Source organism: Ricinus communis, chromosome 9, assembly GCF_019578655.1.
Source record: "Ricinus communis isolate WT05 ecotype wild-type chromosome 9, ASM1957865v1, whole genome shotgun sequence".
NCBI lineage: Eukaryota > Viridiplantae > Streptophyta > Magnoliopsida > Malpighiales > Euphorbiaceae > Ricinus > Ricinus communis.
Genome location: NC_063264.1, coordinates 24,914,817 through 24,986,905, shown reverse-complemented (window position 1 = coordinate 24,986,905; position 72,089 = coordinate 24,914,817). Strand labels below are relative to the sequence as shown.

Below are 72,089 nucleotides of genomic sequence, written 5' to 3'. Positions count from 1 at the left end.
AAATATAAAATTGAATTTTGTTAATATATAAAAAAGTATTAAATTTTTAATCGAAATAAGTAAATAATTATGAATTATTTTACAAATTAAAAGTTCCATTATTTGAGAATTATAAATTTTATAATATAATTTTAGAAAAAGAAAATTTAACATTTTTTTGTACTTTAATTATATTTAAAGATGAAAGTAGAATATATGAATAAAAAATAGTTATTAATAAATTACAGTAATAAAATAGTCTAGTACCTTTTTTTGCATGGAAGTCATTTTATATGAATAAAATATAGCTATATACATAAATGGATCCCTGAACTTGTCCCATTTTTTATAATTGGTTCCATGATCTCAACTTTAATTCAATTAGACTTCTTAATTTTACGGGCTATTAGTTTTAAACCTACAATCACAGACGTTATGCACATATATTTTACGCCATCTAAAAACAGGGAAGTTTGAATAAAATATAATATATTTAAAATATAAAAATAATGGCTAAATACATAAATGACTTTCTCAACTTGTTTCATTCTTACAATTGGCCTTCGAACTCAACTTTGATCAATTGGACGTCTTAAATTTACTGGTTGTTATTTTTAAATCCTTCAATCACGGACATTAAGGGCTTGTATTTTACATCATTTAAAAAAGTGCATAAGTTCGAATAAAAAAAAAAAAGTAAAACAATAAGTTTTAATTCTCAAATAAAACTTGTTGCTTTTTGATATCTGTTAAATATTTCATTGATATGGTTACTCGTGTGGACATAGCCTATGAAAGGAAAAAGAACAACTTGATGACAGAAAAGTTGAAGGATCATAAGAGTTTATTTTAGTCCTTTTGAAAATATACTTTTATTTTATTTAATAAATTAATAAAATAATCTTAATGTATAATAAACAATATAGAATTAATAAAACATATTTTTCACAAAATGTTAATCCGAAGCACTTAATTTCCATCTATGAAAAATTTAAATATAACAACTTGTGAAGTTCATATGTGCAATTGAATTAAAGTTGAGTTTAGAGGGGCCAATTATAAAAATAAGACGAGTTCAATAGTTTAATTATATATTTTACCTATTATAAGTAATGCCCTTAGTAAAAATATTAATTCTTTTATTATTACCATTAGTGGAGAGGTTAAAAACAATAACTTATAAAGTTGAGAAGTCCAATTGAATCAAGATTGACTTCAGAGCGCCAATTGCAAAAATGAAACAAGTTCGAGGATTCATTTATATATTTAGCCATAAAGTATTTATGTAAGTTAGACATTAACATCGATATAGTGATTTATTAATCATAAATTATTTAGATACATATACAAATCTTTACATTAAAATATAAAATTAGAGTCTTTTTAATGAAATCGAACAAAATATATATAAAAATTAAATTAAAATTTATATTAAAAATCTTAGTATAATTCTTATGAAATAGAGTAAGAAAAAGACTTTGACGTAATTAAATAAATGAGAAAAAAATTATAGAGATTGTTGTGGAAATTTATGGCAAATAACCGTGGCCAATAAATTTATTGCAATTGTTTTCAAGAATAAGTTGTTCTACTTTGTCCATAAAAAATTTAATCTATATTATTATATTTCTTTTATTATAAGACTAATGTATATGGTAGTATTAAGAACATTGAGAAAATTGCATAATAAATTAATAACCAAAAACAGTTAAAAAGAAATAATTTTTAGAAAATAAATAATACAAAACCATAAAAAAGTTTTAAGTTTTTTAAAAATAAAAAATAAACATATAACCATAGCAAACAATGCCTTAAATATTCATGCATGTGTTTTATCTTTCTTCCTATATATATATATATTTATATCTTATTAATTATATTCTATATAAAGATAATTTTTATACAGTCATTAAATATATTTGTCCAAACTTGGGACTATTGTGGATACAAATGAACTCTACATTTTATTAAACTATAATTTCTTAAATCTCATATTAAGAAAATCTTTTGGTTTCAATAGTTGTTCTCTCTATGCTAAACCCTTATTTTGAGTTTAATTCATATATTTGGGAAAATGGAAAGTGGAAAAAAGAGAAAAAAAAAAAAGAAAGTGTAAAGGAGGGAAATAAATAAATATACCAAAAGAGCCTTATTGATTTTCAAATTTTAATTATAAAATAAAATTTTAAAAAGATAATAATTTAAATTAAAAAAAGAATAAAATGTAACAAAAAAAATGTGATGTTAATGAATGAACTCTTCTTTACTAATTCTATATAACACATCGGTCTTTGAATTATCTTCCACAAGTAGATTTAGAAAGTAATAGTGGACTTAAGTAAATTTCTTAGTTGATTTCAGTTATGTTATATGCATAGAGATATTTACAAAAATTAGTATATATATAAGGTTAGATAACAAATCACTTAATTGTATTGCAAATTCAAATTCTTTTAAATCATTCTATTACAAGTCCTAGATAAGTATAGGTACTTTCTTTTAGTAGATAGAGTTGACATTGTATAATAATTTCTGCAATGAACATATATAAGAAAATAATGGTAATGACGAAGACGACAACAATAATAGTACTAATAAAAAAAATTTAATGACATTTCTAGAATTTTCATTAATAAAGTCTATTGGCAATTAATATTAAAAATTATAGAAATAAAATCCAATTTGGTCACTAACCTTATTGCTTCGGTCCAATTTAGCCATTTTTAAGTTTTTGAATATTTTAGTCCAAATTTTTGCATATTTAGCTTAAATTAGCTCTATTTCTTACAAAAATGAGAAGTGAGTTACACACTCCTTAGAAAAATAGTGGATAGAATAAAAAAAAAATTATTATTTATATTAAATTATTTAAATTAAAAATATATATTGATATTTAAATAGAATACAATAAAAAAATAAATATTACAATAGTATTCTTACTGTTTTTTCTTAATAGTGACAGCAAAAGAGATAGTTACAGTAGTAGGAGTGCCGATGGCAATAAAAGTGAGAACAATTTCAGCGAGAATAATAGTAGTAATAGCTATTTATTAGTTAATTATATTAATTGTACTATAATTATAAAATAGTTTTTAAATAATATTATAATTTTTAAATTATCTTTTATTTTTAAGAGATAGTGACTCTCTCTATATTTTTTTCCAAAATGGAATTAATTTGAACAAAATATAGAAAGATTTGGGCTAAAAAATATAAATTTGAAAAAAGACTACTTGAGCCCGTGTAATAAGGTTAGTAACCAAGTTGCACTTTATTCCAAAATTATATATTTTGACCCTTTTAACTAAACTATATCAAAAACGTTAATTAATTTTAGAAATAATTTATCATTTATTAATTATTTGTTATTTAGAGATATTTATATAATTAGTAATTTTTGAGTTGAAATCTTATATAATTTTTATGAATTTATTAATTATTAAAAGACAAGAATATAAATTCTTAAAAATAGAATTTCAGTTATATAAGAAAATTATGAAATTTATTATTTTTAGCTAGATCTTAAACCAAAATAAAGATATAATACCTATATTAGGATTAGACTAATAGAAGAATGCATTAACGAGTTCATTCATATGTATCGCACATATGTGAAAATTTATTTATTTATTTATTTAATTCCATAGTAATAAATAAAAAATACAAATATTGAATAAAAAAAAGATTTAGATATCTAAATCTAAATAGAATATTAGAATTAGAAGATTTAATTTTAGAATTTCTTTAAGTAAGAAAAGAAAAGAATAGTTGATATTGAAAGTGTTTGCTATATTTTACTTTATTAAGATAAAATATAACTATTATTTTATAATTATTTACTTATATTAATATACTTTTATAATATATGTGGATTTTAATTTTTTTAATAACATATTAAATTTATTTATTGATAGCCATACAAATAATCAGTATAAATTTCATAAGTCATAAATAGGTTAATTTAAAGATGAATTTACTATAAAAAAAATTTATTATTATTTTAATACTAAAAATACTTATGATGATAAATTTAAAATTATATACATTATTTTATTTTTTAAGTTGTAACGAGTCAAATAATTAATTTTTAAGTGCAATGCATGTTAGTAAAAAAACTAGTTAAACATAAGAGGATCGACAGTATTGTCATTATTCCTTGTTCATTCTTTAGTATCTCCACCATTATGGTACTAGTCCCAAAATTTTAAGATTTTTTATCGAGGTTATTTTGTGAGATCTCGTATAGTCTTAATTTTTTAAGCTTACTATGGACACGAATAGTCACATACATCACCCATGTCCTAATGTCAGTCATGTACAAATGAATGAACCATGATACATTTATAAATTTCTTGATATTAAATGAGTATAAAATAATTTTCAATTGGTCTAAAAATTATTATAGAAATAAATATTAGGAAGATAATTAAGAAGTCATAAAAATAATAATTATCATATGAAAAGGATTTAATTGTCACAGGTAACTACCAAATTTAAAAATTAGGTTTTTTCAAGCCTAATGTTACAAGGGAGTTATTTGAGTCCAACACCCCTGCTAACACTATATTTGATAATAGATCTTTTGGCAATATTCTCAAACCATATTCTAAAACTTGCCCAAATTCTCCCAATATCTGAGAGAAGTTATGTACTATATCAAATATTACAACTAATACCCAACTCCTGATAACATAATAGTATTTTATATATTCATCAACAAAAGAGAGTATATATATATATATATATATATATATATATATAGGATATAAAGGATAAGAATAAGAAATGTACATCTAAGAGAAGTAAACAACTTTTTAAACTAACTCTTTTACTATCTTTACATAGTTATTAGATCATTTCTTTATTATCCTTCCATAAGTTGATCTAGACTGAGAAAAAAACAGACAGCTTAATAAAAATCTTATTTTGGACAAAGGTTTAGTGAGCACATCAGCAAATTGATCATGAGTTGAGGTGTAACGAAGCTGAAGCTATTTATTGAAAACTTAAACACACACAAAATAAAAATCAATTTCTAGGTGCTTTGAGAAAAAATGAAAGATGGGAGTAGTAGTAAGATAGGTGACACTAAAATTCTCACACCAATTAAGTGGAGTAGAAGAATTACTAATACTTCATGTATAAGATAACAAACGTAATAAGCTTCAACAATGGTGGATGCAATGGCTTAATATTCAAACTCTATCAATGATCTTGCTATAGTTTATTATTTTTTGAAGCCCCATGAAATTAATTTTGTCCAACATAAATTGAATAAACTGATGTAGACTTACGGTCATCAAAATTGCCATCACAATTGGCATTGCTATAGGCAAAAACTTGAGTGCTTTTTGATGGTCGAATGAAAAGACCATGACTAATTATTTGAATGAGATAGCACAAAATATGCTTCACAGTAGTCCAATGGTCCATCATTGGTCGATGCATGAATTAAGATAGCTTGTCCATAGAGTATCAAATGTTTGGTGGGTGAAATAGAGACATTGAAGTCTACCGCCTATAATGCTATGATAAAGAGTTGGGTCATCAAATGGTTCTCCCCTATTAGAGAAATGATGTTGCGAGCAAGCTGAAGTAGAAATACCTTTGGCAGCCTCCATCATCGATCTTGAGACCATGTAGCCTCAATACCAAGAAAATAAACTTAGCCCGCTTAAGTCTTTTAAAGAAAAGTTTTATTGCAGAAAAGCAATAATGTGATCAACCATGCTAGGATCATTCCCCTAATCAATATATCATCAACATAGATAATACAAAATAACCGGATTAAATCCTTCTTATAATAATAAAGAGAAGCATCTGTTTTGGAATTTTGGAAGCTAAGAGATTGCAAAGTAGTTATAAGACACTTGAACCATTGTTATGATGCTTACTTAAGGCTATAAATTGATTTTTGCATTGCAAACATAATAAGAAAATAATGGATGGACAAACCCCTATGGTGGTTACATAAACACATTTTTTTAAATCGTGCCATACAACAAGACATTAGAGACATCAAGTTATTTGAATTCCACCCTTTTAAATAATTGGAGAAAATATGAACCTGATAGATGCTGGTTTTACCACTAGATTAAGAGTTCCATTATAGTTAATACCATGGCACCCCCGAAACATTCTTTTACGATGGAGGGACAAGAACCCAAATTTTATTTTTCAACATAGCGTTATATTATTTCAGCATAGTCTTTCTTCAAGCTGGTGATTTGACATATTAACTTTAGTTTAAAGGCTTAATTCTCATGCAGAGCTAGAAAAAAATGAGAATAAAGAAACCTCATTTATGATCGAGTAACCATATGGTGAGTATGTTAAAGTTGTTCTTGTGCATGGTCATGTCGAGAAAGGTTAATAATAATGATAATTCGATATGTGTTTATGGTGATGTTGTAGAGAAGATAGGTTGAGGTGGCAGTAAAAGATTTAATGAAGATGCAAGTGGTGAGGTTTACAATGTGGTAGGTTTTATGTTGGACGGGTTTGTGTTATATTGTTGTATGTTGATTTTAGTTTATATCTGAGAAGATAATAAAATTGTTGCTGGGAAATTTGAACCATCAAAAGGAAAAACCTGATCATAGAAAATAAAATGATGTGAGACCAATAAAATCATTTATGAAGCTTACTATAATACAAAAACACAATTCTTTAATCTTGGCTCCTATTAATGTGAATTGTATGTCGCGACAATGGATAGCAAAGACAACCGAAGATATAGATATTTGGTGTAATCAAAATTTATACCAAAAAGATTTTTGAAGGGTATTTGATTTTCAATAGTGGGTATGGGCAATCTATTTATCGTATATACAACACTATCAAAAGCATAAGTACAATAAAAATTGAAAATAGATTAATGTTGAAGCAACGTTAACTGAGTCTAAATAATATGCTTGTATTTGTGTTTAGCACATTCATTTTATTGTGAGAGTTTTAGGACAAGAACCTCATTTTGTAAAGCTATTTCCCAACCAAATGACTAAATTCAATAAAAATATTGAACACTTCAGTTTCATATTTAAGAAAATCAATTCAACAATATTTGGTGAAATGATCAAAGAAAAAAATATAATAACGTTTACTATCAGCAGAGGTAACAGGGGAAGGACCCCATAAATCATAACAAATTAAATATAAAAGAACTTTGGCTCTAGAAGGTGACATAATAAAAGGTTATTTGTGACTTTTACTAACACTACAAGCATGACATAGACTAAAATTTTTATTTCGTGAAAAAGAGATATTGGCTTGTTGAAGTGCTTGATAAATAGTATAAAAATTGACATGACCAATCCTAGAATGCCACTAAAGAGAATATGTCATCGCCTGAATAGGGAAGCTTAGTTGCAACAAGGGTTTAAGCAATATTGAGTATAAACCATTATCATTCGGGCATGTATGAAGCAACTCCTTCATGTGCATATCCTTATACAAAATATGAGGAAATAATTCAATTAAAACATTGTTAGCATTAGTAAAAGTATAGACAAAAAGAAGATTTAGGAATATGAAGAATATTATCTAAATGAAAAGATTTATCATTTAAAGAACAAAGTAAAGATCCAACATGAAAGATTAGGAGGAATTTACCATTGCCAATTCTTACCTCTTCAAAGCCTTAATATTCAAAATGAAGAATGAGATTTTCTAATTTTAGAGTCAAAATGATACGATGCCCGGTGTCCAAAGTCTAGGATTGTGGATGAGTGTTATGCGATGATGAGGCTGCATAATTTGAAACTGGATGAACATAAGAAATTTGATTTTGTTGCCTTCCCGTTGGTTGACATATACAATTAGAGGACCAATTCCTTGAAATATGACCATATTCATAACAATTATGATATTGAATTGAAGGATTAAAAAGACAAATCACATTATTTTGGCCACCCAAAAAAGAATAGGGAGATGGAGGCCTGAAACCACTGTTAAAACAACCTCTGCCTTATGAATTTCTACCATCTCGTCCACAATTAAATGACTATTGTCGAGTAGAATGAGTGGGTTGAGCATTTGTTGAGATATGTGCCATTGGTGCATTAATAAGAGAAGTATCCTTTGATGCATCAGCTGCAAAGTTTTCTTTCTCGGTTAACAATAAACCAGAAAGATCATTAAAGCAAACAACAACCAATCTATTTTTAAGAGATCAAACAAAGGGGCGACATGTCGATACTAAACTATCTACAACAACCTAAACTAAATCATCTTCACTCACTGGACTATCCAGTGCTGCAAGTTGATCAAACATACTCTTTGCGCACTAAGTATATTGAGCAATTGACCATTTTTCTCCTTTGTGAATAAGACTTTAATTTTATTGTCCAAGTTTGTGCTTTCAAACCCAAAGCATATGTACTTGCAAAATTTTACCAAGCCACTCTTGAATTAGACACCTCAACAATTTAAGGAGTAAAGTTTTCACTAATTAAGCCAATAATCCAACTTAGTACCAACTGATCTTAATGAAACCAAACATTATATGTAGGATTTGGTTGACCATTACTGGTTAATTTCGGAGGAGTCAACTGTACCATCAGCATGTTTTAGGAGATCAAAATAGTATAGTAAGGGTAATATTTAAGCTTCCCACAGTAAGTAATTTATGGAGTTATTATTGAAATAGTCGAAGATGAAAAGGCAGTGTCAGTCGAGCTATTGATAGCCATAACAATAGAAAGAACGAAAAAGAGGCTTTTAGTTGTTACACCTAATTAGGCTCTAATACCATGATAATGTAATAATATTTGTACATTGGGCCCTTTACAGGATCATTACTATCACTTTTTATAGAAGATGTGATGGCAATGAGAAAAGAACCTAAAAGGATCATGCATTTTCTATTGCATGATCACCAACAAACTCATCCAACTTTCTTATTTTCTCATTGATCACTTCATCTGTCTAGCAAAATCCTCTTAATGCATTATAGTCTCATCTTATGTATCTATGATCGCCAACTATTTCAAACTTCTTAGACCTTCCAATTTAATCCATCTAAAACACTTATTCCTACGAGTTTTAATCTAATCACCCTCCAATACTTTATTTACTCCAAAGTTGTTAAGAAAGTAAGGGATGAATCATATGAGACTACTTTGGGTGCAAGTATTATCTCCAACATGGAGGAAGCAAAGGTTAAGAAGAGGGCAAGGTTCAACATTAAAGGTCAAGAGGAAGAAGAGGTAGAGGAGACTCCTAATGAGGAGGCAAGGTCAGAACAAGAGATGGATGTCCTTCAAGGGCGTGTCACCCTAAACGACAAAATAATGATCTTCATGACCAAGCAAACCAATTGAACAATTTTATAGGCGCCTCAAGCATGTTCATGAGGATCTTATTGAAATCCAAAAGTATCATGATATTCTTCCTTGTCATCCGGATTCATGAAAGCTATCTAAAGATGAAAGTAGTGAAGAAGAAGAGGAAGAAGATGAACAAGAAACTAATGGTTCCAAGGATGTTTGGGTCATTCATCATCTTTCATTCATTTCATGTTTTCTTACTTTAAATCATGCTATTCTTTGTCTTTTCTTTATCTTTTAGGCTCTGTGACAATTACATCCTACATTTTTTGTATTTTTTCTTAATCTAATGCAATATTCCCTTAATTACTTAATTATCTCTTATATTTTATGTTTTTCTATATTATGCAATATTTATTCTCTTTGTTCTCATTCTTTTTTTATCTTGACAAAATGAGAAAAATATTAAGTCTTTTTAATGGTGAGAAATTAAAGAGAAAAATATAACTAAGGGAGAAAGCATATGTAGCAGAAGGCAAAATGGAGAATCACGAGAATTAAAAGGCAGAGTCACACATATTAAGTTTTAAAAAATTGAAAGGACAAAGGGGGAGATATATTAAATTAAAGGGGAGTGTAATCTACTCTTTATGATATTGAATTACTTATTTTCTCTTTATCTACTTAACTCAATTTATTTATCAAAATCAAAAAGAGAGATTATTAGCGTAAATATTTTTAATATTACACTAAAGTTTCTAATTTTGATCTTCACTCTCAAATTGAATGTAGTACTAATGGATTATCAAGTGTTGTCTCTCTATAGGAAATTGCATAATTTGTCATAAAAGTCAGTCTGCTCAAGGATTGCGACTACACCATCAATAGCGATCGGGAAATAAAATCTTATCAAGGGAGATAGTCTTAGCAAGAACTGCGACCGCGAAAAGCAATGGTCTCAAGGCAATAGGTTCTGAAGTTTTGTTGATCAAAATTGTGACCGTTATGCATTAGAGAGCGACCGCAATTTTCATACTACCTTAGGATCATAGCAAACTGCTAATAGATATTTCTGAAGTGCCTTATCACCATTTTAACACGTTAGATAGTTGTTGGGAAGAATTCAAAAATTGCAACCGCAAAGTAGGAAGCGCAAATATGATTTGCATTCTGACAATGCATTTAATGCACTATCTTTAAAGTATAAAGAGAGGTTGTTTAGCTGTAATATCCGAAATTTTTATATTTAATAATAATTATATTAATAATGAGTTTTTATTTAAATTAATTTTATTTTATCTTTATTTGGTCTAGTTGGAATGATTTAAATGCAAAGTTTGAATTTTAGTATTAGACGAATAAAGGAGTTATTTTTTTAGACCCAATTAGTTTGAAATTTTAAAAAATTAATCAAATAAATTCTTTGAAGGGTAAATTATATTTTTGGTTATTCTAACTTTTCCCTAATGTATATGTAATATATATAAATAAAATTATATATTGGAAAATTATGGTAGAAATTGTAAATGATGTTTTTATAAAAGAATTTTGAAGAATTGGTATTTTAACTAACTAGTGGTATTAAATTATAACTTGAAAAATAATTAGTAAATTGATTATTTAATTTAGTTGTGTGTAGGACTTAATTGGAGAATTATTTTGGAATAAGGTTTAAAAGTATAATTTTATTAATATGGGGTTTTAATAGAAATTTGTATGTTTGGTATTTTTGTAAATAAATATGTCGACAAGGGTAATTTTGTAATTATGTATTTTTCAATAATTCTAATTTGGCCAAATTAAATAGCTAGGGGCTTAATTGAAAGGCTAAAGAAAAGTTTAGGGGTTAAATGAAATTCTGCAGGACGAATTTGTAAGTAATTAAAAAGGTTGAGGGACCAAATTGTAATAAGAAAAAGTTTAGGGTCAAATGTCGATATTGAAAGGAAAGGAATCGGGGAAGAAAAGAAAGGAAGAGAAGAGAGATGTCGGGGAGAGAGAGAATGGCGCGCGGGGAAGAAAAGAACCGGGGCTGCAACGTTGGAGGCCGACGGCCGTGAGGTGGCAGAAATGTGCAAGGAAGGCAGCGACTTCCGAAGGCAGTTCCGGCGGCCTTTTCGGCCGATCTCGGTGGCGATCGGCTCCTCTCGGCGAGGGCTCTCTTTTAGCAGCAGCGGCAACGCCAGGGGTGGCCAGAGTTGCAAGATTCGGCAGAGTAAAATTTGAGGTGGCAGCCGGCGTTTTTCAGCTTTTTCGGTGAGATCCGGCGGAGGATTGACGATCGGAGGACGTATCCCGACTCTCCTCAGCTCAAGCTTTGAAATGGCATCGGTTTCATGGCGATCGGGCTTCCTTTGCATATTGGAAAATCGGAAGTGAGGATCGTCATCAGTGCGTCGTTTCGAGTCTGATGGTGTGTTCGGATCGTCGATTGGACTCCGACGGCTGGAAGCGAGTCGACCTTGCGATCAAGCGTCTCGGTAATTTTCTCTAGCCCGTTGATCTTGAAATTCTTTGGTTTAATTATGTGTCTATTGATTTGTGTTGAGTATTCGGTAATATTTGTGTGTTAAATTAATTGTTTGTCGGACTGCCTGCCATAGTCGTGTTTTTGTGCTGTGTAGCGGAGTCGAAAACAATAGTGAAGTTTGGGGACTCGACTCCCGTTGTTTTGAATTGTTAGATATTTGTAGTGTTTTTCTGGCAAGTTCTGAACCCGTTTTACGGGGGGGTAAACGTTCGTGTTTTAGGAGAGGTTCTGCCGAAATTTTCGGTAGAATTTACCCGAGTCGTGATTCTTAGACAGTCAGTCCTAGGAATCTAGACCTAGGGTTAATTGTCAATTGTTCAGCGTAATTGATAAATTATTTTCTGTGATTAGATGATCTGTCTGTTCGGCTCGCTCCAACCGAGGCATCGGAGCAGAGCCAGGAGATCGCCAAATTTTTGAGTTAAAGTCACTTAATCGTTGCACTATTGCTAAGTCTGAATTTAATATGCTATTTTAGAAATTTATGCTTAATATGATTATTAGTATCGCAATATAAATAATTTCACTTGATTATTAATTATTGAAAATAATATAAAAATTATTATTAGTAATGTTATAATAATACAAATATTATTATTTTTCCACTCGAATTGCACGTTGCTTTGCCCTAAATTTTTAATCTTTATTTCGATATGTGTTGAATGATTTCATTAGACAATGATATTTATTAAATGTGATGATTGCGACTTGGGAATGTGGCTTTCGTAGAACATGCCACCTGGTGGGTTACATCAGGACCGTGTGCGCACCGGTAACGATCATGGACAAGTAATAAGATTATTATGAGTTTTGCCCTGGTCGAGCATGGCTCTCTGGGCTGATTTGAGTAAATTGCAGGAGGTAAGGCCCCTGGTCGAGCATTGCTCTCTGGGCGCCAGTCTTATTAGATTAAGAGAGCCAAAAGGCTACTAGAATTTGGGGTTAGGGTTCTACTGAGCCACTCGTCCCGTAAAAGTAAAAATATATTTTTATTTATTTATTTTTCATTTTTTTTATTATGGTATGATTTGTATTTATGTTCAGAGTTTGATATACTGATTTGAATAATTAATATTTTCTGTGAAGACTGCAATAGTCTCTAGATTATTTGATTTTAACTCATTCTCGAGACTGACAGTCTCAATTTACTTTTTTTCAGATTCGTGACTGTTAGTCTTCCCGTGACTCTTAATCAGTAACCCGACTCCTTCATCATCGGGTGGTGTATTCGATTTGGTATGTTAATTTGTAAGATCTTAGATTCTCCGCAGTAGTAATAGTAGATGTATCATATGTAATTTTCTGTAGTTTCGGGTCTCGCCTAATTTTTCCGGCAGACCAAATTAATTATGTAAAATTTGAATGTTAAGATAATTGTGGCATCAGAAAAATGAGATTGAGATTTGATTGAGTTAGTGAGTGTCGGGCTTACTACGGGATTCGGCGGCCTTACGCCTACCCATTCCCTAGTGCTGGTCACAGGTCCACGGATGGAGTCGTGACATTAGCTATTATGTGAGTGACGACTCTTTGAGGATTCGAAGGTAGATACCTCCTTAAATAGCCTTAAATGGTTAATCAACAACCTCCTTGAGCTCATTTTTATCTTGTCATCTTTTTGGAATTAATTTCTTATAAATTACGTGATTTTGATTGTTGTAAAAGCTTTCATTACTCTTGTGAGTGTTAGTAAGAATACTTGGATTGCATTTGAGAGTTCGCCCATATAAAATACTTGTGAGGGTTGTGTGTTAGCCATAAAGCACAAGTTATAAGGTTTAGTGTGAAACAAAAATGCTAAGTTGTGAGTGAGCTTGAGAAAACTCCATTGCATCTGTGAAAGTGAGTAGTGGAATCCCAATTAGAAATTAGGGCACGGATACAGAGTTTGTTAATACCCGAACCATTATAAATCTCGTGTGATTTCTCTTCTTGCATATCTCTGATTTCTTCATCAAAATTTTAATTTATCATTCATTCTGCTTCACCAATTCAAATCTTTCCGCTTCTTGGTTCATCTAAGGTAAACACCATAATAATTATGACATTCAATTGAAGAATCAAGAAGATATTATGTTAACCACTCTAAAAAGATTAGGGAGATGGAGGCATAAAATTACTGTTAAAACGACCTTTGCCTCATGAATTTCTGCCACCTCGTCCACAATTATATGACTATTCTCAAGTAGGCTGAGTAGGTTGAGTATTTGTTGCGATGTGTGTCGTTGGTGCAATAATTGAAGAAGTATCCATCGATGTATTAGCTGCAAAGTTTTCTTCCTCGCTTAACAATAGATCGTAAAGATCATCAAAGCAAACAACAACTAATTTTTTTGTAAGAGATCGAACAAAGGCGTGATATGTTGATACCAAACTGTTCACAACAACCTGAAGTAAATCATCTTTATTCACTGGAGTATCCAGTTTTGCAAGTTGATCAAACATACTCTTTGCACACTGAGTATATTGAGCAACTGATTTGTTGCTCTCCTTTATCAATTGATAAAACTTCAAAATTATTGTCCAAATATGCGCTTTTGAACCCGAAGCATATGTACTTGCAAGTTTTTGCTAAGCCATTTTTGTATTAGATACCCCAACAATTTGAGGAACAAAGTTTTCACTGATTGAGCCAATAAGCCAACTTAGTACCAACTTATCTTGATGAAAGCATACATTATACGCAAGATTTGGTTGATCATTACTAGTTAATTTCGGAGGAGGGTCAATTGTACCATCCACATGTTTTGTGAAATCATAACAATCTAGTAAGGATAAGATATGAGCTTCCAATAGTAAGTAATTTATGGAGTTAAGTTTAATAGCTAATTGATGTGCTATATTGGGTAGTGTTGAAATAGGCAAAGATGACAAGGATGGGATTATAGCAGTGTTAGTAGAGCTATTGATAGCCATAGCAACAGAAAGAACAAAACAAAAAAAGGCTTTTAGTTATTACACCCTAACAGACTCGGATACCATGATAACATAATGATATTTGTATATTGATCAACAAGAGTACGTACAATATATATATATAGGATATAAATGATGAAAATAGTAGATGTACAACTAAGATAAGTAAACAACTATCTAAATCAACTATAGCTCTATCTCTATAGCGACTAGATCATTCTTTATCAACTCCCATAGGAAATTCAAGTCCCTAGACCATAATACCCATAAAATATGTCCTCACAAGTCACAACCACATTATCAACCCTCTCTATTAACATAAATTTAAAATTTCATGCCCATATCAATATCCTCAAACCAAACTTACTCATGAAATAACCATATCTAACCTCTACCTATTTTTACCAAAACTAAAAATCAAACTGATAAATTATAAATAGAAAAGAACCCCAAGCACTAAACCACCTATTACTTGACCTAAACCCTCAAAACCTTTAAGCAACCTTACTACATTTATTTTTACTAGAAAGAAAAGCTGCTATAATTAGAAATAAAAAGCACTATAAATACCCTTGTTTAAGACCAAAACCCTAAGCAAACTTTATAAATGAAAACTTTATATTGATCCAACTATATCTTATTCATGGAGATTGATCATATTGAAAAAAAAAAATCTTCGAGACAAATTTGGTTTGGATCTGCTCAGACTACGTATAATCAGCAAAGGCTGCAGAAATACAATCCTGCCAACATCATGAGTTTCTTCAATTAAATTTGTCATTTTTTCAGTTGAGATTGTCATAGGCTTAGGAACCTATAAACAATCTTATGCTAAAATAACTTATATAGTTTAAGTTTCCACTTTTATGAATTATAATATTATTCGATCTTAAGTGTTTTAGGAAGGATTTTACTAAGCCTTTTGCACTAGAAATTGGCTTTAGGAGAGATATCTCTAAATAAAGATACTGAGATTGTTTAGAGGGAGTAAATACTCAAAATTATGTATATTGTTTGTATTTAGTGTATTTTTGAGTGAAATTATTTGTTGAAATAAGCAAAAGTGAAGCTATTATTTATAAATTTCCGTAATTCTATAAAATAGGATATAGGTTAGGTGATTTTAGTTCAGGAGGAAGGTGGATTGGACTTGTAAAACTTGTTTTGCATATCTTTTACAAAAAATCACCTCATTTAATGCTAATGCAATTGCTTGCTAACATACTGACAATGATATGCAATAGATACAATAGACTGGTATAGCAATGAGAAACTTAAATGGATGGTTCTAGATTTTCAAAGTAGGAGTTTAATTGAGAAGAACAAAAATTAGATGAGTAATATGTGAGACGGAAATGAAATTTCTTGAAATCAATTTAAGTTATAAGATTAAGTTTAAAGCAAGTTGTGTAGCTGACTTAAGCACACACATAAAAGTTTAAATTGTCGAGCGAGCAAGTCTAAAATAATTTAGTAATGAATATAAGTTTTGAGCGCGTCAACACTTATAAATAGTAAAAAATTATATGAGTAAGAAAGAGTAGAAGGGATAAGTAAGAAGACAACATAAAAGATTTATGATGACTCGATACTCTTGTCTATATTAGCTCCTCAAATATATAATTTGAGATTTTTATTCATCTCTTTTCAAAATAGAAGTCATAGGTTCAAGCTTGGAGATGAAATTTATCCCATTAGTCTAATCCAAGCACTTCTCTAAAGGGAGACGAAGATTTATCCTATTAGTATAATCCAAGAGCCCTTCCTTAAAAGGAGACATTTTATACGATTAAAAAAAAAATCTCATATCCTAAACTTAGTAAAGCATCATAAACTTTCCACCTTGGCTCCATGTTTCCAATGCAAGAGTTAATCGAAAAAAGACTGAAAGCAACACCTGAATATTTGAGTCAAACATCTTTTCTTTTAGTGTGCGTGGGAGACTGAAAGAAGTGGAAATGGAAATGGTACCAACTCTATTAATAGGCTAAAATCAAGCCATTTATAGAGTTTCTAATATTTAATACTCAAAATAAGACATTTTGAATGCTGGATAGTTAATTATACTTTGAAATCAACGTCAAGAATTTATATGTATCTTTAGCCTATTTCTTTTTAAGAACTTTTATTTATTTCTTTACTTTTCATTACATTTTGCATAGTATATAATAGTAAGAACTGAACCAATTTGAATGCTTTCTTTTTGTTTCTTTCTTTCTTTCTTCCTGGTTGTGTAATGGTGTGGGTTCAATTTGGTTCTCAAACTTGTATACCCTTATTTGATTTTTCCTTTATTTTGTTCAGTCATATTTTTAAATATTTAAAGATACAAAAATGGGAAGTTTACGAAGTGCATGAATCTTTATTTTTTGAGAGAAAAAAAAAATATCAAAATTGAAACTTGTTGAAAGTAGAATTTAATTAAATATAAGGAATATGATGTATCCGTCCTCATTATCATTATTATCATGTATGTTTATGAACTTCGGTTCATATAGAATGATGGAGTAGGATTCATATTATACCAATTGAATTAAGAGGGGATCACTCAAATGAAAGGGGATGGTGGAAAGGCAGGAAATGGGCCAGTGGTGTTTGGTTCAAGAAACAAGAGAGAAGACGGACGGTCAGTCAGGCTAAGGAAACTAGGCGGCTCTTACCATCCAACACTACTATCGGCAGGCCAAATGTACTTCTTCTCTCTCTGCATTGCAATTGGCGGGACGGCTAAAAGGGGTCTAAAAATAAAAGAAATTTTTGAGAAATATCTAAAATTAATAAAAAATATTTGTTTTACTATGTAAATATATTTTTTCTAAAAAATACTGTTTCTAATTTTTTTTTTAAATAAAATAATAAGAAAACGTAAAACAATCAATACTATATTTTTTAAAAAATTAAAAATTATATTTTAGATATTTTTAAACAAAAAGATTATCCATATTTTTAATAAAAATAAGAAATAAAAAATAAAAGATATTTTTATTATTTTTCCAAAAATAAATATCTAAGCTATGGTCAAGGTCCACTGGTGGGCCACCAGACAAACACTAGACACTGAAAATGGCTAAGTTTCTGCTATTGCTATTATGGATAGCTTCAGTTTTATCCTCTGCCTACTTTTCAATTTTATCTTCTATATCCATCCTCTCTACCCCCAATTATTTGGGAACCAACATCATTATTCTTACTTGAGACCAATAGCAAAGTACAATATTTTTTTTTTATTTAAAAATCCCAACTTTCCTACCTGGAAAATGCTTCACAAAAACAAAAGAAATAACAATAATATTTGCCACTTCTTTCATCTCATAAACATGGCCAATTATATATCAACCTCTTGGCAAAAATGTTGTTAGTGTTATATATATATATATATATATATATATAGATGTTTGGAGTTTCCTTTTTTCTTTTAATTTAGTAGATGAAATTTTTATTATTCATTTTTGTCAAAGCTACTTTCAAGAATGAGTGTCAATTTATTTGTTTCTCTCTAAAAAGAATCAATTTTCAAAATTTAAAATATTTTTATAATTTTTGTTTTGAAAAGTACTTTTATCAAAATCATTAAGGGTGGAAATTAATTAGGTTTTGACTTCTTTTAATTAAAATCATAGGAATAAAAATAGCAACTAACTAAATTGTAATATATTTTATGAGTTAAAATTTTTTGTATCCGAGATTGGGATATAATTAATTTTAATTTTTACAAGAGAAAATCATTTTCTTATGTTTTTCTCCTCTTATAAAAAATCTAAATAGCAAAAAATAATTAGAATTAATTTCCCTTCTATTCTCTTTTTTTTTTTTTTGGATTACCTTCCATTCATGTATAGTATAACTCTAGTTCCAAATAATATTATAAATTTTTTAGTCTTGTGTGTAGTCTTTGAATTTAATATTAAAAAAATAACTATTTCGGATTTACGCGTTTTACTAATGACAAAAAAAAGACATATAAAACAATGAATCTTTATGAATATGATGTTACTGACTTTAAAAAATTATTAAAATTTTAATAAGTTTAATTTTTTTCTCCAATACGATAATTTTTAAATTTTGACACTCATTATTAAGATGAGGTTACAATTTATTAAAAATGGTCTTTCTTTTTTTATTAGGCAAAGGTACCGCAGTAAGCTTTTATATTATAAATAAAGAGAAGAAAATTCAAGTTTTAAATTAAAATATGCATTATACCGTCGCAATAAATATATATATATATATATAAATATCTAATGAAATTTCAATATATTATTAAGCTTATAATTGTATTTTTTTCTTTTGCTTTTTTCCTGTATTGACATCTGTTGAATACCCAAGACTATTATGGCCTTACTCTGCATTGTTTGATTCAATAATAGACATGATAAAGGTTCATATTACATCGCAATTTCAATCAAAGGAAAAAAAGGAAAGGGAATAATAGACAGGACAACAAAGTTTTCTAGTTAGGTACGTCCCTGAGAATGGGATGGACAGGTTCATGGAAGGTCCAAGTGTCAATTCCTGATTTGTAGACAACTTTTTTCTGCCACCTATCTGCAGTTTCCACTTAGACTTGTCTCTAATTTTGAATGGCTTTTTTTCATGGGCAAAAGAAGACTTTGGTATTATCATTATATGAATATAATTATATATTCCGATCAAGTCAGCTACATAATGAACAAAACACGTTTGCTTATTGTACACTTGGCGGTTTTTTATGTGGTGTCTGGTGGTGGTCCTGCTGCTGCTCTCTAATGGAAGCTTCCTAAACATAGCCCTGTGTTCTGTTTCTCCTTTGCTTCTTTTGTTTTTCTTTTTTTCTTTCTGTTTGCATGATGATTATAAGCAATAACCAGGCAAGAAAATTCTCTTGCTGTGTAGTCAATGTAAGAAATGTGGGTTAATTAACTAGATAATGCTAGATAAGTATTTAGTTTTATGATAAGTATAAAAAAATATTTTATGATTTTACTAGTTTATAATTTTAAGTATGCATTTACCTTTTTCAAACGAAAGAAGTATATATTATAAATTTTGATAGAAAAATATATCGTGCCGCTAAATAGTTTCGATTTGTAAGAATTTATTCATTTGAACTTCAATTAGCTATTATTATCATGTTATTCGTGTTTGATAACATGAGTTTAGAGCTGCTTAACAACTCTTAATTTGATTATTTAACCATTAAATCGATCTCATCATATCAATAACTTCTTCAATCGTGATTTGACGGTCAAATAATGAAATTATGATTTATTAATTTCTGTACTCGTGTTATCAAAACCGACATATGATAATAATGGCCAAATCCTTGCAAATCATAAAATACTTTTTTTGTTATGATTTCTAACCACACACATCTCTTTTAATAAAATATATATATATATATATATACTTAAAAGTTGTAAAATAGTGAAACCCATAATACTTTTTTGTACTTATTCCTAGTTTTAATTAGAGATTTAATTACTTACTTTAATGTATATCTTTCTTATTGAAAAATAGTCTTGATGAATTGTGATTTTAAAAGTAGTTTTCTGACGAATCATTATTAAATGTAAAGATCCTAGAAGTAGAGATGCTAAAGAATGAAGCGGACCCAAAAACTTATTTGACCCATTTGAAATTTTACCTACATGAATTCAGCTTCGCTTTAAAAAAATTAACTAACCAACATAATATGGATAATGTAAGAAAAATAGGGAATCTATTTGTAGGGTTGGTGTAAGTGGACGAGAGAAGTATCAAAGATCAAATATGGTCTTTTCTCATAATTAAGGCCAAAATGGAGAAATCTTTGCTCCTAAGTTTCAAAAATAAAAAAGAAGGGAAAGAGGTGACCTAGGTTAAGTTTAGATATGAACGACTGCCAAATTTTTGTTTTGGTTATAGAAGGATAGGGCATATTGTTAGGGGTTGTTCTTACAAGGAAAGGAGCAATTGAAGTTTGGCATGTGGCTTAAAGGTTTCACCCCGAGATTAAGGGAGTAGGAGGAGTAGGGTGGCGCCTGATCTTGACACGAGCTCAAGCAAGGGGGAAAAGTAACCCATACAAAATGACAAGGGCATTAATAAAGGAGATAACATAAATCAGACAAAGGGACTAGGGGAAAATATCCTTGGCGAAAAGGATAATGCCCACATACCTCGACTCGAGGTTATTCACGTATCAGGTATGGAATCTCCTAGCAACTTCCTCCTTATGTATCTTGAACATTCTTCAAAAAAGAGTTGACTTTGGGGAATGTTCCCCTGAAATAAAACTACAATACTGAGGAGGAGACAAAACATGTTTTGCACTTTGTCCCAAAACATTATATGGAAAGATCATTCTTAAACCCACCTCCAAGCTGTGTTCTAACCATTGAAAATTCTCACATCTTTAGAGAATAGGCGTAGAGGAAAAACAACCTAACTGGCATATGAATCACACTAAGTCTAAAGCTGGCCTTTTTAAGAAGCTTAAACCCCTTCAAGATGAGATTTTTGGCCATCCTACTATTTTACCCAAGAACCTTGGTTGAAATTCTTCTTAATGAAAGCAATGCCTCTCAAACACTACTCGCACAATCTTGACACATTGACCCTAACCCAAATAGTAATCCACCCACCCCAAATAACTTTGATACTTTTCACCTTACCTCTATCCTCGATCCAAGTGAACCCCTTCTCATTCCAAATTGGTCAAAGCATAAACTCTTGGAAACTAGGAGACAAAACTTGAGTGTTAGAATCATTGAAATCACTCTAAAGTATGCAAATGGGCAACTTAATGACAATAGGTTAGAAAGTATGGTGCCAAAAATGAATATTCTTCCTCATCTCACAAAGAAGAAAGCTCAATATCTATGGCAGTTGTGGCTCACCTACAGCCACACATCAATCAATGAAGACCCTGAACTAGATCTTTCAAGAGGCGAGACGACCTCTAATATACCGAGACCTGCAGTACCTATGACGTAAACATTGTTCTTCTATTTTTTTCTTAATGGAGACAACGAATAAATGTACTTATTTTGAAAAAAAATATTGGGTTTCCATAATGGCTTTTATGTTGAGCTGAGCGATTTACTGGATGGTCTAGCACTCTGGTGGAAGGAGGAAATGTTTATATATATTAACAATAGTTGATCATGGCATGCAACTTTTATTTATGGAGCTCCTGAGAGAAATTCGAGGATGTATTTAACCAGGTTGCCCAATTTAAAGATAATTCTCTATATTCTTGGGAGAACAACAGCTGGAAACGGCTGCTAATACCCCATAGGCTGAGGAGCAAAAGGAGGACTCGATAGTTAGCTCTCGGTCTTCCAGTCGATTTGCTTAGGAGCCTTTAATAGTAGTCTTATTAGTGATGATAAACAGGGTGGGAATCAGTGGAGGAGCTCTTAAGGGGATATACTTAAAAAATTCATAGATGATTGCAGCTTTATGGATATCAACAAGCTATTAAGAATCAACATGCTCAGAGTCTATTGGAAAGCCCTAGTACTTCTAGAAGTTAGCAAGACAAGATATGGAGTATCACTTAGAAATCAAAGGCACCTCCTAGAATTAAAAACTTTTATAGCGTGTGTAAAAAACTGAATAGCAACCAGAGATAATACTTTTCGGAGGCGAATAGCCAATAGCCCAACCTGTCAGCCATGCCATGGTAGTGCTAAAACTGTTTAGCATTTGCTATTCTTGTGTCCACATGCTAGAGCTACTTAGTTACTGGACTTAGGTATGTTCCTAATCATAGAGGCTTCCCTAGATTTAATACATGGTTGTTGGATATTTATGATCATCCATCCTTAGAATGATTTCTGGTTGAAAGGATAAGAGTGTGCTGCTGGAATATTTGAAAAGATAAAAACATGGCTATCTTCAATAATTTTGATCTTACGCCAACTTGTATAGTAATCCAATGTAACTGTATCTTAAGGAGCGGTCATTCTTTAGACCGTAATGGTATAATTGATAAAACCGGGTATTTTTTATTGGAGGAAGAGAGTACACAAAAAGCATAATATTTTCTATTAAATCTTTTATTTTATTTTCTTATATCTCTCTTACATTCATCACAGAATGCTATCTCAATTTATAGATTCTTAACATTGAAACAAACCCTTAAAATTCATACCCAAAATTTAATTATAAAACAGTTGTTCTTAACTCCGACCTTCAGTTACTAAAAAAATCATAATTTTATTATAGGAAATTCTAAATGACATGAAACCTTCACCATTAAAAACTAGACTTAAAGACATTTAATTTGACAGGTCATACCCAAAGATTAAGCAACGTTTGCCCCTTCAACTTTGCTTATTAATTAGCCTCAAGAAACTGTTCACTGTGCAATCCCGTCTTTAATGTCGGACTTCAATATCGAATTAAGTTTATTTATCAACATCCCTCCTTAAACTTAATTTTCTTCTATCCTTCATCCCGAGTATCCTCTTGTAATTCTCGAGTAGCGCTGTCGGTAGCGGTTTCATGAAAATATCTGCAACTTGATCACGACTTGCGACATGAACCATTTTCACGCTTCCTTCCTTCACATGATCTCGGATAAAATGAAAATGAACATCGATGTGCTTGCTCCTTTCATGATTCACTGGATTTTTCGCCAATTCGATCACTGATCTATTGTCGACTCGAATATTGCTTGCCTCATGTTATGGATTCTCCATCTCACTTAGCAAATTCCTTAACCAAATTGCGTGGCACACACACCAAGATGCTACCACATATTCAGCTTCGCAAGTTGAGAGTGTCACAATTGGTTGCTTCTTCGACAGCTAGGTGAATGCCATGTTCCCAATATAGAACACATATCCCGATGTGCTCTTTCGGTCATCTATATCTTCGCACCAATCGCTGTCGGAATATCCTACTAGTTTAAAATCATCGGTTTTAGAGTAGAATAACCCAAGGGATTCAGTTCCCTGAATATACCGTAAAATTCTCTTTACTACTTTCAAATGTGTGTAGACCGGCTCCTCCATGAACCGACTTATTACTCCAACGCTATAAGAAATGTCCAGGCTTGTGCATGTGAGATAGCGGAGGCTTCCAACTAGACTTCAGTATTTGGTTGCATCTACTTTTTCTCCATCGTCAAACTTAGAAAGTTTTGTACCGAGTTCCATCAGTGTCAATACCGAGTTGCAATCTCTCATTTTGTTCCTCTTTAAAATTTCTTTCGCATATGCTTCTTGTGACACAAAAATCCCCATCTTTCCTTCTCTAACCTCTAGACCAAGGAAATAATTCATTAAACCCAAATCCATCATCTCGAATTCCTGAGTCATCACGCTTTTAAATTTCTCTATCATCTCAGCATTGTTCCCCATAAATATGAGGTCATTAACATAAAGAGAGACAAAGAGCAAATCACCTTCATTCTTTTTCACATATAGTGCATGTTCGTACGGGCATTGAGTAAACCCGTTCTCCTTGAAGTATGTATCGATACGGGTATTCCATGCTCGGGGTGCTTGCTTCAACCCATATAGAGCCTTCCTCAACTTAATACTTTACTTTCCTTTCCGGCTTTCATGTACCTGGGTGGTTATTCCACATATACCTCCTCTTCTAGCACACCATTCAAAAATGCCGACTTAACATCCATTTGAAAATTTTGCCATTTGAATTGAGCTGCTTGAGCAATTATAAGTCGAATTATTTCCATTCTCGCAACCGGGGCAAAGACTTCATCATAGTCAATTCCTGCTTTTTGTCTATAGCCCTTTACAACCAGTCGTGCCTTTTTCTTTCTATTTCACCTTAGGCATTCATCTTTTTCTTATATACCCATTTTACTCCTATGGGCTGATATCCTTTCGGTAAATCCACAAAATCTTAAGTTTTATTTCTTTCGATAGCTTTTATCTCTTCATCCATCGCGGCTTGCCATTCTTTATCTCGTACTACTTCTTCAAATGTAATTGTTTCGGCATCCGCCAAAAGACAAATTAAATGTACCTCACTTGTCGAGTCGTATAAATCTTGCATGCTTCGCATCCTTGGTTGTCTCAGATCTTCTTCATCATCAAATGTTTGAGTGATTGTTGGTGTTATTATCAGTGTAGCGGTTGATGATTTTCCTTTTTCTTCATTTTGCATCACCTCCTTTTGATTATTCCAGTCCCATGCACTTTCTTTATTCACTTGCACATCTCGGCTTACAACCACCTTCTTTTCAATCGGGTCGAATAGCTTGAAAGCTTTTGTCTTCTCATCATACCCGATAAACACGTACTTCTTGCTCTTATCATCTAGTTTGGTTGTTCTTTGATTTGGTACGTGCGCATAGGCTACACTACCGAATACTTTGAAATACAATACAGTAGGTTTCTGTCCACTCCAAACTTCTTGTGGTGTTTGGTCTGTCAATCTCGCATGTGGACATCGATTTTGCACATACACGACACATTGTACCGCTTCTGCCCAGAAATCTTTCGGCATGTCTTTGCTTCTCAACATTGATGGAACCATGTCAAGAATGGTCCGATTCTTTCTCTTGACCACACCATTTTGTTAAGGTGAGTAGGGTGCGGTTAAGAATCTCTTGATCCCTTGTTCCTTGCAATAATTCATGAAAACGGTTGATATATACTCTCCACCTCTATCTGACTGTAAAGCCTTGATATAAGACCCGGTCATCTTCTCAACTAACACCTTGAATTTCTTGAACACCTCGAATGCCTCATATTTTTCTTTCAAAAAATACACCCACATTTTTCTTGTGTAATCATCAATGAAAGTGATAAAATACATCTTCTCACTAAATGACTTAGGTGTGATCGGACCGCATATGTCGGTGTGTATTAACTCGAGAGTTTTTTTTCACACAGTCTTCTGCCTTTTTTGAAAATGAGGTCCTTGCTTGCTTGCCAAGTAAACATCCTTCATAAAACTTGGTGGTGTAGTCCATGTCCGGTAATCCATGGACCATGTTCTTCTTGGCCAACTCCTTTAGCCCACCATAATGGAAGTGATCGTATCTTAGATGCCATAACGTTGATTTGTCCTCCATGTTGAGTTGTAGACATTTTTCCCATACGTTTCGCAAGTTGAGCTTGTACATGCGATTTTTGGCCATTTCGACTCGTGCTACCAAGCGCCCTTGGTTGTTTTTTAATTACAGTACCCGGTGTTTCATGAATACCGAGTAACCCTTCTCCACGAGTTGTCCCATACTAAGGATGTTACTCTTCAAGTCAGGCACATAATAGACATCCTCAATCGACCCTTCTTTACTATCTTTTTTATAAAAACAAATTTTACCTCAGCCCTTTACTTGAATTTTTGATGCATTACCAAACGATATGTGTCCATCTTCAACATCTCGCATCTCCTTGAATAAGTGCTTATGCCCGCACATGTGGTTGCTAGCTCTAGTATCGAGATACCACACCGTGTTATTGTCGGGATTGATATTGTTGTATGCCATCATGAGAACCCCATCTTTCATCTCATCCTTTGTGATAAGGTTGGTGTTCTCCTCTACTTTCTTCTCGAAATATCAATCTTTTACATAATGCTCGACCTTGCCGCAATTGTAACATTTGTCAGAGTTGCAGTCCTTCACATAGTGACCATACTTACCACACTTATAGCACTCGACATTCGAGTGATTTGACTGGCCGCCTCTCCCACGACCACGTCCTCTACCTCGCCAATTTTGTTGGCTTGACTGCCCCTTCTCCTCACAGTATCTGCCTTGACCTCGATCTCCACCACCGCGACCATTGCTACGACCTGCACGGTCGCGCCCTCTACCGCGAAAGTTTTTTAGTATAGAGTAGCTTTTCATCTTTGATAGACATCTTGGCTTGTAGCGTATCCTCAGGCAACTCTTGTTTCTTTTTCTTCTTTCGTTGTTCATGCGCCTCAAGAGAACCAGCGAGATCATCGATGGTTATCTCTTCCAAATTGTTCGACTCCTCAATCGCGCAAACAACATTCTCAATGACCGTAAAATCTTCTTCATAACTCTTGCATCAATTTGGATTTCTCCATTGCGTTTAAGTTGATTCACCACTGTTTGCACACGCATGATGTAGTCAGATATTCCTTCTGACTCCTTCATTTTCATGGCCTCCAACTCACCTCGAAGTGTTTGAAGTCGTACTTGTTTAACTCAAGCAGCGCCTTTGAACGTTGTTTGCAAAGTATCCCATGCCTTCTTCGATGTTGTTGCACCGGCAATCTTCTCGAAAGCCGACTCATCCACCTCTTGGAATAAGAGATAGAGAGCAGTCTTGTCTTTCATACGCATTTCTTTCAATGCCTTTAACTGATTTGCTGACATGGTACCGGTAGCTTCCGATTCTGTATAGCCGTTTTTTATTAATTCCCACACATCTTGTGCACCGAGCAACACACGCATTTGGATACTCCAATTATCATAGTTCGACTTGGTAAGTCGTGGCAGCGGCATCTGTCCCAGTGATGTACTCCCAGAATTCATCTCGAGGCTCTAATACCAATTTGATAAAACCAGATATTTTTTATTAGAGGAAGAGAGTACACAAAAAACATAGTATTTTCTATTAAATCTTTTATTTTATTTTCTTCTATCTCTCTTACATTCTTCACAGAATGCTACCTCAATTTATAGACTCTTAATACTGAAACAGACCCTTAAAATTCGTACCTAAAATTTAATTCTAAAACAGTTGTTCTTAACTCTGACGTTCAGTTACTAAAACATTTATAATTTATTATAGAAAATTCTAAATGACATGAAACCTTCATCATTAAAAACTAGACTTAAAGACCTTTGATTTGACAAGTCATACCTCTAGATTGAGCAACGTTTGCCCTTTCAACTTTGCTCATTAATTAGCCTAAAAAAACTATTCACTGTGCAATCCCGCCTTTAATGTTGGACTTCAATATCGGATTAAGTTTATTTATCAACAATAATGATTGATGGTTCTGCTCAACAATTCTCTTGCGCTTTAGTACTTCTAGGTGAACTGTATATCCGCAAAGAGGCTTTAACCTTTTTTATGAGTCATGTGTACCTTAATTTGAAAATGGTAAGAGGCTTTAACCTTTTTTATGAGCCATGTGTACCTTAATTTGAAAATGGCAAGTGCTGAGATATGGAATCTTTAGTCAATGATATTAAGGTGATTCTAAGCAGTTATCCTTCCTTTAATGTGAATTGGATTTGGATATTAAGAGAATCAAATGAGGCAGTGGATTGGATAATCAAAAATGCAAAATCTTTATTTTCATGTGATTTGTATTATCCTCCTATTGAACAAGAGAATATTTTTTTAAGTTTTTGGTGTTTTTTTATTTGAAGGATGAAAATATTTTTTATATCAAAAAAGTACCACGTGCTTTAGTTTTAGCATCTTTTAGGTACATATTTATATTTTTATGATTTTTTACATAGTTTTACATGTATTTAACTTGAACCATCATTAAATTATGATTTTATAAACAATGTGGATCTAACATGCATCATAAAATCCATAAATATATTAAGATTTTATTTAAGAAATTATTTTTTAAGTATGATTAAAATGAAAAAAATATATTTTAATAATTTGTTATGATCATAAAATATTTAGTTGGATGCTAAATTACTTTAAAAATTTATTTTATAAAAAAATTATATCTTTATTAATGTTTATAATCTAAAAATGGAAAAGAAATGAATGTATCTAAAAATGCTAAAAATAAATCATATGTTACTTCTTTGATATAAAAACTACATTTGTCCCTCAAGTGTAAAAGTGTCAAACTACAAAGTAGTATTTAAGAATTTACCCTCTTTTATATGCTTTTTCTTGAATAAATTTGATATTTTCCTAAAAAGGAAATACATATAAATTGTTATAATGGTATCAACGTTTTGGATCTACATCAATAATAAAATACTCTTAATTGATTTGTGTTATTAGCAATACCAACTTACTAATAATTTATCCTATCGAGCACATAGGGCTCACCTCTAAAGGTGTGTAATTTGAAAAAAAAAATTAAAGGTGGATCTCATATACTTAATAAGATAAGTTATTAATGAGTTAACATTATTAATATGATGAATTAATTATGAATATTTTATAGTCATGTCATCAAAAATAGGTTGAAAAAAAGGTGATAGACACCCTAAATTGAAATAGAAAATAAAAATATTGGTATTAAAAAGAACATAAATTAAAATATTGATACCAATTAGACATTAGATCAAAAAATTGATACTCACAAGATATTTATTCTAAACTAACAAAATTCAGATAATTTATTAAAATTATTAACAAATACAAAATGCATATTTAAAATAATCGTAAAATGTTTCATTTAGTAAAGATTAAAAATTGGAAAAAGATTCTTTCTTCTTTTATTTTCTTTTCTCTATTTTACCCTTTAGGAAAAAGAAAAGTCCAAAACTGAAGTTATAGGATTTTGCTAGAGTAATATTGTAGTACTTTACCATTAAAAATGTGCTTTTTAATTTTTAGATAATTAATTAATATTCTTTTAAATAATTAATTAACTATATATTTCATTCTATTAATTATATTATTTTTAAATTGATATATAGTTTTTTTATTATTCATATAAGTTAAAATCATGTAGGTGAATCATACACTTGTAAAACATCAATGATTCAATTTTAAATATAAATAACTAAAATTTAATAAATAAAAATAATATATTTAATTAATCAATAACTAAATACTATATATAATAGATTAATCTAATATTTAATTATTTTTATAAATTATAAAATTAAAATAAAATTATTCTTTGTAACTCTATACAATACTTATGATACGTTATAATGATTCGAAATTATAAACAAAAATTTCTTATACCCGAAATTTAAAGTTATAACAAAATAGAATATTAGAACAAATAATATTGTCTCTTGACCCACATTTACCAAACTCATCCATTTTCAACACATTAGCTTATTACATTCTTTAAAGAAAACTTATCAGAATTCAAAATCCAATAGAAAAAAAAAAAAAAGGAAAAGCTTATTCAAAGAAGATAATTACAACAAGAAGAAGGCCCCATCAATGGCTGTCAATGTCATACATTCTTTGATTTTTCTCTAATCTTTTCTCTTTTCTTTGTTTCTTTTGGGTCGTCAATGCAAATGGTATAAGAAAGAAAATAATACCTCAGTTCAACGGCTAAAACCTGCCGCCAAGTTTTCTTTTCATGACACGTTATCCGACAGGATACGACACCGTAAAACACAACGTGTCTTTTATTTTAAATGCCACCATATATTAATGGACGCGTGTCCAACGCCGCGTTTTGACTACTTCTAATTCTTAGAAAAAGAAAGTAAAGGGAAAAGCTAAACCGACCGCACTAACACTTATCATTTTTATTTTTCTTTTTGGATTAATGTGTTGAGATTTTGCCACGTCATATGTTTATGTTTGTTTTGTTGGTTAAAGTTTGATAGTGATTGTTTCTGTTTTTATAGGCTTACCTACTGCTACCTATTACTACACCTCTATTTTTATATTTTATTTGGGAAAAGCCCCTTTTTTTAAAATAAAAATATTTTTTTAGAATATATATATAATTTTAAAACTGTATTTTTATATAAAAATATATAAGTTAATGCTTTTTCAAACACTTGTGTGCTGGTAGAGAAAAATATTTTTTAAAAAAGTTTAAGTTGAAAGTAAAATAAGTAGTTATTAATAAAAATTTTATGGACATACGTTGAAATTTTTTTAATAATAAAATAAAAAAGAGATGGAGTCGGTCCTTCCTGCTGCTAAATGTTTCTTGTGTTTAAGCAAAGATTAATGACTTTCTAAAATTAAAAAAAAAATTAATTTTATATATTTAAAAAATAATATTTAATAAAAAAATAAGTCAATAACTCTAATATTGACTGAATTACTTTTTATTATTAGATCAGAATTCTTGCTATGCAAGCAAATTTATCAAATAATTTTATCAAAAAAATTAAAACTAAAATTAAAATATAATGCCGAAATTAAAAAAATTTAATAAATACATACTATATTTAATAATAAATATAAAGTGCACAATTTTTTTGACAATTAAGTGGAACAAATCAAAATCAACCTATTAAATTAAAATAATTAAATCTACTTTTTTAATGCTCAAAAGTAATTCTAATTTAACTCTTTGAACTAAAATAAAAAACAATATTTAGAAAAAAATTTAGTCTAATTTTTTAATATCAATATCAACTAGCAATTCCAAATAAACTCTTTATAATAAATCAATTTATTGAATTAAAAAGAAATCCTGACCCTCCTTTTTAAGAATCTAATTATAATTCCAAATACACCTTAAAATAACAAATTAAAACAATCAATTTATAAGATAAATAAGAATAAATAATTAAATCAAATTCTTTTAACAACAATATCAAACATGCCCTATGTTTAATGTGAATGAAATGAGAGAAGATGTAATTGAAAGTGACCATTCGTCAAAGCTTTTTGTATTAGTGGTCACGTTTTGTCCCCTGTGATATTTCTACGAAATATGCACTCATAGTTCATGGGAATTGTCATCAGCCCAGTTTATTTTCATGCTACTGTTGTCCCTAAGGGCATGTTTGTTAGGGAAAAAATAAAATTGGGAGGTGGTGATAATGGATCAACGTTGTGTTGACCTTGGTTGTTTATTAACTTTAATCTATTTAGAAAAATAATAAAAATATAATATTTTCTAAATTTTTTTAATCAAATTTACAGTATTTTCTTATTTATCATTTTTACTGTGTTAAAATATCAAAAATATAGTTTTTTAATTTTCTTTTTTCAAAATTATAGTTTTGGTTGTTTTTGGATGAAACAATTAAAAAAACAACTAAAAAACAACTGAAAAACAATAAAAAACTGAAAACAACTATACTATAAATTTAAAAAAAATTAGAAAAACTGTAATTTTTTTAAAAGAAGTTTACACAGTAAAATGATTTTTTTATTAATTTTAAAATATTTCTAAATTTTTTATTATTAATGGAAGGATCAATAATCTATAAATTACATAGCAGTTGATAATCATCCTATTACATTTATCGTAAAAATAAATTCATTACTTATTCAAAAAATATTTAATAAATAAATAATGAATATATATATATATATATATATATATGGATCTTATATATCGTAAAATCAAAAAAAAAGTACTACATGAGTGGATATATAGGAATCAAAATCTGCTGAATTGCTCATGTTATGCTCTTCTATATCCTAGGTCTTCCCGTTCCTTCATCTGGCTTATGTTCTTCATGTAGCATTCAGACCGAATGACTCTATTAAATTACGTCGATACTTCCACATATTAGGGGTAACATATGAGACATTTCTATTTTTTCCCCGGAAAATCTTTAGAACTACCACTGTTTAGCTTTCAATTCGCCTCTGATATATATATATATATATATATATATATATTAGTGATCAAATTTACTTGAACTAATAGCATTGCTGGTTTTTTTCCAATTTATTTGTTAAAGTGCACTGATATCCACCTAATTGGTAAAGTTCATGTGGAACAAGTAAACTTTTTTCCAACACAACTAGGAAGAGGATAAAGCCACGTCTAAACAAAAAAGACTTCATAACAAAAGGGAAGATAATTCAGAAAAACACATAATTAATTTACTCATTATATTGATTAATTCTTACATCAAAAAAATTATAAAATAATTTATCATGGGCTTATTTAAGATTTATTAAGAAATTCATTTACTTTGAAAAAAATAAATAAGAAAGAAAATAAAATGAAAATAATAAAGTTGAATGAGTTATTTTAATTTTATAAAATATATTAATAAATTAATATGAAATTCTTAGTAGAATTTAATTTAGTTTTAACCGATTCAATATAAATTTAAATATGTAGAAGTTTAGATTAATTTTTACTTCATTCAAAATATATAAATGTTGAATTTATAAATAAATTTTATAAATTTTAATCAAGCACAATATTAATTATCAGATAGTCACTCGACGAAAGATCCAATATTCATCTAACAGTTCTTTTGTAATTTCGATTTATTAAGCTCATCTTTCACATATAATTTTAGAGGAGTCATCATGTATTACTAAAATTTGGAAAATAAAAGCTAAAGATGAAAAATAAAAATAAAAACAAAAATAAAACGGCAGCGTAGAGGTTCAAGGATTATACGCCATGATTCACCTAACTCTCAAGCATCATGGACTTGGAACCCATTGTGTGATTGGTTGGCCAATGACAAACAGCCCTGACTGATTGTAGTGAGAGTAGAATCCATGACACTCTTTTTCGGCTTGGACTCGGTTCTTGGTAAACTCGGCCCTATTGATATTTTCACTTATAACAACTAGAGAGGTTTGAAGTTTCAATTTCCGCCCTCGTCTGAAAGTAATTATAAAAGTTTATCATTTTTATAGTGAATATAAATAAATGTCTATTCCTTTTCTATAGACCACATGTACGATCGTTTAAAATTATGAAATCGAATAATTACAAACGAGTTACAAACATCCTCTTGAAAATTAACGTCTAAGAAGAACATTTGATTCCTTCTTATTTCAAGAAAGAAATTATTAATTGTAGTATCTAAAATTTATTAATAATTTTATACTTAGTCCTTCATGTGTTTAGTTAGGGAAATCCTAATTCTTGTAGCAAGAAATAAATAATAAATTCCATTACACATCTTTAACAGCTGTTTTCATTCTAATTATGCAAATAAGTTTTCATTTTAAAACCCAATTAAACACAACACAGACCAACGTAGGATCAACAACATAGATAGCAAGTTACACGAGGCTTAACCGCAATATCCGTGACATGCAAAAGTTCCTTTTCACAAAAATAAATAAATAAATAAAAAATAATATAAAATGAGGAAAAAGAAAAGATTTTCCATTCTTTTATTTCCTATCATATTAATATAATAATAATAATAATCTATCAAATACCAACTTTAAGTAATTCAGACTACTGCTTTGGACAGGCTTCCATTAGCTTCATGGACCAAAGTTATAAATCCATAAATTTGATTGCAAGACCCAACCAACGAATAGAGATCAATTCCGGCCTTATTGATATGAGAATACAGTCTCAAAAATGATAATAATAATAATAATAATAACAAAAGTATCTATATTTTTATTTCTTATCAAATTTATCTTTTTTATTTTACTGTGTTAATATATCAAAAATATAGTTTTTTTTATTTTTTAGATTACGATTTTAATTGTTTTTTTTTTCTTTATAGAAAATAACTAAACAATAACCAATAATTAAAAAATAGCTAAAAAATTAACCCACCATAAATTTAAAAAAATAAAAAAATAACACTTTCGAAAAATAAATCTATACAATAAAAATAATATCTTTTTATTAATTTTAAAATAGTTATGAAAGATTTCCTATGAAAAAGGCTATTGCTCAACAAATAAAAAGTTACTTTAGAGATTAGAGGAAATGTTTGTAGCCTTGATATTGAAGCTTTGCCACCTCAAAGGTTGTTCTAAGAAAATTTCAACAATATTCTTTATATTAAATTACAGATAATTAACTCTCTATTTTAATTTATTTTAACATGTGTATATTTCAATAACACTCTTTATTTTATTTATTAATTGATTTTTATTCATAAAGTAAGAAAAAAAGAAATGAATAAGGAAAAATGATGTCAATTTTCTTTAAAAAAGAAAAAAGAAATAATAAAATATATTTTGTTCTTTCTTTAAAATAATTCTTAAATCATTTTAGAAAAAAAAGATAAATTAGAAAGAATTTTTAAAAGCTTAACTTTTATATATATTCTCTATAATAGAAAATAGCACAAGTCTTAAAGAAAAATATAACTCTTAGGTTATTTTATGAAAAAGAAATAAATAAAAAAAATTTTGAAAATCCAACTTTTGTATATATTTTCTATAATAGAAAATAGCATAATTTAAGAAATTGGTAGAAATGGTCTCTAAGCTTGGATTATTTAAAGCGGTACATATATTAGATTCTAGATATCATGAGACAATTTGGTCAATATCCAGTGTTGCATTAGAATTAAGAGAGCCTTTTTCTAGTAAAAAAATCTCTAAGAAAAGACCAATTGTGAAGTATCGACAATCATATCCATTGCAGGTAGTACGCAGCGGCAGTTTTAAATCATACAATGTGTACTCGTAGTCTAACTTTTAGTGGTAGTCAGTTGTGCTCGTTCTCCTCTTTTCATTGCCCTATTGAGTAAGGGTCGGTGCGAATTAAAAGAAACTATTGGAAACATCTTAGATTGTAAGCTCGCATCAAATAAATGTTGTCGTATACTCCAAAACCTCACAAGTATAAAGCAAGGTAAATTTTTTAATAGAAAAATACATAAAAACGAGTATTGTTCGGACACTCTAAAAGAGGCTCGTTGAAATTGGGAAAAAGAAAAAGTATTCCTCCCCATTTTAGATAAAAGTCTCATTCACCTCGAGAAAAACCTTTTTTTTTTTTCTTTTCCATTTTGTAGACAAATAGAAGCTTTTTACAAAAGACTACCAAGGCTCACGTACATAGAAGGAATAAGCAGTAAATCAAAAGTAGATAAATGTGTTTCGTTTCATGGATTAATTGATTCATCAAACACGGTCTTCTCCTCCTGTTTTAATAACAACTTAAGGTCCCCTTTTTTTAAAAATTGACAGTCGAACCTGACAAAAAATAATAAGATAGAAGACACCAATTTTCATTATCAGCTCAATTCCAAAGTTAACCAAAGGTGTTGAGTTTTTTGAACATAAACCTGAGTGGCCATGGGTTCACCCGCAATGCAGAATTCGCATTCCATGATAGAAGAAAAACTGGTAGGGGTTATTAAAAGAATTGTTTCAGCACTTACCAGAACTCGAGGAATGCAGGGCCGTAATCGGTCCTCCCAAGATCCTTCATATAATCACCAAACTTCTAGTTCATAACTGCAAGGCTCCAAGGATTACAACTGTCGCCTACACTACGGACTTGAATAACTGAACTGAATTGTTGCGTTTTCCAGGCAACTTGCGAAAATTTGAACTTCAACCATAATCAGCAGTAGTAAAAAGATGAGATTTTACCAAAACAAAGGATGGAACAAGGGAAAAGTACTTGAGACTGAGCGGTCTTGTAAAACCTTCAATTTGAAGCAGGGTTACAATATGTTTCAGTCACAGAAAAAGTTACTGTTGCGAGAGAGAAGATGGAAACACTGAAACAAAAGAAAATTTCATCACCCCATCAACACAATGGGGTTCCTTTCAACTAGGAAATCACCAAATTCCATCCATGGATCTTAAACGCTGATGATTAGTTAATGCATTGTTGGGCGAGTAACTCGTGGCCTCACAGGCGTCTTTGATGGACTTACCCTAAAAAGATTGGAAACAGCATTCAAAAAAATAGTTACAGTTCTTAGTTCAGTTCCTTCCAAGGAAAAAAGCTCACTCTTTACATGCAGAGTTCAAAGAACGCACCTGATAGGTTGGGTTCCCACAACCATTCCGCTGCAGTTCAGGGCAATAATAGCACTTTCAGCCTGTTAAGAAAACCAAAATAACCGGCATTACACATTTGGATGTGTTTAATATGTGCAAGAAGTTCAGTAAGTGCACTAATGTGGAGATGACCATCAACATCAACAGTGAACAAACATTCAAAACTTCTGCAGTTAATAGAACTTTGATGCAGATTTTATCTTTTACATAAGGTAACCTTCCCTTTTATCAATAGTCCAAAATGTAGTAGTCCAAAGACCAACTATGCTTGCGTAGCTATCCACCTTTTCAATTCAAGGCAAATTTTGACATCGTCACTTTTATACCTCGTTAATTTGTATAGGATGAGGTTGGGGTTAAGAAGGAAAGGGCTACTACCCCTTGCCATAAAAAGCAACCAAATTATATATATATATATATATATTATGCCAAAATTGTTGCTTGATATCCCCATCACATAAATTCCCTCATTACATCAAATGACATTCCGACCTCATAGGTAATATTTTTTGTTTTCTTCATCTATAATATTAAGTAAGACTCAAATTTAGGATCTCTAACCCCACCCTATCCCCACAGTGCAAAATACCACTAGTGCTAAGCCTGGATGGTCAGGACTTAAATACTTTCACAACTCAACTACCCTCTTACCTAAGTAAGTTTTCAATAGTTTCACGACTCAACTACCCTCTTCCCCATGTACGATTTAACTCTGCCTACTGACATTTCTCAAACAAATTGCTGACCCCTTGTCCTCACTAGTAGAAAAAACATACACTTTAATTACTAGTGCTTTCTGCGATGAACATTCACAATATTTCACTTTTGTGCATGTGCAGTACTTGCACTGAATGTATATCCTAAGCCTGCTCATTCCAAGACTGAAATCTGAAAGCATCTGCTTCAAAATGGAACTATGCTACAGCACAATTGACACAGATAATTCAATGCAACAGTGGAAGGACATCAGCTCAAAGCCTCTAGCTAAAATAAATTTTTAGGGTGCGAGATATCACGTTTCAAGCATAATTTGAACATTTAAAGATAAAAGTAGTAGCATGACATGTCAGCAAATATCTGCTGTAAATCTGGATTTGAGGTTATCCATGACCACTAAATTTTGCCGAAGTCACTTAACATCAATTCACCATGCAAGGACAGATATACTTTAAATCATCTTTTAGTGAGGCCACTATTGCCAAGTCCAAACAGAGATTCAGCCAGAACTTTGATCTAGCAATCAAGTAAGATTTTATTCATCTATTCTACAAGTAAATGTGGATATTAATACTTGATTTCTGAAATCAAGGAAAAGCAACTTTATTGAACACAAATACAGGAAGTATATTCTTAACCACCAATTAAGGAGTAGCTTCGGAATTGGTGATAAATCTCGTGAAATAGGTTAAATCCACACCATCAGCATGCATCACTACTAGCAAAGCCAACCACTACTTGCAAGCACTAGTATCTTTTAAAAAAATATTTTGTTCTCCTGTTGTCTAAATGGCATTAAATAATTTTTCTAAACTAACATCAAAACTTAATTTCAGGGTTACTAGACTTGCGATTAAATATCAGTGAGGTCACTTAGCTTCAGTATGAAACATGAGGTTGCTTAATTTTACTGTGACATAAAATACTCAACTCTAATTTGTAATGATAAGGTCATTATTGCCAATCTTGCGTACAAACAAGATTTCTAAGTAGCAACCAAGTGATATTTTTACTAAACATGTTATATAGTTAGAAGCAAGACCTAATTTTTATTAATATTATTAGAAAATATTAAAATTAAATGAACTTTTCATGATAAATGATGTTGCGTGAAGCATAGAAATTCAGTAATGTCATATAAGAGTGAAACTCAACGTTAGATTTAGCAACCAAAGAAAAAGTAGGCAATTCCTCAAAACATATTCTCCATAGGCAAGTTATTTTCAACAAACGAAGACAAAATAACAGAAAGCCAAATAAACCTTTTCAAGGAGGCAACGTTTGAAATCTGAACTGAACCATCATATACACTTACCATGTTATACTATTGACCTAACTCCAACATGTAGAACCATACCAATATGAAACCTACTTGTTTACTATATCCCAATTGCTTTGTAAATTGACAGTAAAGAGGATAATAACTGTACCATTGATACCCCAAAAAGAGTTTCAAACTGCAAAACTAAATTAATGCTCAGACGAGTCTCAGCAGAAATTACCATGCAATGCTCTAACCATGATGAGAAAACATAACATTGTTTAGCCCCTATTTTAGGAGAAGGGATCTATGAAAGACACCCTGAAGCATTAGCCAATATATCAAGTGGCTCAACATAAAAATTCTCGTGCTAGGGCAATGTCAACCAATGATAGGGTGATGCCTCAAATGTAAATTCATATTTTATCTAAATACCTATTTCATAATGGATCTCGTAAATGCAATCCTTTAAATTTAAATACTTCATAAGAGCATTAGAAAAAAATAAGAGTAATAAAGCATTCAAATATTGCAATAAGACATGCCCAGCCTGCAATATTTATCATGGTAGCAGTTGGATATCATCAACCTTCAAAGATTTCACAGTCAATTCAAAATTATCACCCGGCCAAAACTCCAAAAGATATGACCAAGCATTATTCACCAAAACCATTACTGCCCAATACTGGCAAATAAAGAAGAATACAGTCATCGATTCACCCGAGAGGCCATAATTACCACGAGCAAACATATTAAATAATGGAAAGACCCTCTTATCAAACAAAAGTTGACCCTAAAATAACAACATTTATGATGATGATTTGTAGTCCTCTCATCTATTTCATAAATGCATCCATTAGCTGAGTGCTCTTCTTTCTTCATCAAGTTGTTCATAGTTAAAAATAGAATCAATGGAAGTGCATTGCATAAAGATACCAAACTTTATGAAGGGGGCACGGCCTTGGTCTCCCCACCCTCCTTCCACAATATTCTCTAACACTTACCTAATCATGAATATCCTCTACCGCAAAATAATGAGCAAAAGAATCATTCATTCAAGGACATCATGGTGCATTTCTTATGCAGTTTTTAACCCATAGTCTTACCTATTGTTACAGATGTTGTATATAAAATAGGATTGTATATAGCCATTAGAGGATTGGTTTAATTAGGACTCCTAAATTAATTAAGATTGTATGTAGTGTATATATTTATATGGGTATAACTCTATTGACAATAGTAATTTGAATCATTCAATCAAATTACATGATATCAGAGCCAAGAAGTAACGAAATTAGGGTTTCTTGTATTTTCTTTTGGGTTTTGGACTACTCAAAATATATATATATATATATAGCGGCAGTTTTTTATTCAATATTTGGGTTATCATCCTAGAGTGCTTTGTTATTGTCACCGCCCATCTAGGAAGAAAGGCCACATGCTGATTGGTGGTTACCCAGAATCTAGCAATCAAAGCCTTGTGCGTGAGCCACACGCGCCTCTAAAAGATTTTTGTTACAGCCTCACTCACCGGCAAGTGGCGGCGCATCCCTTGTCGGAATTTGCTCTGATTTGTCTTAAACAACTCACCTCGGCTTCTACAACTTGTTTGGGTCAACATCAGTTGCAGTGTGGAACCTCTTTTGTTACAAGTTTGACTTTTTCCGAATATTTTCTTAGGCAGAATTTGTTTTCTATATTTGGGTTTGTTTTTCGTGGACTATGGCTGAGAAAAAGGCTGTGGTTGTTTCTAATGTGGTCCCGATGATGTCGAAAATCACGGAACATAAACATAATGCTACAAATTATCTTGATTAAATTCGAACTATTGAATTATATTTGATAGGTATATTTATGGATAGCCATTTGACTGATGATCCTCCAAAAAATGATGCTAGATTGCCTTGGATGAAAGAAGATGCTCGCTTGTTTTTACAAATACGTAATTCTATTGACAGGTGATGTAATTGGTATGGTTACTCATTGTAGGACATTCAGAGAATTAATGGATGATTTAAAATTTCTATATTCCAAAAAGGAGAATATTTCTCGTATTTATGATGTGTAAAGCATTTTATAAGACTGACAAAGGAGAAAAGTCTCTCGCCAATTATTTTTTCGATTTCAAGAAAACATATGAAAAACTTCAATATGTTACTTCCATTCAACAAGCTCAACGTGAAAAGATAGTTGTAAATGAGTTTTTTAGCTGGACTCCCTTCTAAATTTGAGACTGCGAAATCTCAAATTCTTTCCAATTCAAGAATTTCTTCTCTACAAGATGCTTTTAGTAGTCTCCTTTGTACAAAAAGTTCTTCACTTGTTCAGCCTAGGATATCTAGGTGTACAACCTTTGTTCGGGATGTTCGTCCTCTGGTTACCAAGATAGATCCAAAATCTTTGAAGTGTATTTTTCTTGACTATTGTCGTGTTCAAAAAGGCTATAAATGTTATTATCCTTCTCTTAATAGATATCTTGTACCAGCTGATGTTACATTTCTAGAAGATACACCTTTCTTTCCATCTACTCATTCAAGTCAGAGGGAGGATGAGGATTTGTTACATTTGCTCATGATAAACCTAAGCCACCTATAGTGTAGGTTTATTCTCGATGATCAACCCATCTAGATCCATGTCCTGAATTAGCTTCTTTGTCGTCAGATTCAGTCTCAAATGATCGTGTTCATCATCACTACTAGTCTCTAACAATGATCTTCCTATTGCTCTTCGTAAAGGTAAGCGTACATGTACTTATTCAGTCTCTTCATTTGTGTCTTATAATCATTTGTTGTTCTATTGTTCTTTTATTGCATCTTTTGATCCTATATCTCTATCCCTAAGACTGTTAAAGAAGCCCTTTCTCACCTATGATTGAGAAGATGAATGCTTTAGAGGATAATGGTACTTGGACCTTGGTAAATTTGCCTGCAGCTAAGACGGCTATGGGTGTAAAATGGGTGTTTGCCGTTACAATCAATCTTGATGGATCCATTGTCAGATTACAAACTTGTCTTATTGCTAAAGGATATGCTCAGACTTATGAAGTAGATTATTCTGGTACATTTTCTCTTGTTACTAAGCTGACTTTTGTATGGTTGTTCATTTTTATGACGGCCACTTATAATTGACCTATTAATTAGTTAGACATCAAGAATGCTTTTCTCTATAGGGATCTTCAAGAGGAAGTTTATGTGGAGCAACCGCCTGGCTTTGTTGCTCAGGGGAAGTATGAAAAAGTTTGCTATCTTAATAAGTCTCTGTATGGAGTGAAGCAAAGTCCTCGCGCTTGGCTTGGAAAGTTTAGTCAGGCAGTTGAAAATTTTGGCATGAAGAAAAGTAAATCGGTTCATTCTGTTTTCTTTAAACATTTTGCTACCGGTATCATTTTGCTAGTTGTGTATATGGACGATATTGTCATTACTAGGAGTAATACTATAGGGATTTCATCCCTTAAATCTTTTCTCCACACTCAGTTTCATACCAAAGATTTGGAAATATTGAACTACTTTTTGGGTGTTGAGGTAACAAGAAGTAAAAAGGGAATATTCTTATCTCAAAGGAAATATGTACTTGACTTGTTGTCTGAGACAAAAAAGTTGGGAGCTAAGCCATACAATACTCCAATGATTCCTAACTTGCAGCTCACAAAAGATGATGAATTATTTAAAGATCCTGAGAGATGTAGAAAATTGGTTGGAAAGTTGAATTATCTCATTGTGACTCATTCAAATATTGCATATTCAGTTAGTGTGATGAGTCAGTATATGTCCTCTCCAATAGTTAATCATTGGATAGTTGTCAAACAAATTTTGTGCTAGTTAAAAGGAGCACCTGAGCAAGGAATATTGTATAGTAACCATAATTATTACTAGAATTGAATGTTTTTCAGATGCTAACTAGGCAAAAAATCCAACCAAAGGTCTACTTCAGGTTATTGTGTATTTGTTGGAGAGAATTTGGTTTCGTGGAAAAGCAAGAAGCAGAATGTTGTCTCACGGTTCAAGTGCAAAATTAGAGTATAAAGCTACAGCTAAGTCAGTGTGTGAATTAATATGAAAATATATCAGCTTTTGACTGAAGTAGGTCTTAAAACTTCAGTACTAGCCAAGTTGTAGTGTGATAACCAAACTGCTCTTCACATTACATCAAATCATGTATTTCATGAACGAACTAAGCATATCGAGATTGACTACCATTTCGTTCATGAGAAGATTTAGCAAGGTTTGATTTCTATAGGTTATGTGAAGACAGGAGAACAACTGGGAGATATCTTCACGAAAGCTCTTAATGGGACACGAGTTGATTATCTCTATAATAAGCTGTGAATGATTAATATCTATGCTCTAACTTAAAGAGAAGTGTTATAGATGTTGTATATAAAATAGGATTGTATATGGCAATTAGAAGATTGGTTTAATTAGGAGTCCTAAATTAATTAGGATTGCAACGTAGTGTGTATATATATATATATATATATATATATTGATAACAGTAATTCGAATCCTTCAGTCAAGTAACACCTAGCATGTAAACCATTGAAAAAACAGAGATCATTGTGAATGTAAGACATGAAGATATAGTTCTTCAATCATCATTAACAATCTCAAGGGAGAAAAAAAGATTGTCATTCTACCCGGTGAAACCTTTTTCGTCATTTTGAAAAGAGGGGGGAAGAGGAAAGTCAAGGCCAAAGAACAAAAGACAAATAAGGGCTGCATAGCCAAAAGAGAAATCAAATTAATGACAACTCATCTAATATGATGCAGCAAAGAGTTATACTAATTTGTCATCTTCATAGCAAGTTTCCACTTCAATTGTTTGGTCTAAAACATGAACATGACTAAGGAAACTACATTCAGCTATCCAACATTCAGCTAACTAGCTAAATGTAGGTGATAAATATACTACAATTTGACTACTGTTTTTATACAAATACAATATATATAAATACACCAAATTATAGACAAATGGGTCAATTAAGAAAAAGGAGTACAATTAGCAAAGACAATGTACACAATGTAAAAATGTGCAGTTAAAAGGTTGCAATTTGTTTTTCAAATAACATCAAAATTGACAGTTAATTTGTTAAGACTTGGGTTGATATTAGTTTGCAAGGAAATGGAGACAAGAAGATCATGGTTTCGTGTCATGTTCACGATGATCTAGAATTTTTAGATGCAAATGAATGTTAGGTTCCGAATACTTGTGGTTGCTTAACAGTTATTGCAGAATCAATATCAATATCACCAGCACTCATCATAACCAGATTATTCTTATGAGTTCAAAAATGTCGGTTTCAAAAATTTCATCTGCATATCAAATTCTTTTACATCTGTACTGAAATAGTTAACTAGTATGTTTCATTCTCAACCTTTCAATGCCTAACTTTAGATTCATTAAGTTTTGCCCAAGTCAAATTTAATCAAGGTTTTAAAAAATGAACTGTAACTCACACCTCCAACCAGGTAAAAATTTGAACCTTTAAATTTTAGAGAAGGATTTCAAAATGGCCAACAAACGTTTAACTTTGGACAAAGGGTCAATTTACCCCCTGAACTTATGCCCAATGGTTAAATAGATTCAATTTAACTTTTCAGCAAATAGCCCCTAAACTTGTATCGAAGGGTCAAATACACCCAATTTAAACTTTTTTAAAAAGTGAAATAGCAATACAGTTTTAAGTTTTAATTGAATTATAAAAATTAAGAATAATATTTATTTCATTAATTTACTGATACAATATCAAGTGACACGCTATATAAGAACGTATTTGGCAAAATTTAAAACTTGAATTTAATTGACCAAAAAATGACAAGTATTAAATAGTCAAATTTCAATTTTCTAAAGATTAAATAAGTCAAATTCAACTATTTTAACAAATAGGTCTATAACTTGTCATTTTTTAATCAATTAAATCAAAATTTTAAATTTTGTCAAACACGCTGTTGTATAGCGCGTCGCTAGACATTGTATCAATAAATTAATAAAATAAATATTATTTTTAAATTAGGTGTATTTGACTCTTTCACACAAGTTCAAAGGGTTATTTGCTGAAAAAATGTAAATTAGGTGTATCTAACCCTTGGACATAAGTTCAAGGAGCTATTTGCTGGAAAAAAATTTAAATTGGGTGGTGTTTGACCCTTGGACATAAGATCAGGGAGCAAATTGACCCTTTGTCCCTTTACCTTTGTATACTCAAACTCATAAATAAACCGGAAGAAGAATTTCAATGCCAGAAGGGAAGCTCATTCAAATTAATACGCATAAATGCCAAATAAATTTATCAAGCGGTAATTATTCAATACAAACATCCAGTGGAAACTCATTACAAATAAAATCTGTTTAAGATGCAAAAAAGAAGGTTAAAGTAACGATATTGTTATCTTAATTTTGAAATATAACTACATGATGCTTGATTATTGAACAAATTGGATGAGACATTAGATTTCAAAGAAAATTAAGAATATGCAAGCTTTCCAACATAACGCAGCTCTTCGAATTTACAGAGTTATAAACACTAACTCACCATAGCAAATTCGACGAAAGCTATACGAGTTGAATGCACATGATCCCCCAAAAGCCTCAGGCGCGTAACCTATACATGAAAATATACAATAAATAGGATGTTCAATCATTTGTTAGAGGTGTAAAAGAATATCTAGTGGTTCCACCCTCACCTCACCACATGTTGATTCAAAAAAAGTTTTGACTTCAGCTTGAGAAATCTGCAATAGCAGCTCATTAATTGAAAAGATCAAATAGGTCTGGAGGAATAAGTTACAATTGAAAAGCCTATTAGCTAAATGGCATTTATGAAACATGACGATGATTAAGGAAAAAAGAAAAGAACTATTAGAATTGCATCATTTAAAGTGTGGGTGCTTGCCTTTTTATCAATATTTGTACAGTATACTGTCCTGGTACACATCTCCCGTTCATCTTCTGACTGCATCAGTTAAATCATCAAAAAATCCATCTCTGTGGCATGCAATTTGAAGCTAAGACAGCACAGACATACTGAACTACCAAAACCAAATAGTGCCCATGATGAGTCATACCCTAGGGAGAAATGTAGGATTCACTGGAAGGATGGCAGTTTTTGAAGGTAAGACTCTAAATGGATAGTAACCTAGCACAGTACCACCAAGGTTTAAAGCAGCTCTAGCACCATCTGTTGATGAAAACCCAATATCACATTTAGATATGGGCATGACAAATTATTTTGAGTAAAACAATTAACCAAATATTTGTAGATAGAAACTTTAACTTACGCTCATCTGCAAACTCCACAAATGCAAAACGAAGAACCGAATGCGGATCTCCACAGACTCGGCAATCAACCACCTTCCCTCCAAGTAAAAAAACCAGTGAGTTCACCAAACAAAGTTCATACAAAAGCGCACATATTTCAAATGCAAGCGTGATTGCAGCCAAGAAAAATTTATTTCACTACTTATTATGATTTTATATTAATTTTCAACCTTTTCTAAAATCTTTTATAAATGAGTGTTATTTATCTTCCGATTTAAACTCCCTATCTGACATAAGGTTTCATCACTATCTCGAAGCTTCTTTATTTTGTTAGCAATTTTCCTATTTCCCATTGTTAAGGGTTATAAGACAAGGATAGATAGCTTAAGTCAGTTATTTAATTGCAGCCAGTCAATATCAATATCACTTCCTCAGATAATAGAAAGATGGGAATCCGGTTTCATTTTGGAGTCATGCATGCCTACAGTGATTTCTTTGTCCTATCTCTCTCTTCATGTGATCTTCTCCTGTCAAAATCTAAAGTCCATAATAAGTATGAGATCTTTCTAAGTCTCAACCTTATCCACGTTTGAGCCAATGATGTGGTTCTTAAGTCCTTAACCAATTGATAATAATACCTTCAATTAGATAGGGAAAATATTACAGTAGCGCATATTTAAATAACACATCGGAGAATAGAGTGCCTAGGGATCAAACAACTATATCAACAATGGGAGAATTATAATGAAAACAAAAGGAAAGAGAAAAAGAAACCGGTACTTATACGGATGATTACAAATTGCAGGAATCCAAAAGCAGTAACACAGAACAGATAAAGATAGTAAGAAACAGCCCATGATCCATCTATGGCTACTCACATATACTGGTTCCAGGCATATATTGACCAACGACTATATAAAAGCAACAGAGGAAAATCTTCTATCTTACAAAAATAAGTAAACTTTATTGCATATATGAGGCAGAAATTTAATTCTTCAATTTCACTAAACATGTGAAGAAGTTCATCCATTTAACTTCCTTTAGAGGATGGGATAAGTCCGCATCATCATACTTGACTGACAACCAAATAAACAAAAGCTTCTGGTGTCAGACTGTAGTTCAGCTTTGACCCAAGACTAAGTACATTGAGGAACGAAGATAATAGAGAGGACTAGGGGACCGCTAAAGGGTGGAGAAACAACAGCTGATAAAGTAATACAGCACGAAATAAAACACTCTACCAAATATGTATCATAACTTCCAACTCCGAGTTCCCATATATTTTAATTGCTTATATATCCTGATAATATAACATCATATATGAAATTGGGATGGAGAAAGGCTTCACGAACTCTTATGTGACTATAAACAAATTTTGATAGAACATACAGCTGGCAATTTCAAACTAATACTATAGATAGCAAACCCCTTGAGGACAAAAAGAAAAATATAAATCAATAAAGTGGAAGCGCACACTTATTTCCATAACTAAATCTGGTCCAGAGACTGCAAAGTAAAACAGAATGGCAGAAAACGAAAATTCAATTGCAACTTAAAAACTTAAAGAATACCATATTATTGTTGCATCTCTAAAATTTAAGGCTCGTGTTGCTCCAAGGCAAACGTCACAATTGCCTCACTCGATTCACATGCATTTGGGTTCAACACATCCAAGGAAGTGATGAAATGTTTAAAATATAACAACAATATTGTGATCGAACAAAAAACTCTAAGGAGTTTTTTAAGCTGAAAAGAGTAAGGCACCAAGACCAAGAATTTCAGAATGTCTACATCATTTCCCAGTAAATGATATTAGTTTAATTAAGGAACATAAAATCATTTGACAGTCAAAAGAAATACATTAGCCACATGTGAACTTAGAAATATTGACAAAACTTGGATATGTAAAAGACCATGTAAGCCATTACCTTTAGGACGAACAAATATAAATAAGGAAGAATAGAATAGAGTCAACTTTTCAAGAAAGAAAGTTTATTTACATGCAAAACAAAGATATTAAGCGCCATATGGCACTAACAAGGATATAGAGTGCATGATTTGGAATTATTCAACTGCTGTCAGTGAACAGTGAGAAAGAAAGAGAGTTGAAACAAGTATTGCAACTTACTTGTCCGCAACTACTAAATAAGCCAGCAAGCCTCTCTTCAGTTACCTAACATATAGAAACAAGAACTTTATGTTAGATTAATTTATCTAAATTCAGACAGCAAAAACAAACATACCATATATTGCCATTACTATAAATTAGGAACACACATGCTGGTCGATATCGGAAACATATACTGTTCGTCTAATACTATCGTCTCGTTGAGCTCTATAAGCTCTCCCATTCAACCTTCTCTTCCCCTGGTTATAGTTGTTTCTTTTCTGAAAAATGCAAAACTATAAAAAATTCAGCAATTGCATCCACAAGTATCTAACATTTCCATAACACAGCATAAATAAATCCGCTTAATTATTTCCATCTTTCGCTGGCATTGCTATTTATATAAGAACTAAGAAATTACATTAAAATCATAGAACTTGAAGTTCTATCAAATCCAAGCACATAAGCTGAAAATTAAGACTAAATTAAAAGCTTAAGCTAAATTATTAATATTGTTTATAAAATAACCATATCTATGCACATCTAATGATTTATTTCTTTCTTTTAGAACAAGGTTAAAAAAATCAAGGAATTCAACGAAAGGGCTTCTTTTTTTGGAAGACCACATATCAAATTGATGGTAATGTAAGAAAGATGATGTGGCCTTTTATTACGATTAAAAATTTTAAAACTAAAAGGATTGTCTATCAGAAATTCAATACAAATAAAATATTGATTAATTAATACAATCATAGAACTTGAAACTGTAACAAAATACAAGAACATATATTACGAGATTAAATTAAATAATTAATTTTAAAAAAATGTTACCTAGATTCCCAAAGTTTAAATACGTTCCTAAAAAAGGAAAACAACAGTAACAATAAAATAAATTAAAGACTAATTTTAGAACCCAACAGACATAACATGATCAGCTATTCATAATAATCAAATGCACATTGATCAATCATTACTATCACACTATAAAAATTTAAAAAAAAAAAAGAAAAAAACTGAAAAAGAACACAGTAATTAGTAATTACCCTGCGATTAGAGGAAAAATTGTCGATAGGAGATTGCTTATCGACGACAACAGCAAAATTATTGAGATTGAGAAAGTTATGAGTTATATTATTATTATTGTAAGAAGAAGGGAAAAATTCCTTGGCTAAAGGATTCAATTTAGTGAACATATCAACAAGTTTTTGAACACTGAATTCTGAATTTTTCACATCAGAATCCATTTTCTTATTGTTGCTTGCAATCGCAACCTCGCCGGTGATCTCTGCAACTGCAGCCATTTTTAATTATTATTATTAATAAGAGAATCAAAAATAACAAAAATGGTCAAAATTTACAGAATCTTTTTGAAGAAAAAAAAAAAGGAATTTGTACAGATTATGAGATTATTAAATAAGAGATAATTAAGATAATCAAACAGAATTTTTTTCAAAAAAAAAAAGAGAAGAAAAAAAATTGTATCACAGAGCGTGATTTATTAGTGAAAAAGAAAATTGAGAGAGAAAAATTAGGGTTTTGGAAGTGGAGAGTGAGGAAGAAGAACAGAGAAGAGGAGCAGAGAAGAGAGAAGAACAGTTGGGTTTTGGTTTTGCTTTGGGCTTTTCCTTTTTTATTTTTTTCCCTGAATATTTTTTGTTAATTTTAATTTAATTTTGTTTTGTTTTGTTTTGCAAATGAAGAAGAAAGAATGTGTTTCTAGAAAAAGCGAGGGACGTTATTATAAAAAGTATAAATAATAATAATAATAATAACAACAACAGTAAAGCAAAAAGGGGTTTGTAAGTTAAGAGTGTCTCATTACTAACTGCTTGTTGCCATTTTGGTTTGAATTAGCTGAATTATTTAATAATTCTATGGACTTTATTATTCATATCAATTAATATTTAATTACTTGATGTATTTTTTTATTTATTAGTTTGATTTTTTTTATTTTTATTGATGTTATTATTATTATATATATAAAATTATATAATTATTATTATATATATATAAAATTATATCGTTGTTATTATTGTATTATTATTATTTTTAAATATTAAACACTTTAATTACAAGTGAAAATGTGGTTAAAAGTATAAATAAGAATATTGATTATTTCATAATATTTTCATTTGTAAGATTATTGAAAAAGGAATTTAAGTATTGTATTTTTCTAGTTGGGTTAATTATCAATTTTCTAAAATTAAAAAATTGTAATTAAATTCATAAAATTTATTAATTCAATTTAATCAATTTTTAATTTATTTATGGAAATCGAATCCTTAATGTTGTCCATTAATAGATACAAATTCGATTTGTGTCTACTTTTAGATTTCAAAAGAAATAACAATCTTCCTTTTTCTCTATTAAAATATTAAATTTGGTTGCATTTTACTTCTTCCCTTTTAATTACGAGGAGACGGCGTGGTGCTCGAATCTCAGCCTCCGACCGACTAATAGTCTTCTATATATTTTAGTATTTGTGATAGATAATTGTTTCACGTTTTTTTTTAATTTTAAAATATTTACTTTTTTATGATAATATTAAAATATTTTAGTAATATTAAATGTCTATAATTATTTATATATATGTAGATAAGAATGAGAATTTCTATAAATAATCTAGAACTGCCTGAAAATAAGGAGTGTCCATCGGTTTAATTTAGTTAAAATCGTTAAAGCAATAAAATCATATATTCTTAAAGATAAAAACCAACAAAAACTAAACATAAATAACTAACCGAAAAATTTTAGTTCGGTTCGATTTAATAATTTTATTAAATGGGTTGTTTTATATGCATTTAATTTTAATTTTATTATCAAATTTGACTTTTAGACTTATTGAATTGAGTTTAATTGATGTAAGAATAATCTCGAATAACCATTAAATATTTATTACATATTAACTACAAAGCACAAAATATAATATATTTAACTAAACTAAAAGCATAAAGTAAGTTGCTCAAGCTTATAGTTTGAAGCTCATAAAATACACCTTATTGAAATAAATCATATTGAAAATCATGATTTTCAATTTATAATAAGTCTAATAGTCTGAAGTTTACACAAGAAAAAGGTATATAGGCACAGAATAATTGAACACAAATCACAATAGGCTTCAAATTTAGCAAGGACATACGCACACAATATCCAAAATAGCAGAAAATTCACAATATCTGCAACACAATAACAATAAATAGCAGAAAACTCACAATATCTGCAACACAATAACAATAGTAGAAGATGTTGAACCTTGAGATTCAAACATCCTGTTTTGATATATTACAAATAATTTATAGTATTCTAATATTTTCTTCGAGTTATTCAAAGTTTTAGAAATAGCAAAAACAATGCATTTCGATCTTCTGTCACCTCTACAAGTTTGTACATGACTCAGAGAATTGCTACTCGTCATTTCTTAGAAAAGGATAGCAGCTATCGCGTGATGGTGGTGCCCCACGAATAAAGAATACATTGGCCTTCGTGATGTTTGTATTGCCTCCATGAATCTTGGTAGTCCCTTTCCTAGTCAATGCCACAACCTAGATAACTTGCAAGGAATCAGTTTCCCCCCGCTAATGAAGACTTGTAGCGAACCATCACTCGGTCTCATAGGTTATCATTCTTCAAAATTCAGCCAAAATTTAGTAGGGCGCCTGCTTTCTAAGTGCCCCTATGACCAAAGGCATTCGCCCCGCTACTGTAGCAAGTGTCCCTAAGTCAGATCGGGCATCTCAAACTCGAACTTTGATGAAGTTCCAATGACTCTATACTATTAGAGAGTATTTAAACTTCATTTTTTAACCTCTTTAGGGTTAATGAACACTATTTTTTAGCTTTCATTATTGTGAATTTAATCTTTCAACTAACGAAAATCTAGTTTCTCTCTAATTGTATTAATTGATTCTTGTGGAGAACAAGAGAGTAGTTGAATATTTAAATCCTTCTATTTATTACTTTTTGCGAGATTGAGTGTTTAGATAAGGGATTTGATTCACTTGTAATTAAGATTCTGAACCTTAGATTGTGGGTTTAGTGTTAGCCATTTAAGAAAAACTGTTAGACAAGTTTTGTGTGAGCTTGTAAAACGCAAAAGTTTAATCTATACCTAAAGTAGATTAATAATTGATTAAACTCTTAATTACAATTGAGGAGAGGCGTAGGTTTTGAGGCTAAACCTCTATAAATCAAGTGTTCCACATTCTTCTTTCTCACTCTAATCATCTCAAGTTATTTTTTAATTTCTTATCTTTCTCTTTTAAAGCACCAATTCACTCCCCTCTGTGTGCTTTTGGTATTTTAAAAGACATAAACTAGCTTATTAAAAAAATTGCAGGTTATAATCAAATGATATAGACCAACTTAAAGACACCTAAATTCAGCAAAAGATAAATTATAAACCAAATCTAAAATGTGACAAATACCAAATCAAAACTATTTTGTGCTTGACAATACTGGACCAACTTTGTTACTTCCGCATACGATTTTTGGTGAGTCTTTTTTTTCTAGAATATTGAGTTTGTGCTTTCTATCAACAGGAGATAGTAAGCCTAATGCGCATATGCTATAAAATCTCAAAGCAGATAAAACAAATAAGACAATGTTTTTCAGTATAAATATGGAGCTTGCATATTTTTGGCATGGTGCTTGATTCCACATATTCGTGGACCAATGCTTTCCAATATGTAGGCTTTGAGTATTTATAAAGAAAATATTTCAAATAGCAAGTAATAGAGTTTCGATAGAAGATTACAACTATCATTATGATGAGTTGAGTTTTGAGTAAGGTAAAAGATTCTCACAAGTAAAAAGTATTATTTCTTAGCTCGTTTCTCCACTTAAAAGTTCATGCAACGAAAAGAACTCACTCATTATTTACGAGTGGCTAGTATCTCAATTTCAAGGTACGAATGGAACTAAAAAACCACTAATCGATGCCATCGAAGCTATAAAAATCAAAGTGTACAATGTGGGATAATGAAATAGTGATATAAAAATCACTCCTTAAATAATCAAATTACAAACAAAGATAAACTGTCATCAGCTTCTTTTATTCCTATTGGAACTACATGGTCCAAAATCCACCATATAATTTGCCTTTTTTCTATAGTTATAGAAAAGATCCGATTCCTACAAGTTTTCAAATCTAAGGAAAAAATGTTATCAAGCCTCCAAGACATATCTCCAGGAGTGAACAACTTCCTAAATTAGAAAGTAAAAACTGGTAAATTGATAGATTTAAGAAGTTTGGTTTACGCACTTTATTGCCTTAACTCAACCTTTTAATACTGCCAATCATAAAAAATTGTCTACTAAATCTGTCTTGTTGTTTATGTGCGTTGTATAACCTACGACTCATTGGAACCTCCAATGAAATAATAATGATAAAATTTAAAAAACTACCATATAACATTTTTACACTTAAAGAATACATGTAATTTTTATATAAAAAGAATAATATACATTTTAATATTTAACATTTTTTAGATACATTCAATATTTTTTTTTGATTTTTTAGATTATAAATATTAATAGAAACATAAATTGTTAAAACATATATTTTTTATTTTAATTAAATTCTAAAAATAATTTTTTTTAATATAAAATTTTAATATATTTATCAATTCTATGATAAATGCCACATTATTTATAAATCATAATTTAGTAATAGTTTAAATTAAATAAATATAAAATTATGTAAAAATTTATAAATATATAAATATATATCTAAAAAATATTAAAAAAACAAAACACATACAAAAAATTTCTGTCTCTCGAGTGAAAGAACACCAAATCACTGAGGCCTTTTTTGAACTTTATCCAATTATTAATAATAATAATAATAAACTGTGGCACACAATTTATATAACAGGAAAGCTGGGGATCCCTTATAAACAAATCGTAGCATTTATCAAAAGGAAGCAAATTCCGGCTTTAAAAGTAATAATAAAAAAAAAAATTGTGCAAAGCTCTAGTAGCAAAATTAGAATTTTATTGAAAGAATATGTACATAGGCATCGGAAATCAATGCAATGCACACAGAATGTATAGGAGTACATTTCTTTTTCTTTTCTTTTCTTTTCTTTTCTTTTCTCTGCTCTACTTTTTTTCTTTTTCCCGCTTATGATGTTGGGGGTGATGGGGCAGAAGGTAATTGTCGGTAGGTTATCCGCGGTTGTGCTCAAACACCCCTGAAATGTTTTGCCAAACATCTACCAATGCTCACCCCTAAACAACCAATCTCTTTTGGCAGGAAACATCAAAGTCTCATTCTGCTGAAGGAACAACTGCTCCTGATCCCATTCAATTGCCCTAGAAAACAGTTCCAATTTACCTGGGATGGGTCGTGACTCGTGAAAACTTCTGCGCTGCTCATTCTCCCTTTCGATCATTCAAGTTGACGATCTTCGCCATTGTTTCTTCCCTTTCTTTTGATGCAATTTGAATGGACTCCAGCTCTTCCTACGTGTGGAGGTCTCACAAAAGAGCCCAGAAGCCAAGGCTTGCTGAAGCCACAGCTCAAATTCTTCATCCTCATCCATCATCTCAGCATCCAAACCCCAGGGATATCTGCTCGAGTTGGATCGTTGCGTCTTCTCTAGACCAACCATGTTTACATGGAAGCTGGGCCTATGGGTATTAGGCCGGCATGCCATTCCCTGCAAAGAACAATTCCATAAGATTCTGGATATGCAGTTCCATATCAGAAGACAACTTTTTTTTTTTTATCATTTATACAAGGAACATATAGAAGGGACAGTCACGGAGAATTCCATACAGCAGTATTTCCATCTTGCTACAGGAAATTATATAAATAAACCCTGATAGTATTTCTATCTTCTATGACAAGAAATCATGAGATTACCAGTGAACCCTAATGCAAACCAGAGAAATGAGATTTTGAGAAAAGGTTTCATCAAGGTACTATTTGTTAGATCACAGGCTCTGATATTTTGAATTTCAAATAAAAAACTAATAAATAGGAGAGAGGCAGCAGCAAATCGACTTATTCAAGGTATTTCTCAGTAGTTGAGTTCTCTCCTACCAGAAAATGCTCGAGTAAAGAAACTGCATTACCGCAATATAATAACAGAACATAACATAGAAATATAAGAACATTAAAAGCTTATATCTGCTTACATATTAAAGAGGTTCTAATGCTCACAGCATCACATACACAATAATAAAAATATTTCTTGGCAGGTAAAAGGAACTTCAGATTAAGACTGCAGAAAAGAAAAGAAAGGAAAAAGAACAGAAAAAAGGCACTAACCTGACAAATAGCCCATTCTGACACATCAAAGATTTTGCTTTCCGCACAAACAAAAGCACGGGGTATTTCCATCTAAAGCAACAGAATGAAATGGCCAAGCATAATAAACAAATGCACAGATCTTATATCAGCATAAACAGAAACAAAAATGACAAGAAACTCACAATTATTTAATAGACCAAAGCAACTCACTGAACTAGAGATGAAACAATAATATTAAGCATGAAGGATCAATAATTCAGCCTCCAGAAAAAGGAACTCATTTTACGAAGAACATTAGGTAGTTAACCTCGCAACTATACAAATTTTGTAAGAAAATATGATAACATGGAAGAAATTTTGAGCAGAAAAGAACTTGAATGACATCAATGAAAGACAAAAAGGAAAAAAAAAAAAAACATGAAACTAATGTACAAAATTTGGAATCAAATCGAGATAACTACCTCTATACAATTTATTAGTTCTGCGCACTCTTTTATGAAGGAAAAAAAGAAAAGAGAAATGCTTAGTTGCACATAATGTTGAAAGTGTTTAATCCAAGATGAAAAAGCTGTGAACTCTTTTCAGACTGAACTTTTTTCAAACTTAAAGTGGGGTTTCAGTAATTTACCCTAAAATAAGAAAAATAACTCAAACATCTTTGCAGTGACCAGTAAAGATGTTCCAACTTTGGATATGCCCGCTCTTTCACGATCGACAAGGTGGTCCCAAATTTAGAACATAATCTCCTAGAACTAAATCAATCAAAATTAAAATCAGGACGATAACAATAGAAGGACAATACCTTTTGAGGTTTATCAAAAACCAATGAGCCTTTGTACTCAACCCATCCATCTCCATCTTTGGCTTGATGATATTGGCAGCAATCCTGAATCCAAAATGGTCTAATAAAGTAAGAAAACTGGATTCGGAATTTGATAATAGAAGGAGAATGATAGAGTTCAACTACAAGGGGACTGACCTGACACCATCTGGCCTTGGCCTTACTCCTATTTGTACACACCCATATATGTGAATTACCGCACTTCGTGCATTGTATACGCCTCGACTCCTCAGAGCAATAATCTTGATTGCTCTGCTTGTAATAGAAATATGGTTACAACATAATTATATCCATGTCATCATTCAACATTAGTGAGACCAAAAAAGATGGACATCAACTGGCTCAAAAGAAAAAACAAAAATCATATTTCTGCAGGTAAATATCTGCCATCATAGCATAAACAGCCAAGATGTCGAGGTATGAAAATGCAAGGACATATCCTGCCACTCAAGACAAATCCTTACCCTGCTTTTTCCAGTTTTCATTGTACATTGTTACCCTAGTTTCAATATTTTTCTCATGATTTGCATATTGCCTCAAAATCCAACTGTTATACAAATCAAAGAAAGTGAGGCATCAGCAAGTAAAGGACTTGTTCAGCATGCCTCAGCAGCCGGTTGACAACAATAGGGGTGGGGGTTTTCTACTTACTAACCAAGCTGCAGAGATAAAGATACATCTGCGACGTGTAAAAGTGGAAGTATCAAGTATGATTCCACAGTTTCTGAATGCAACTGAGAGTAAACAGAAGCAAGAGAACTAAATATCAAAAATCAAGTTTATCGTCCAAGCCAAGAACTCAAGTTTTAAATACAAAATCATTATAATAAAACCCAACATTTTCCAATCGAAACAAAGTTCTTTAAATATTCTCCCCTGTTTAGAGATGAAAGGAGAAAACGGTCCTTGAGTTCTGAAGGCCAAATGGTGGAGCCAGAAATTCTGAAATTTTTTGTTCCTTGCCATATGTCGCTGAATTTTCCAGCTCAATCAATGTTTTTTCCTCAGCATGCAGAATCAATTTACTTTTATATTTTATGCCTTATCTCAAAAACTTATACTATTCAGATGCACCACCAAAAAATGGAATAAGCTAACCAGTACAACAATAAGTCAAAGGAGATAGAAGAGCACTAAACTAATAAGCATTAGAATAATTTGGTGATACCAAACCCAGTACAAGGTATCAATGTAAGAGATGTAAAATATTAGCTAAGTGGTTCATTAATATGAAATCAGCAACTTTTCAACTAAGTGGTCCAAAGTCAGAATCCTGGAACCCAATATAATTAAATTAAATAACAACATACAGTAGAGAGAGCTTGTGATTGTTAAGGTTTCAAGCCAAGCAGGCTGTCACATGATGAGGTATTATAGAGGTGTAAAACTGATCATGGGACCTTCACCTATAAGCTTGAACTTTTATGTTAAACCTTCCCCTGATAACTAGACCACTCATGCCAACTCAAAAACTTATGTTACTAGTTGGAAAAGCCCAAACATTATCCTATTTGTATATAATCTACATGGGATGTTTACTCTAAAAATCCTCTAAAGGGTAAAAGGGTGTTAAACAAAGTCCTCTTTCTTGCATGAAGCTCATTGTAGTTTATATCATCAAGATCAATGGAAGCATCTCCTTCCAACCCTAAAAACTTTCTAAGCTCTTAGTAAAAGTTATTGTATCTAAATTGAAGGCCCCTCTGGCAAAATTTAAGAGGCCTCTGCTGAACTTTCCACAATAGTTTCCACAGACCCCTCAATCAACCACATTAAAAAATTTACCGGCCTTCCAACTCAATTCTTGAAGCAAGCAAAGATCCCGAGGTACCTCTTCGATTCTACCTTTACACAAGATTAATCTCGTTGAATAATTTTCAAAATTGCAAGTCAATTTAAGAATTACTCTTGTCGAATAATTTTCAAATTTCAAGTCGATTTAAGAGTTTTTCTCTTCTAAAGCAATATCTTTTGAGAAGTAAAGGAGGAGTAGAATGAAATCTTTCGAGAGACAAATGATTCAGAAAATTTTCCTTGTAATAAGGTGACATAAATGTGCTTGAGAAGGACATTTGAGTCTATATATTAGAGCCATCAGTTTTAGTAATTCATATGGCGAAATATTTCCCAGTCTAGGAGTGAAATCCAATACAATTCCTGAACATGAAGGACAGATTGTTGTCACTTTCAAAACCTTAGTTTTGGTCTGAAAGGACTCTTTGATCTATCCATGGTTGTCACTTTTAAACTAATAAAATTTGTGTGAACAATCTTCCAGAGGAACCTTAGTTTATGAAAAGAAGTACAAATGTAATCAAACTAAACCACTATAGAGAAAGATAAAGCAGCCTACATCTCTACGTAAAACTGTTGTATTCTTAAGGTATAACAAATAACAGGGGAAAAATATAACCGATATATTTAAGAATCATTACTCAAGAATCCCTTAGAACATGTGGGTCAATAAAGTACTTGAGAGAAGATATCTAAAGATTTTTTTTTTCGAGTCCTACAAACAAAACCAACAATTTTTTCAGAAGCTCGACCCACAAATGGAGCATTACAAGATGATTTTCATTCTGTGGAGAAAAAGAGAGATTTATATATTGTTTCCACCTGGAGTACAAGTCCTTGCTAGATTAGGAATACTATAAACATATCTGTAGGAGTTTATGGCGCACATATGCTTCTGGCCTCGAAAGAAGTTGATAAGCCAAGACAATATAAAAACAAGAATACCATACACATTCACACTCAAATTGTAGTTTCAGAAAGTAACAGTCTCAGCAACAATAATCTGTTTCCTGCTTGGTTTCCACTGAAAATACTTACCCAGGTATCCTCCAGCTATAGGCATAATTCCTAAATATTAGCTCCATCAATTCTATGTGTAAGAAACTTTAGCATCATTAGTAAAATACTTTTTTAATGCTCTCCTACATCTATATGACTGTTTGATTGTTTCACTTTTGTCATGAATGTCACATCAATGAAAGATTACAGAACCAACACACTGAACAAAATGGACATAATATTGGAAATTTTGAACGAAGGATAAAATTACCTGATTTGCTGCAGCATGAGACTTTTGGCAAACACCCCTAGTCTTAGATTCTTCCTTCTTCAATTGCTCATCATAGTCCCTCTTCTTTGATGAATCCGAAAGAACCTATCACTCACATCATTGTTATCAGTCACTACAACAGGATCCGACACATCCTCAGTTGTTCCTATTCCTTTTGTTTCTTTCTTACAGGAATTAGTAACTCAATTAATTTGCACATGCATGAACACATTAGAAAGTGATGGAGAGATTACTGTTAAACCATAGATGCTCACCTCATATGCACATTGAATTTTTTTAAATGATTCACTCGCCAAAGGGCTTCCCATGTTTTTATCAGGGTGCACAAGCATGGCCTAAAAACAATGAAATGAATTAAGAAAATTAGAAGGGAATCAGTAACTCAACACATGAAACGGATAAATGCAACTATAAGGAATAATTTAATTCCATTCAACACCAGATTGCATGCCAACTCCCTTCAACAAGTCTAGAAGATATTCTAACTGGTCATAGGTCCAGATACTGCATGCAGAATCAAGCAATCAGTATATCGCCTAGTATACAGGAGAGAACCCAAACATGAATTTTGGGGAGCAGTGCGAGCAAAAAGCCCCCCCTTAGGCATCCCGATAACAAGCCCAAAGAAGAAAAGAAAAAGTATAAAGTTTGCTTATAAAAATATGTATAAAAAGACACCAATCAAAGGTACACACTGGGAAAAAACACACACAAAAGGAAGTTTCTGATCACTTTGAGCCTCTCAAAACAGTAAGCTCACAATGTTGAGCATTGGTGTTCAAATCTCTGGTGTAGTGAAAGCAGATGCAAGGCACATGCAATTTTAAAAATTTTAAGAACATTATGTTAATTTTATAAATGGTTAAAAATTAAAGTGAAGGATATTACTAATATATGGTCACATAGACATATCTTACTATTTACTTATGCTTCTTTTTTTTTTTTTTTCCTCTTTTACCTACAACTCACTTGCAATTTCAATATTATTATTTTTTTAAAGAAATTAAACAACTTAGATATTTAGAAATTTAAACCGGTTCCATTTCATTATATTCTTTATCATCTCAGATCAAATTAGCATTGTAAAGGGACGGTAGTAATAATAAATGGGCGTGAAGGTTCAAATCTCACTGATATTATTATCATATTTTTGGTGTAATATCTTAAAGACTAAAAAATTGTAAGAAACTAAAACACTATACAACATGGAATAAATTAAAAAGAAAATAAATGACAACATCTAAATATCACTATTCATGAAAGCAAGGACATTTTGTATTATAAATTTGAAAACAAAAATTAAATAATGTGGTATAAATAAAGGGAAAAAAGAGAAATATTTTACTAATAATATTTCTAATGGCAAGGGTATAATTTACATAATGAAAGCACATCAAAATCCACTGGAAAAATGTTTGACCTTAAGGATATTCTATTATAGGTATAGGAATATAAAATATTGCACATACCTTCTTTCGATATTCCTTTCTCAAAATTGTGGCATCAATTCGTTTATGACGAGGAAATCCAAGTGCTTCATAATGATCTACACTGTTTAATATCCTTCTCATCTCATCAGCTGAATTTGTTTCTTCTCTAACTACCTTTCTACTCGAAGATTCATTTTGATTATTAACAACAGTTGAAGTAGTAGCTGGCTTGCTAGATGATTTGCACGACTGCAGCTTTTCAGATTCATCTGTGGGAAGTGAGAATTCACACTCTGTAGAGAACTCATCTTGCATAACTGTTTCAGATTCCTTCTGCTCTTCAATATGTGTGCGTTCATTGATATTATCACACCATTGGAGCAAAAAATTTACAGCATCATTTGATAGAAATGTAAGGTTTATTGATAGGAAAACACCATGCCATCCAACTCGAACTTTCACACAATAAATAGCATATATAGTCGCCATTAAGACCACCAAGCGTGCATGGTTTAGGGAGAACAAGTAACCTGCATTTTCATATTAAGAGAATTAAAATCCATAAAATCTACAGAACTATAGACCATTAGCAGGCTACTCGACCAGAAGAGGAGACTGCCTCCTTGACGAAGAGAAAGACAATCATCTAGAGTCTACAAAGCCAAGGAGCTTCAATCCACCATACGACCATCAAAATGTAAGGGACCAATCTAGTCAAATGAGTTCAAAGTTGCAACCAAAATAATAACTTTATATAACATCCTTATTGATCATGCCAAGATCCTAGGAGGGCTAGGTAATGCAGAAACAATTGCATGAGTGCACACAGATACACTCAACTACAAATAAACATACCAGCGACATACAAAAACCATGGTATAATAAACTTATACTACAACCAGAATTTTTAAAATGTTGTGGCTTTCATGTTCACTATTTAGGTGTTTATGTCCTCCCTTATTCTACTTCCACACCCAGTAAGGCCCTGTAACAGGACAACTAAATCCACTGCATTCCTTACTCGTAATTCAACCTCCTAAAGTTGAATACTTCCAGATTTCATTCAAATTAAAAAAAAAAAGTGCAGAAGTAGTATCCTTCTGTACAAGCACTTCTATGTCCAATTTGTCAAGATCACAGGCTACACACTTTAAGTCATGCCAATTTTCATTAGAAGAAGACGAGTAACATGCAAATTCACCAGCTCTACAACCTAAGAACATCCAGTGTAAATAAGTTTAAGTCAACACATAAGAAATTTGTTGAAGACAATGACCATTGGTAGTAAAAAGAAAAAGGACCTACAGCATTACTCATTTTCCTCTCCGATTTCTTTAAATGTTACTGAATAACACTTAAGTTATTCAAGCTTCAAACAGAGTGACTCAATCTGTAAAATTATTACAGAAGTTTCAAGTCAATTACTTTAACCAGGCCGTGAAATCATACAGGCAAAGTACATACAATATAAGAATAAAAATGTAAAAAATAAAGTTATCCCTGCTATATAACCAAGTCACAAGGACTGCAGAATAAATGTGAATGCTTACCTTATCAAAAGAAAATGTGAATGCTTAAGAAGCCAATTAGAACAAGTGATGAATACCTAATTACCAACCCATCGTCTGTAAACAATTTAAGCCAATTTTGGGCATAGTAGACAAGTACAATAGAGAAAGGAAAAAGATTGAATCATGTTGCTGACATCAAAATTCAAGAATATGGTAAATGTAACCAATCCATACCTCCAACTATAAACAATGTCCCAGTAATCCAGAAGTTAGCATACATCCATAAAATTAAAATTGCAAAGAGTCCTACAATAAACAGTCCAGGAGTGTAACCCAAATACTGAACAGCAGCTCCTGCAGTTCCCTGAAATATTGCACCCATTATCAGTAGCATTTATCAAAACTTAAATGTTAAAGCCAAGGTAACTTCAGCCTAGTTAAGTTAGAAGAAAAATCACTCTTCATACTAAGTTTCAGATTCACAATCATCAATGAACAATCAAATGTTACGGGTTCAATGTTCGAATGTATAAAAGAAATAGCTCAATATAAGATGCTACAAGTTTGTAATATATATTGTCAAACAAGAAAGATACAACATGAAATGGAAAGTGAAGCTAAAAAAATTAGATTCTCTTTTCTTCTTTTTGTTATCAGAGCAAAAAATTTCCAGTTTAATTTAGGAAAAAATTCTGAAGATAAAGAATAGGCAGAAAAGTAGCTATCCATGTCAAAACTTAATCTGATAGAAACCTAAAGCACACAGATTGCAACCTGTACCAATAATTCCCAACATACAACCTACTATAAACTTCTGATAATAAATATGTAAAACATTATTGTCCACAATGTATACTCTCAAAATCATTCATTATCCCAACAGTGAAATCTATATGAAAGAAGAACATTTGCATGTCCTGTTTCCCTCCACATTTTCTGAGGTCAGACAGAAACATAACACGAACATTAGACCAAAAAGTTACGTACAGCTATAAAAGTAGCACAATTAATTGTGATGCAATTGATATAACTCAAAACAAAAAAATAATTACTTATTCAAAGCTATAATGAATTGAATGCCATATAAAAAAAAAATTCCCAAAATAAATAAGAAAAAGACTCACCATACTAAGCAGGACATAAAGCACACATGACATTGATGTGAGACTAAGAAAGCAACTCCACATTATAAGAAGCAAAGCTGCAGAACCCAGTTTGACAACCGACTGGAGACCCCTTATAAAGCAGTCTTTCCAATAAATCAACAAGAAACTTACTAACCAGCCAAATCTCACAAACCCACTAGAAACCAGTGGCCAATGCCGCTCTATAAACACCCCAATCTTGTCCCTCAAACATAATGCTGTAGTTTTCACCCGCAAATAGGCATATTTCTGCGATTGCAACCATTTCCATCCTTGCTTAACTAACCCAATATCCTCCATCACTAACTAAATACAAACAACTGAAACAAACAAATCATAAATAAAACCCAGAAAAGCACTAATCTTAAGACATATAAAGATGCTATAAATATCCCTCAGTGTCAATGCTAGTAAACTCCATGAATCTTAGAAGATGTAAAGCAAAAGTATAAAACCTATCCATACTTTTAGAGGGCTTGATCTCCCAAAATTATACAAAACCCAGAACAACTTGGAAGAATTTGTAATAAATAAAAGGGAAAAAGAATTTTACCCAAAATCACGAAGTTAAATGAGAATGAAGTACCCAAGGAAAAGAAGATCAAGGAAACTAAAAAAAGACCCCATTTTCCCTATAGTTACTACCAAAGAGGCAAGAAATAAGATAGAGACAAGAGAGTGACAGAGTTAGCATGTGATGGAAATAAGATTCTGATTAGTTGAGTTATAAAAGAGATGGGAATGGATCACGTTCAACGCAAATTGCTTCACATGGAAGTTTCTATAAAGTGATTTCTTCCGCACTATAACTATAACTAGAGGTCCTTTTGTCTCTCGTCTTTTATTTCTTTACTTTCAACAAATTCTATTCATTCATAAATTCATTCAAAGGTTAACAAAAACAAAAGGCACCAAAAAAAAAAATTGGAAATTAACAGTAACTGTAACTGCATTTGGTGTCTCTCAAACACACCAAATAGATCCCCTCAGAGAAACGATACATCGAACAGAAAGAGGACAATACAGAAATCTAAAAGGAAAATTGAAGAGACCAAAAAAAAAAAGAGAGGTGCTTAATCGAACTCAAAACAAAGAAGAAACACTTATAGTAATGGGTAATAGAGAAGAGAAACCCTAGCTTTTTCTTCTTTGCAATTCCTGTTCTCTAGAGAAGGAAAGAGAGAGCTCGTGAAGCAGTGAAGTTCAAAAAGTTGCAAAAAGTTGGGATTTTCCTTTTCTCTTTCCTTTTCTTTTCTTTGTTTGGTTAAAAAGAAAAAATGTATAACTATCATTAAGCCCCTGAGATCTTACTAATACATTAGTCACCCCCTGAGGTCTTACTTATGTATTAGTCGCCTCCTATAGTGTTTAATCGAACAAAAAGCCTTTTATATTTTGACATAACTAAGTACTTATGTCTTAATATTAAAAAAATACTTATAACTAATTCTTAAAATTAATATAATCAAGAATAAATTAATTTAATAAAATAATTATAAATCAACTTTTAAACTATATCAATATTAATTTTTAAATTAGAATAAAATTTAATTTTCAATATAAATTAATTTTACTATCTGATAAAATAATTAATAATATTTTTTATTTAATTTATATTTAGCAACATATAATTTTAATAAAATTTAAATATTTTAAATAATTTAATGTTAATAAGATAGTTAAATGTTTATATTATTCAATTTTAATTTATTAAACTAAATAAATAATTCTAGTCGAAAAATATTATATGAATTTTTATATTTTTAAATATTAAAATTAAATTATATTCAAATAAATATTTTAATAAAAAAAATATTATGTCAATTTTTTTACTTGCATTAATTTAATACATTCCAAATACCAACTAATCTTTTCAAAATGTTTTAATACTAATGTATGTATTATACCAAAATAGAGGGACCAAAAAGCAATTAAACCCTGAAGAACTTTAGGAAGAAGAGAGGTAGTTGTCGTCATTAATATATTAGTGTGGATTAGATGAAAATAAGGATAGTGGGATGAGTTGCATAATAATGATTCAGTAGGACCCACTTAATATTGTCTTCTTTTTTTTTTTCTTTTTTTTTTTATGTTCTTTTTAATTTTCTTGGCTTCTTTTCCTTTCCTTTTCTTTTTTGGCTTTTGTTTACTGTGAAATGGATTGTGCTGAAACTCAAGTGACTTCTAAGCATATTCTGGTTGAAAGTTTTAATGGCAGCAGCGGAGATCAGTGTACTTTGGGCCACTTGTTGATCAAATTGAAATAATTCAATTCAATTTAAATTTGTTAAATTACTGCACCTATGTTTATGCAAATGTCTTTTTTAAAAAAAAAAAATTATTACCCTCTTTTTAAAAAAAAATTAAAATTTTTCTTTTTTCTTTGTTTTCTTTCTTTTGAGTGCATAAAAATAAATTAAATTAATCAAATTGAAATAATTTGATTAGATTCAAATTTGTTAAATTATCGTACTTATACTCATATAAATATCGCTTTTTCCTAAAAAGTCTTTGCTCTCTTTTCTTTAGAAAATTAGAATTTTTTTCTTTTTTTTCTTTCTTTTGAATGCACAAAAATAAATTAAATTAATCAAAGCGAAATAATATGATTAAATTTAAATTTGTTAAATTATCGCACTTATACACATAAAAATATTTTTTTTTAAGAAGTCTTTACTCTCTCTTTTGTAGAAAATTAAAATTTTTCTATTTTTCTTCTTCGAATGCATAAAAACTAATCAAACTGACGAAATCAAAGTAATTTAATGTTGTTCAAGTCTAATAAACTATCGCATTCATACTCATACAAATATCTTTTTTCTTAAAAAGTCTTTGCTCTTTTTTTGGAAAACTAGAAATTTTTCTTTTTTTTTTCTCTTGAAGCAACCTGTGCTAACAATTTATTTTTTATTTATATTATGTATTTTTTATTATATTTTTATTTTAATCTAGCTATTATAGGCTCTTTCTAGAGGATTTCTTTTGTGTTATCCTCTCTTCTCTCTCTAAGTAAAAAAAAGTCTAAATTTCTTCCTAGATTTGTTGAAAATAATAATTAAAAAAAAACAGCAATCTTAATGCTTAAAAGATGAAGTGTTTCTCGTGCGCGCTGAAGTCCAAAAATGTTAGCGCCCAGAAATAGTAGTGAGAGTAACAGCGACTGACTGACGGTGGTGGTTATGTAAGTCCTATGACCACATTAGATGAGAAATTAGGGTTTTTTTTATTTAATCTATAAATGAGCTTTGTAGTCTTTTTTGAGCTGTATGTGTTTTCTAGCCTATAGTTTTATGTTTATTTTTTGGAAAAATGTGAAAAATATTAGAAAAAAATGCATTTAATATCAATTATATTGTGCCTTAAAATTTATTTCAAAAATATTGAAATTTATAAAAGAAATTCAAAAATAGCAACTTCCTCTTTTATAACCAAAACCTACACAACAAAGAAGAAATCAACAAATATTTCAATAAAAAAAATTTTAAAAAAGTTAATGGATGCAATATTACTTTAAAAAATGATTGGAACCCAAAATCGACAACTATATCCAAAGAAAGAAAGAAAGGTAAATTTTGAATTTCTAAAATAAAATTATAAATCTCATAATGTTGCTTTATTTCTCCTAAAATTTTTATTTGTTTTAACTGATTTCATACTAACATTAATGAAAAAGATATATTTATAAGAGTTTGAAAGCTGATAACTGGATCCAAATTGATTTAAGAATATCAAATTTGAAAAAAAAAAGAATAAACCTAGAAATTTTGTTGATATGTTATGATATGAAAACTAAAAAATAACTAGACATAAATAAAAAAGAAGCAATAGCTGGCTTAACAATGAAATCAATATGATCAAGAAAATTTGAGTAAAAAACTTCATCACTATCGAGTTCTCCAACACCTCATTTTTTGCCAAATCCTTCATCAATATAACTTACCCCCATAATTATGAATAGACTCTCTCCCATCTACAAAATTACCACCCTCCACAACATTCTTATCATTACTACTAACAAAATTACTTTTCTTCTTTTTTTTTTTCTAAAGAAGAAAAGTAAAAACAAGTAATGAAAAAGTAGTTAGAGGAAGTCTTTTATATAAGAATTATGAAGAGACATAGCTCTCCTAAAAAATATTATTTAAAAGACATGACTCTTCTATAGAGGCATTATCTAAAAGACATGACTCTCCTAAGAGACATAAGCCAAAATTATGTCTTAATATAATTTCTCATTCAATCTAAATAAAATAACATTATTTTATTAAAATAATATTATTTTCTAACAATCCCCTACATGAATGGAAATTGAATGAACAAGTATACAACAATATGCATACACTTTAATTAAAAGATATGTTGGATTGGGAAGGTAGCTTTTAGCTTTGAATGATGTCTTGAACTGTTTAATTGGTGGTGTAAATCAAGACAACAATATTTACACACTATATTTTAGAATATTATTTAGTTCTCACGGTTATACTTTTTTTGGTCCTAAAAAACTTATGGTTTCATGAATGCTTTATAGAAATTCAACCTTAAAATTCTCATAAAATCGACTCTAATTTTACATTTATAGAGGTGATCCATATCCCTTTTTATAAATCATTAAAAGCATAGCTTATCCTAAAATACATTTCATGAAGCAATTTTCATCATAGAAACGGGTAGAAGTGGTTAGTTTCTAAGTTATTTTTTACTGAGTTTATATAGTTTAGTTGTCTCTTTGAACCTACATCTTGGGATCTCTAGTCAACTAGGTTAGGTTACCACTATGAAGTCTCTTTAGTCATAGGCTTTAATCCCATTTCCCTCGATGAACAATTTACTTTATCTCTATCTAAACCTTTAGTAAGTAGATCTGCTAGGTTGTCTTTCGACTTTACATAGTCAATGGATATAATTCCACTCTTAAGTAATTGCTTAATAGTATTATGTTTACGACATATGTCTAGACTTACCATTATAAATTTAGCTTTGTACTCTCCAAATAGCTAATTGACTATCATAATGTATACTTATTGCAGATACAAGTTTTGGCTAGCATGGAATATCCTCTAAGAAATTTCTAAGCCATTCTACTTCCTCTCTAGCTTTATCTAAAACTATAAACTTAAATTCTATTATGCATTTGGCTATACAAGCTTGTTATGAGGATTTTCATGAAAATGTTGCACCACTAATTGTGAAGACAAATCCACTTGTAGACTTCAAGTCCTTAGAGTCAGATATCCAATTCGCATCACTATAATCTTCTAATATAGGAGGGTACCTTGTATAATGCAAACCATAATCTTAAGTATATTTTATATATCTAAGAACTCTTACAAGAGCCTTCCAATGGGCTTTGCTTGGGTTGCTGGTGAATCTACTCAATTTATTCACAATATAGGCTATGTCTAGACATATACAACTCATAAAGTATATCAAATTGCCTATTCTACGCGAATATTCTAAGTGAAATTACTTATTATACGTAGCATTATTCTATTAAAATAATATTATTTTCTAATAATATAAACATAAACAAAGACAAATAAAAAAAAATTCTTTTCAGAAATAGCAAACAAATTCTTTTGAATATTACTGGAAGTTGGTTGTAAAAGTGTTGACCACTTTAGAATACGTGGAAGACTAAGATGACAGTCCTTTAAAACAACAAACTTCCCACTAACATAAAGGCAACACTCAAAAAACCAAATCTATAAGGCTAACGGAAAACCAATCAATATATAAATTAAACTATCTTCCTTTTTCTTCATTATATCAACCTTTCCCTTTAAAGATTCCAAAGTAAAATTATCAAAATTTCAACTATCAACAATATATATGTCCTCCTTACAAATAAGTCTTTTCTTAGGAGAAGAAAACAAAAACAAGTAAACAAAATACAAAACAATAAGTTTAATGGCATCATCATCGCACTCCCACCTTTCAAAATAAAACAGTCCTCAATATCTTGCTTCTTAACCCTATTCACACCGCTAAAATACTTACTCAATGACATAATATTGTCACTAACAAAAGAAAGATTATTCATATTTCCAACACAATCTATTCTAGTAATAATATCAAACCTAATTGTTTCCAAGCTCACACTCAAACTTCTTACATGTGTTTCAATGGCTAACACTCAAAAGCTATGTTTTTTATGGCTAACACTCTAATTCAAGTATTTTCTATGGCTAGCACTCTAGCCCAAGTGTTTTCTGTGGCTAACTCTCTAATCTAATTTAAGATTTTTAATTCTAGTTATAAGAGCAATTAATCTCTTATGCAAGTGCTCAACCTAACCTTTTTGAGCTTTGAATATAGAAATCAATCACTCAACTACAAAGATTCAAACTCTCTCTTGAATCTTTAATACAAGAAGAATTTTATAAAGAAATAGAGGTTGTTGAGAGATATAAAAAGTAAGAGGCTCAAGTAAATGCTCTTGCTTGACCTAGAACCATTAGAAATGATAATTAAATAGTTATAGGTGAAATAGAGTCGTAATACCCTTATTAAATTCAAATATAGTCATTTTAACAGCTTTTAAAAAAGCAGCTTCACGGGTAGAAAAAATCTTTCATGATCGTGAAGCATCAATAAGAAAGCAGATTTGAAAAACTGGAACTTGTCATGGCCATGAACAATTCTTCACAGTTGGGAAGTCTGCTTTCACGATTGGGAACTCTGGTTTCATGGCTTAGGAACTTTGATTGTAACCTCTATTATGATTTTTTAAAGATTCTAGAGAGTTTTCATTATTCACGGGCGTGAACTTTTTCTTTAAGTCTGGGAAGACTTGTTCATAGCTGGGAATGTCGGCCATGAATGCTTCTGTGGATTTTCTACTTTTCAATCACGGGCATGACCATTTAAAGACTCGAAATCTTAAACTATATAACTCCAAATGGTAAACTGTTGTTTTCTTAGAAGCTTTGGCTAATCCACTACGACATTGTAGTTTTGAAAAACTCCAAAATAAGTAATCGTCATACTGCAAAAATTAAAATATTTTATTGCTCATCTAGTCTTGATAGTTCAGACATGCTTTAGTATTTTGGCTGCTGCGTCTTCCATATATATCGGATTGATGTAATACCTTTTGCATGTGAAATTAGACTTCTATGGCTATAAATCTAGAGAATGACATATTAAAATTCCTATTGTAGAAAAAATATCACTAATTCTAATTGATCTTATATGATGTAGTCCAATATGACAGCTTGAGCATAATTCACTCAAAAATCCGAAACTCCATTTTTACAGCTCCAAAAATTAAATAATTTGTGTTCTGAAAGTAAACTGATGTAGCTATACATCCATATATGGCTTTCCCTCATAAACTCTTCCAAGTAGCACAGTTTATTCTTCAAACTTTAAGAACCGATTCATTCCATGGAGATCATCCATGTCCACATAAGTTTCTTGACTCCACATGCTCTTTGCATTTTCTTATATGTTCTATCACTCTTTTCAACTTTATTACTTTATAATTTTTATCTTGATTTTCATATTGATTCAAATATTTAAGTCCATGACTCTTGAATCAATCTTCACACTTATACCTTTATCTTTATTTATATGCATTAATGGTAATTGAAGGTTACCTACTAAGAACAACAATACTAAATAAGATTGTTAGTAGTAATAATATTTTGCATCAATAAAAATTATATATAAAACCTTGGGGTCAATATTCTCTCCAAAAATTAAACTTTTTTGGTTTTGGATTGTTTTCTCTTATAAAGAAAATGACAATTTCTATTATAATAAGTGTAATGTCTAATAAATTGTCTAGCATGAGATAGATGAACATAGTTTCCAGTTTTACAATTGAATACTTTATGTCCATATTCATTCCAAGAGTAACAATATTCATAAAAATTTTGTGCAATGCCATGCTTACTACTCAGATGAAATCTATTCTTATGTGTGTGAGTATGAATGTATATGCTTAGAATGATCATAGTTAGCATAGAACACCTTAGCTATATTCACTGGTATGCTAGTTGATGCATGATCATTTGAATAATGAGATACTTTCAAAAAATTAGTCTTGTTTGTGCTAGGTGATGCATCATTGTAGCCTAATCCTTTGTTATGCAAGATGATATTTGAGAACCTAGTAAAATATCAAGAGTTTCTTTTTCTTTAGTAAATTTTGAAAATGATGATTTCAAATTAATAATCTCATTTTTAAGAACTTCATTTTCCTTTTAGAAATTTTTATTTACTTTCAAAATCTTATCAACATTTTGGGACTTCATCAAAAGCTCATAATTTTTCCTTTCTAAAAATATCTTCAATGGATGTTAGAGAAAGGATTTTATCTTTTAAACATTCATTTTCTTCTTTGAAAGCTCTATTCTCATTTTTGAGAATCTTATTGCTTTTCAAGATATTTTTAAAATCATGTAATTTCATCAAAAGCTCTTTATTTTGCTCTTCCAAAGTCATTTGTCTTGAATTTAAAGAAGAATTTTTTTGTTCAAAAGTTTCATTTTTACTTTTTAAATCTTTAATTTTAATTTTGAAACTTTTATTTTTTTCTTTAGCTTCTCAAGAGCATTTTTTTCATAGTTTCTAATACATCTAAAAATTGACTATATGAGAGTGCATCATCATCACAACTATCATTATCATCATCATCTTCAATATTAAACTTAGAAGGACTTAATATTACTTCATCGTAGTCATCCTCATTGCTTAGAGCACATACTTATTTTTTCTTTCTTGAGGTTATTTCTTTGTTGCTTACAATTAAAAACCTTATTGCTTGTTGAAGTTGAGCATTCTAAGCCTCTCTCTCTTCTTGATTGGATATCATCCTCTACAAGAGCAATGTAGCATATATGATCATCCATCGAGTAACTTGGGAGCTCTCCTCATGAGCTTTTTCATTTTGTGCCTTTTTCTCTTCTTGATGATGAATAAAGTCATCCTCTACATGCAGATGTTCATCAACTTTACAAGTAATGTTAGTGTTGTAAATAGAATCAAGACAATCTCAAATATCCTTAGTAATAACACATGAAGCAATTTTCTTAAAAGCATTTTCAATTAAAGAATTTCTTAAAATTCTCATGACTTTAATGTTTAACAAAAAAATTTGTTCATCATGAGCATTGCCATTAATTTTTGGGTTTGATAATCCAAATACTATATTCAACAATATCCCATAAATCAATATCATTACTTATGAGAAAATATTTCATTTTTTATTTCCAAAACTGAAAATTATTTCCATTAAAGAATGGAGCTTTGTTTATTGAAAAATCTTCTTTTGAAATAAACCATTTAAGGTTGCCATATATCAACTCTTAGA

At 30.8% G+C, this 72,089-nt stretch overlaps 2 protein-coding genes across 3 annotated transcripts; both read right to left on the bottom strand.

The window, feature by feature from the left end:
- Window positions 1–35,762: 35,762 nt before the first annotated feature.
- On the bottom strand, window positions 35,763–49,422 carry LOC8266289 (polyadenylate-binding protein-interacting protein 9). 2 transcript variants are annotated; one of them, XM_025159239.2, is made up of 10 exons: window positions 48,550–49,422; window positions 47,677–47,802; window positions 47,528–47,572; window positions 45,420–45,492; window positions 45,207–45,319; window positions 45,035–45,094; window positions 44,826–44,873; window positions 44,675–44,743; window positions 36,147–36,208; window positions 35,763–36,041 (listed from the first exon to the last, which is right to left on the bottom strand). In XM_025159239.2, the coding sequence occupies exons 1-10, from the start codon at window positions 48,805–48,807 to the stop codon at window positions 35,984–35,986; spliced, it is 912 nt and encodes a 303-aa protein (XP_025015007.2). In that variant the 5' UTR covers window positions 48,808–49,422; the 3' UTR covers window positions 35,763–35,983. The 2 variants fall into 2 exon arrangements, with proteins under 2 accessions (XP_025015007.2, XP_002529948.3); XM_002529902.4 differs by having other exon boundaries at window positions 47,677–47,787; window positions 48,550–49,408.
- A 4,056-nt stretch (window positions 49,423–53,478) lies between these two features.
- LOC8266279 lies at window positions 53,479–64,016 on the bottom strand. The gene is made up of 9 exons (XM_002529903.4): window positions 62,753–64,016; window positions 61,863–61,992; window positions 60,157–60,647; window positions 58,942–59,022; window positions 58,667–58,771; window positions 55,741–55,854; window positions 55,564–55,647; window positions 54,780–54,851; window positions 53,479–54,165 (listed from the first exon to the last, which is right to left on the bottom strand). The coding sequence occupies exons 1-9, from the start codon at window positions 63,071–63,073 to the stop codon at window positions 53,899–53,901; spliced, it is 1,665 nt and encodes a 554-aa protein (XP_002529949.1). The 5' UTR covers window positions 63,074–64,016; the 3' UTR covers window positions 53,479–53,898.
- Window positions 64,017–72,089: the final 8,073 nt, after the last annotated feature.

What these genes read in the sequence shown, in the direction of transcription:
- LOC8266279 (XM_002529903.4), bottom strand. Translation starts at nt 63,073, where the DNA reads ATGGAGGATATTGGGTTAGTTAAGCAAGGATGGAAATGGTTGCAATCG. An exon ending in GACATTGTTTATAGTTGGAG is followed by an intron (nt 60,648 to 61,862) that starts GTATGGATTGGT and finishes ATGAAAATGCAG; the next exon opens with GTTACTTGTTCTCCCTAAAC. An exon ending in CCAAGGCCAGATGGTGTCAG is followed by an intron (nt 55,648 to 55,740) that starts GTCAGTCCCCTT and finishes TTTTGGATTCAG; the next exon opens with GATTGCTGCCAATATCATCA.
- LOC8266289 (XM_025159239.2), bottom strand. Translation starts at nt 48,807, where the DNA reads ATGGCTGCAGTTGCAGAGATCACCGGCGAGGTTGCGATTGCAAGCAAC. An exon ending in TATTTAGTAGTTGCGGACAA is followed by an intron (nt 45,493 to 47,527) that starts GTAAGTTGCAAT and finishes CTTGGAGGGAAG; the next exon opens with GTGGTTGATTGCCGAGTCTG. An exon ending in TGTGGAGTTTGCAGATGAGC is followed by an intron (nt 45,320 to 45,419) that starts GTAAGTTAAAGT and finishes TTTCATCAACAG; the next exon opens with ATGGTGCTAGAGCTGCTTTA.